This window comes from Anabrus simplex, chromosome 2 (genome assembly GCF_040414725.1).
Source record: "Anabrus simplex isolate iqAnaSimp1 chromosome 2, ASM4041472v1, whole genome shotgun sequence".
Taxonomy (NCBI): domain Eukaryota; kingdom Metazoa; phylum Arthropoda; class Insecta; order Orthoptera; family Tettigoniidae; genus Anabrus; species Anabrus simplex.
Genome location: NC_090266.1, coordinates 833,883,329 through 833,955,417, shown reverse-complemented (window position 1 = coordinate 833,955,417; position 72,089 = coordinate 833,883,329). Strand labels below are relative to the sequence as shown.

The 72,089-nt window shown below is 42.1% G+C and overlaps 1 protein-coding gene across 1 annotated transcript; it reads left to right on the top strand.

Moving 5' to 3' along the window:
• The first annotated feature begins 37,336 nt into the window (after positions 1-37,336).
• On the top strand, positions 37,337-58,331 carry LOC137498489 (uncharacterized). Its single transcript, XM_068226046.1, has 3 exons — positions 37,337-37,474; positions 56,085-56,389; positions 57,539-58,331. The coding sequence occupies exons 1-3, from the start codon at positions 37,337-37,339 to the stop codon at positions 58,329-58,331; spliced, it is 1,236 nt and encodes a 411-aa protein (XP_068082147.1).
• Positions 58,332-72,089: the final 13,758 nt, after the last annotated feature.

The following is a 72,089-nucleotide window of genomic DNA, read 5'->3' as shown; positions in this document are numbered from 1 at the left end:
TCTGCTTCTCCTACTCTCAAAGCTAATTAATTTGGATTTTTCTTATTTTTAGGGCGCCTTCTGAAGAACTCATTAAGAGGGATTCCTCCTCACTTCGGAAGAATAGTATTTTTACTGTAGTATTGTTCTCCGCGTCATAGTTCGTCACACAGTTGGCCATATTAAGAACCAACGAGGATAAGTGTACACATAGAAGGGAGTTCCTCTAAGTAGTGGTTTATTTATCTACCACATCCGTGCCTAGTTTGCAAATGTATAGCTAAATATAAAGGAGGAAACGCATTAATGGACAATAAATATACTGTATTCGTAGAAACACTCGTATATTTATCAGTAGGTTATATTCAACTTAATGACGATGGTGAACAGATTATTAAAATGACCTTACGGAAATGTCTCGGTAACACGTTATGAAAAGAACGTTAGTTGTTATATCCCTATAATTAAATTCGCATAACAAGCGGTAATGACACAATTAATAGAGTTATGAGGATTACTACGCCACGGCCAAACCAGAGTAGATTTATCTGCGTGCCCTTAGAACATGCTTGCACGAAACCAATGAATAGAGCTTCACTGACTGGATGAATACGCGAACGAACTATTTACATGCCATCCGCCACACGGTGAACTTTAAAGTCCAAGCACCTAAATGTACTTCACCTGATTCCAGCCAAGTTCTGGGTCAAGTCAAGAAGCCTTAACTTAGCATCAAAAGGCCTCTAAAGCAATGACAAAGGAATGATTATGGAATGTTACTGGAATTAAATTCTCAGGGAGAACTTGTAGTTCATAGAGGTACCCTAGCCCATTTTCGCATTGTTCAGTACAAATTTCTCAAGCAGTCACCAATATTTTAACACAAGGTAAAACACCGACTACTAACTGTCTGAATTGGAAACATCGGCGCAATTTTCAGGGATCATTTGCTGTTACGAGTATTCGCGAGTATTTAACGTTGGTGTACCAAAATATCCGGACTTAGAAAAGGGGCCTTCCTTCTCTGTCGTTCGTAGAGGTGCAAACATTTTTAGACATGGATTTCTATTTGTTTGAATCAAATATTAATCCATCTTGCTGAGTTTTTCCAAGTACGGAAGTTCAAAAAGTTATGTTTTGTCGGTAGCATGTCTTTTTATTCATCTACTATCACCCTTATTATCTCAGTTTACAATAGGATACTAATAGGTGAAATGGTCTAAATGAAGCACAGATAATTATATAACTGATCAAGAACAACAGCAAAAACCACTTATCAAGATTGCAAAACATGTTTGGAAAGATGCAGGATTCACCAAAAGTGGACATTGAACTGATGTAGAAGTCTTAATTACTATGCCACCCACCACTGACGTGAGTTCTAGAAGAAAACTTGTGAATATTTTATTTACAGTAAACAGATAACACGTGAAATAACTTCACTGCAGTGGAAAACAAATAACATCCATTTGTTTGGGAATAAGTATACATTGATTCCAGATACGCAAATAACAAAAATTTCCGTTCAAACCATTAAATTTTACAACTCTGTTCCCTCTATCCTTATATCATACCTTTTCATTAAAAAGAGGAGTGTAGATACACCGTCTTCGATTTGCTGCTTTATCTTAAATACGAGAAATAATTTGGGATAATTACATATTGGAGGCTTATACTGTATCTATCCTATCCAGTTCTTCTACACGCTACCAGGCGTAACTATGCATATTATTATTGAAGGATATTAATATAGCGATAAGGGCCTTTGAAAAGCCTCGAAAGTGAAAATCACATACGGTGTATTGGTAAATCCTATTAAAATAGCCGATTGCACACTAAGGATGTGGTTTGGATCTGGGCGTGTGTAGGAATGTAGGAAATGCAGTGTCAGTAAACTTACCTGGATTCAGTCCACGCAGATTCGTTAGTTTTGTCACTGGGGTGGTTAGCACAGTGCCCATTGTCATATCTAGAACTTTAGGGATCCATCAATCTTATCACTGTTTTGGCTATCACAGTGCCCATTATCATACCTAGATTGTTTGGGATTCGTCAATGTTGTCACTAGAGTGGCTAGCACGATACCCATGATCATATCTAGATTATTTGGGATCCGTCAATATTATCACTAGGGTGGCTAGCACGATACCCATTATCATATCTAGATTATTTAGGATCCGTCAATATTGTCACTAGGGTGAATAACACGATACCCATTATTATATCTGGATTATTTGAGATCCGTCAATGTTGTCATTAGGGTGGGTACGATAGTGCCCATTATTATACCTAGATTGCTTGCGAGCCGTCAATGTTGTCACAAGGGTGGCTAGCACGATACCCATTTCCATATCTAGATTATTTGGGATCCTTCAGTGTAGTCACTAGGGTGGCTAGCATGGTGCCTGTTATCATACCTATATTGTCTGGGATCCAACATTCTTGTTAATGAGGGTTAGCATATTGACAATTTTCTTACCTAGAATATCTGGGATCCATAAGTCTTGTCCCTGAGTTGGCTATCACACTGCACATGATCATACCTAGAATGAGTGTGTGGGATACGCTAGTCATGTCATTGGGGTTAGCACAGTGACCAATATCATACCAAAATGTGTGTGTGAGATCTGTCAGACTTATCACTGGGATTGCTAGCACAATGTCATTTATCATATTTAGAATAAATTAGTATTATTTATTTACCACGATTCTGACAACAGAAATATAGGAGGTCTAGAGAAAAGGAGCGAGCCCCATGTACGTATAAAGCGTTTCCTAGAGCAATGCTTGACATCTATATAGGCTATATACAGTACAATAAGTGTTTTGTCTGTACATTGCTCAGAATTTAAAAGGAATGGCATTTCTGTATCGGTCGTGTCCACAGTAAGAAGAAATGCACTTTTTAATTTTCCGTCATGTCTGTCTGTCTGTCTGTCTGTCTGTCTGTCTGTCTGTCTGTCTGTCTGTCTGTCTGTCTTGTACCAGGAAATGATTATGGGACCAGAGCGTGGGAAGGATCTGAGGTAGCGTTCGGTTACTTATTGGAGCAGGTAAAGAGATGGATAGTTTCGCAGGGCGAATAATAGATGGTAAAATCTTTTTGACAATATTTATTAAAAATATTCATTTAAATTATCCTGCAGTTGAATCGTCAAAATTAAATTTTCTGTCAATATTTTCAAAAAAGTCCGCCTCTGTGGTGTAGTGGTTAGCGTGATTAGCTGCCACCCCCGGAGGTCCGGGTTCAATTCCCGGCTCTGCCACGAAATTTGAAAAGTGGTACGAGGGCTGGAACGGGGTCCACTCAGCCTCGGGAGGACAACTGAGTAGAGGTGGGTTCGATTCCCACCTCAGCCATCCTGGAAGTGGTTTTCCGTGGTTTCCCACTTCTCCTCCAGGCGAATGCCGGGGTGGTACCTAACTTAAGGCCACGGCCGCTTCCTTCCGTCTTCCTTGCCTATCCCTTCCAATCTTCCCATCCCTCCACAAGGCCCCTGTTCAGAATAGCAGGTGAGGCCGTCTGGGCGAGGTACTGGTCATACTCCCCAGTTGTATCCCCCGACCAAGAGTCTGAAGCTCCAGGACACTGCCCTTGAGGCGGTAGAGGTGGGATCCCTCGCTAAGTCCGAGGGAAAAACCGAACCTGGAGGGTAAACAGATGATGATGATGATGATGATGATGATGATGATGATGATGATTTTCAAAAAAATAAAGTATCGGTGCTGTTTTATTCTGAGGCATCCACTTGATTAAAATGTCCAAAATAAAAATCACTTTTTAGAGATCGTAAACGCCCTACAGTTCATCTAAGATGGATTTAAATACCAAAATAACACTTTGCACATAGTATTTAACCAAATTTCTAGGTTGCGTAAAAATTAAGTCCATCACTTGTGATGCGCCAACGGCCGTAGCCGTGTTGAAACACCGGATCCCGTGAGATCTCCGAAGTTAAGCAACATGGGGCGTGGTCAGGAGTTTGATGGGTTGCCACGCTCTGTTGTTTGGGGGGAAGGGAATGGAGGAGCGGAAAGGAACTGGCCACACTACCGCACGTAAACTCCGACTCAGGAACACCTCTGCGGAGGTTCGGACCTGCCTGCGGGCAGAATAACCCTTACCCTTACTTGTGATGCAAACCTACAGTCTTTCTAATATTTTAAAACATAATATTAACACACACTTCAAATGAAAGTTTTCGAACACTTGCTGTATACTCCTACAGGTCATCTTCGTGAAATTACTTTAAGTTATAACTGATTTTAAAGAAGAATTTACTGTTCAAAAGCAAGACATAAAGCCTTCTTGAATTATTAGGAAAAGCAAGCTGAAATTCACACGAAGCACTTTCCTGTTGTTGGATGGAGCACTATGATTAACTGAGTGCTTTGTTAAAAGTCAGTTAGTGTCTAAGTGGAATTGCTCACTCAAAATATAAGAAAACCACCTGGAATCTGCTTATAATGTTTGGTGAAGTACTGTCCTGCGGCTTGGTGACTGGAACTTTCTGCAGAGTGGAGCCAAGGCTCGAACTCAGCACCAGCAGCGTGTCGAGTCCGTTCAATGAAGATACCACGTTATTATCCCTCGTTGACGTCCCTCGGTGGGTACCATGATCGATGAAACCACGTTAATCCCACGCTGGAAATGATGTTAGATTCAGCAAAATCTCACAACACTTTGCCAAGATTTTCGATGTTCTTTGAAAGATAATATCGGAACACGGAAAGTTCAATTGGCAAAAAATAGTAGACTATAGAGCTCTCAATTATCATTTAGATTGGTATTATACACTGACACAAGTCTCAATGCACAGTTCGTATTCTCACTTTTGTTTCACGATGTTGAATACGTGACTTAGAATATCTCAGTCTATGCTACAGTATGATTTGTAAGTCAGGTTAATGAAGTAATGACTTACAATCGTTTTCAAAACGGAAAACACAGTTTTTCACACACACAGTTTATAGAATAAGGATTGAACACTGTCACAGTTCATAATAGTCACTGATTATGTCTGAGGTACGACCGTAGAATAATCATCACAGCCCATAAAACACTTGAAAAAATGTCATTAATAACACCTCTACAACAGTCTCTGGACTAATAATGTTCATAGATTAAGAAGATTTTATGACTGAATTTGCATAACACGAGTCCCTACGACCTTGCCATAAAAATTTCTTAACATTCAGATAGTTTCTCGTGGTAGCAATTGAAAGTTCGAGACAATACACAAGAAATAGTCACATTTAGCCTTGTTATTTGTTGAATGTTTAGTGGAATAGTATCTCACACAGTTCACAATTGTACTAGTATAGGAGAAATGTGTCTCAGAATCATTTAAATGATCATAAATTAGAAGTTTAGCTCATCACACGCAATGTCTTAGAATACTGTCACAGTCAATAACAAAGTTCAAAAGTACGAGAAAATGACAAAGTCCACAATACCGTCGACTGGTAAATGAAATACTTGAACATCCAATTACACTTCAATTCACAATTTGTATTGTAACTTCACTCGGTTAACACACTCCCAAATATTATACAACGACGATTTAGTCGGATAAAATTTTATAACATTTCATTCGTCACGACGCGGTAAAAACTTTACTTGCGACGTCTTCGCACAATTTCAAAGTGTTCGAGTGTAACTTCTACGTCTTCGCAGATCGCGATGGAGCATACCGTCGTTCTGTCATAATCGTAGAACACACACACACTGGCTATACGCTCGGTTCGTTGACCTATTTATATCCGGCTGCGAGCAGCACTCTGAGTCAGGTGATGAAGGGGTATAATACATCCCAAATTTGAACTTGTTATATCTTGGAAACCACTGGACGGATTAATCTCAAATCAGCTGGGTTATACTTTTAAAATATGGGCTACAATTTAGTGTTGGTCTCATATTTATTGATCCAGTCGTTGAGAATCTTAAAATGGTTTCGAGAGAATTCTAAGGGGAACCAAGCTACAGGCAGTGCTGACGTCACTTGACCTTGCTCCACTCATGCGGTCTCCCTCACGCAGTGCAGTAAGAACGAGAACCTTCTCTCGCACAGCTGTTTGTACGTCGTAACTTAGCCGTTCGCTCATGAATAAAGATTTATAACTCGTGTGTGCCACGGCCTATGCCTTCCTGTTACAGTATGTATGTATTGTACCCGACAGGGGACATGAATCACGGACTGGAAACAAAGGGAACCCAAATTGCTTTATCTGGTAGCGATTTAGCAGGACCTCGAAGCTGGGAAGACCACGGGTGTGCCGAGCTAGGCAATCCCGTGCTGGAAGAAAGGAAAGGTCATCCCCAACTCAAGTGATTCCCGAGTGGGAGAGGTACCCTTTTTGCATTGAAATACGGAAGCCATCTTTAAATCAGCATGACCAACTTCGTCCTCTATAATGAAAGAATTATCGGCATTTATAATACTGCACTGCACTATGGTTCAAAAGTGCTGTTCGTGATTTGAGCATTTATTTAGAGCGTGTGACATCTTTTTTGGTAAATATCATCTGCTAAAAGAATGAATAGATTGTTACATAACAGCGGAAAGTTACAGGGGCCATGCGTTATATGAATGCACACTCTCCTGATAAGGGGAATCCTGTTAGCGAAGGGGAAATTGAAGAAAGATATTTATTGATCACAGGAGATTCCATGATCGGATTTAGCAAGGGTATGTCTTGTCTATATAAGATTACTGGTCACCTAGTTGTCGCACTATTATGCCTCAAATACACCGGGAACAGGGTGTACAGAAAGTTTTAGAGGGGGACGCTTCTTAGTTAATATAAGGCTGTAGAAGCGTCACCCCAGGGTAGTCGGTGTTTTCTTCTCGCGAGGGACCGATGTAGGATGTATGTCCAGATAGAGTTCCGTGTTCCTTTGTCTTGTGTACTGTTAAAACTGAGAATTGTTAAAACAGCTTATTCCGAGTGGAATATGAAGTGAACTATGATGCAAGATACAATTAAGCGCGTAGTTAAACTTTGACGAGTTTCGATCAGAAATTTCAACTCGTAGACTTGTTGTTATTATTACGCCTGTCGCCCATGACAAAGGAGAGAGACGGTATAGTACAAGCATTTCTACGGTTATGATACAGATTTTTAACTCAGAGTCGAGCGTTGAATAAGTTGTGCGGTACGTGTCCGAGTATTCTGTATTCATTTTATTTGATTCCGGGATTATAGAATCAAAGATCGGGTCGATTAGTGCGTGGTGACGCTGACGAACCGAGTGGGTACTAACTATGTGTGTATCTGTGCCTAGATACTGAAGATTTCCTCTGCCAAGGACGATGGGAATTAACGGTCGCAGCCAACAGATGGAATCGACAATCATCAACATGGAGATGAACCAGCACTAAACCCACAAGGTGGACACTCCGTAGCTGACCAAGGTGTATCCAAGGATAATAAGGCTGAGTAATACCATTATTTTATGCATGACGTAATGTTGTAGCTATTAACTAATAGGAATTTTTGTTTATTTAATAATAAATGTGCCAAGGCAGGGCGCAGAGTTATAGTAACAAGTCTGAGTGACTTAACTTGTAAATATGGTTACATTTACTTGTGGGCAGATTTGCTTTTCTTTTCATTATATTTGGGCTTACCATTTCTTGTAGTTGTTTTCAACATAATGGTTAGTTTTGTTAGTTTTTGGGATAGATGATGCAGAGGAGCTGGTATTATCCCGGTGGACCTATCATACATGCCGAGTGATATTAGTGTATATTAGGTTGTGTCAAAGAAGAAATGGAGCTGTGAGATCGCCCTGCGAGCCGAACCATGACCTCCAATGAAATATTTAGCTACGGCCTATTTTCATTTTTATTGTGTTCGTTTAACATGTGTTTCGATAATTGTAGGAATCTGTTTATACTTAGAATCGTGTGAAATTATTGTTGTGATTGTTTTAATTAACGCGTGTGTTTCTGTTGTCATGTCAGAAGTGTAAAGTGACGAATTAATGATCAAGTAAGTCACATAGGCCATCAGGTCGAGATTAGGCCAATTTAAAAATCCATAATAATAATAATAATAATAATAATAATAATAATAATAGAAGGCGGTGTTTTGGTATTCAGATGTCTGTGTTTGCTTGATTATTAGCGGACCAGCTGGGTGTAAAGATTGTGTGCGTAGATAAGGGAATAGTTTGCTGACATAGGCGTCAGGCGACGAAGTTAGGACGGATTTGAAGTCAGGACTCACGGTATGAAATAGTTGACGTCAGATTGCGTTTTACAAATGCGAAGGCATTTGAATTGAAGAATTATGAATTACCTCACTGTAATAAGGGAGTTATTTTATGTTGCGATTTGATGTGAATGTGTGATTTAAAAGGACGATATTTTTCTCCTTGACAGTCTGTCACGCCTCCCCAGCTGAGAGGGTGGCAGGCCAGGGAACGCGTATTTACGAGCGAGCCTCCTTGTATTTTCTGTGCCTGTGAACAAGCACTATGAAATTGTAATCTATCGTGTTTTTCTCTATGCAGGGAGTCCTATCGATTTATTTTCTCAGTTGATTTAGATAGACTTCGGATATCAGCCACCCGGTTTTCTTATTCTTTGTTCATGAATGTAAAATAATTAGCAGGTTTTTCAGGATCCCTGGAGACGTCGTGGACCCGGGTTTGGATCTAGGCGTGAACAGCAGTCTCACAATGTTGGAACAAATGACTAGTACTTCACCTGTGTTGTGTATATAAATTTTGTATTTCTCGTGAGTGTTCATTGTGTTGTCATATCATTCAGCGTTGACAATGGTGTCTCCCATTGGTGCGGCGAGTTTGTGTATTTGGGTGGGGGTTCGATTCCAACCCAGGCCTTATGAAGCTTGTATTAATTGTATTATATTATTTCAGTTTATTCCATTGGAAAACCAATTTGTGTTAGATTAGATGTCACTCAGATTTGTTTACATTTGGGTATTATGATTTTGTTTGCCCAGTAAAATTGGGAATAGCTCCAGTGATTAGTGCTAAATATTCCGTACACGTGAAGTCATGATTCCTTAACGAATGGTAGTACTCGGTCTTATCCTTCAAACATAATATTTTTTAACAATCTGAAACGTTGTAAAAACCGATTCGTGTACTATCCTCGTATATGTGCATCAGTCCTAATCATCATCAGGATTCAATAAACCCCTTTGATTTCTTTTAAAAATTTAAAATATTGTTCTCATTCTATCGAAGTTTGTATTTTTGTGGCTAAGTCCATATCAACGAGAAAATGGGTTAACAGTATTTAATAATAATTTCGTGTGGCTATTTCTAGCCGAGTGCAGCCCTTGTAAGGCAGACCCTCCGATGAGGGTGGGCGGCATCTGCCATGTGTAGGTAACTGCGTGTTATTGTGATGGAGGATAGTGTTATGTGTGGTGTGTGAGTTGCAGGGATGTTGGGGACAGCACAAACACCCAGCCCCCGGGCCACTGGAATTAACCAATTACGGTTAAAATCCCCGACCCGGCCGGGAATCGAACCCGGGACCCTCTGAACCGAAGGCCAGTACGCTGACCATTCAGCCAACGAGTCGGACACAGTATTTAATGAAAGTCGGTATGTGAAGTCGAGGAATAAGGAACTACAGATTAAGCTATAAAAATGTATTCACATTGAATGAAATGGTAGTTTAAGGGAAGGCGTCTAAAGTTTAATTTTTAAATAATTAAGACATTGGTCCTATAGAAAAGTACTAGATTTCAAGGAGTACAGAGAACACAATTTCCACTCATTTATGTCTTATTCAGTTTTACCGTACCGACTATGATAACAGTGATGGTGAGGGTAGTGATTTTGTTTTAAGAAGAACTACAACTAGGCAACCATCCTCTATATAACACTAATAAGAGAGAAAAAAATTGAACGGGTCCGACACTTCGAAAAATGAAGGTAATGATGAAGGTATCGTCCCAAGAAAGACAAGGACCACGAAAGGCGTGAAAATGAAAGACTCCCTAGGCCTCAATACGTAGTATTGTCGTGGGGAGAAAAGAACAAGAGTTGACCAGGGGAGAACGCATTGGTTAGATGAAAGTGAGGAGCCTGGCGCAATTAAGTGGAAGCAATGCTAGGACACCGCTAAGAGCCCCATGGTCGCCAACCTACGCTCCCAAGTTCAGAGCCACCGGGGCCCCTTTTAGTCACCTCTTAAGACAGGTTACGATAGGAAGGGGATACCGCAGGTGTTATTCTACCGCCCCCACCTACAGGGGGACGACTATGGTAAGAGAATTCATGAACTTAGATGTATTTAGATTTTAGTCCATATCAGTGCCGAGCATTGTTGACATGAGAATATTGTTCAATAGTGTTAACTGGCAATGGCTTTTGTCATGATTGCCTTCTGGTGTAAAAACGCATGGTCATCGGTACATATTGCCAAAGAAAATTGTGAAGATGATTATAAAAAGTGAAAAAAATCCTTAAAGGAACGATCGCTTGAAGAATAAGAGGGAGTCATAAATGAAAAGAGTGCTCCCTTCACATTATATGCCCTACTATTACAGAGTTGGAAGAAAACTAAATATACTGGCGGAGATGGCCCTGCGGATAAGGCCGCGCAGCTGTGAGCTTGCATCCGAAGATAGTGGGTTCGAACCCCACTGTCGGCAGCCCTGAATATGTTTCTCCCTGGTTTCCCATTTTCACACCGCTTCCTTCCCACTCCTAGACATTTCCTATCCCATCGTCTCCATAAGACCATCTGTGTCGGTGCGACGTAAAGTCAATTGTCGACAACTAAACGTGAAGGCCTACAACATCGAAAGCTCAAAAAAATGATCAACAATTACATTGACCATTTTTTTGTGATGTGCTTTGTCTCTTCTGCTGCCACTCACCACCTATAGAATGGATTACTGCTGCGTGCCGAGTATTAGAGCCTATCTGAATATTGGCGGGAAGTAGCTGGGGAGTTAGTCAACTTTCTTCTTTAGCATGCCATTTGTCTGGTTCATCAATTTTTTATACTACTGGTACGTAACACACTGGTTCATCATAGTAATACAGCTATTCAATCCCTACATTAAGGCGCTGACTGGAATGAACAGTGTGCACACTTAACGGAATAATGGCAGAGGAGTGTTCATGGCTGTCTGCGGCCTGATCATTCCAGCTCTGAAAATGTGGACTGTTGGATATGCAGTGTATTACTGTTCGCTAAAAGTAAGAAAATGTGCGGTTCTTCATTTGATCGAGGATTTTATATGATAGCATTGCTTTTAATCACGACATTCCTACCGAAGTCATTGTAATGACCTATGTTGATGTCAGTTGGGAAAACCACTAAGATAGTTTTTCTGAGGATGCAAACGGGCAGGTGGAGAGTGAGTGTCTGCCATTATAATGAGAACTCCCCACGTTGATTGTGACTGATAGGCAAGAGGGCCTGCCATTACAATGAAAATTCCCTAATCCATTCTTCACATGAGATGGCCTAATATCACAGAGTCGGAAGAAAACTAAGTGTGAAGGCCTACGATATCGAAAGCTCATACACGACTCACGGGTACATCAGCTAGTTAGATATAATTTGCAACGTTCACATAGTTTGGTGAACGAATAAATAAATCAATAGTGTGTAAAATACAGTATGCGGCAAAAGGCAGTACTGAAATCACAAATATGGTCTAAACATCAATACAAGTCATTATAACATGCAAGATGACGAAACAAAACTATCTAATGGTGTCCGTTTCGCATTTGTTCAAACTGTGCACCGTCACGCTACACACGCATTGATCATGCAGGTCCTGTAGACTGTTTGAACTTGTTGACGAACACTGGTTGTCGCAAAGACACAAACATGATTGTATCTTTTCTCCTAATTCGGGAGCATTCCTAGGTGGGTCATTTGACGAGAAAACTGATTATTTCAGAGTGACGCATAGGCCGATATCTGGGGAAATCCGATGAGTGGGAAGGGTACGGGAATTCCGATCCAAAGGAAGTTAAGCAATCTCCGAAGTGTTATTGAAGAAGTGCAAGTGAAGTGGCGCCCTCGCTGTGTGAGCTGTGTAGCTTGCTGCATCCATTGTCGCTGCAGTGACATGCTTTGGCTTGACAAAAATGGCGCAAGTCACGCACGAATTATGCAATAATGAGGTCTCTGTAGCGTCTCTTGTTTACATTTATCGGGTTCCCTGCGCCGTCTTGGATGAAATAACGGCCCATATCCCATGCCCAGACTGTCCAGTAATCCGTGCACTGTACATTGGTTTCTGTACAATGACATTAGACCGTTCAAACCCTAGAAAACTAGTTATTTGTTGGTTGACGTAGCCATCAAGTTGAAACTGGCTTTCCGAAAAACTTGCAGTAGGTTTCAGAAGAAGTCTGGGTCCGCGTACTGTATGCCACGGCCAACACTCGGGTACAGACTATACTCGTGTGTGCTCAACCGTTTCGCTTATACCAAACGATTCCAACTGAGGTGCTCCCAAGGCCCAGGCAGCAGCCCCGGTGCTGTGCTGTAGCACCGGCGACGTGGTGGGGGAAGAAGGGGAAATGGCAGAGCGGAACCACATGTCGTTAAGTCAACGCGCAGCTTACGAGAACAATATTATTTATAACAACTCTGTGAACACAAAAACACACAATTTATTCTGTAAATACATTGCGTTTGCCTTAATGTACATTTAGCATTTAAGTCGATTGTTGACATCGTTTTGCGGCAACTAATTTACCAATATTGGGTACAATCGATTTGGCAGTAGAAATTTTAAGTACAGCCTCTAGGAAAACATCATACAGAAGTCCTAGTTCTATATTTATTTAAATTCACAATAGAAAACATCTGTTCTCATGCATAAGTTGTACCGAACATTGACGTAAATTTTAAGGCAAGTGCATGAAGTTTGCGAAATTCTTGTGGATGAACACCTTTGTAAAAGGAAATTTAATCACCGCTGTAGTGCTGGTACCTGTCCTTTAGGATTGCGTTGCACTGTAGTTTTATTAGCTCTGTTTGGAAATATGATGGTGGTTTTTCAGGACGCGCTGAAAATGGGGTCAAATATTTCAAGTTGAGGTGCCATTTCATTCATTTCTTTGAATCGGGCATTGAATTCATCATGAAAAGTCTGTAACGACGTCTGATAGTCTCCAAGATTTCCGCAAGTAGACAAATGCAATTGTACCCGATGCATTTACTGGACGTATTAAAAATGGCGCCTACGGAAGGTAGAGGCCAGCCAAGGCAAAGAAATGTGTAATAGGGTATCGATATTGATGTATGCTAGACGGCCATGACTAACTTAAACCTACCACTATGAAGGCGGTGTACAATGGTGTAGAATCGATAGAATTGTTTTTTAAAAAAATAAGAAGGATCAAACAGATTATTATAAAAACTGACTTAAAAAATTGACGTGGGAAGGACAAGATATCCCAAACATCGCTCTCAAAAATAAGCAAGATTTGCAATATCTAACGTGAAATTTTAAGCTGAGAGGACGGAAATATTGTACGAAACGAAGAGATAAACGCTGAAATACCGTAAAGAGGGAATAAAATCCAGAAGTTTTGAAAAGTCCATCCAAATACTTAGACGCAAAGTCGTTTGGAAACAAGATGTGGATTGAGACGTGAGAGCTCGAGGTTGAGCTGTATTAAGTGGAAATAATAGCAAGGACAGCCTAAATAAAGAAGCAATCATTATAAAAAATATATTTATACTACGCAGAACCATGATGAATTCATATTTTCCAGAATCGACGCATATTGTCTACTGTGTTCCTGAACAGATGATGGCTTGCTAAATCGGCATAGACCAACCTGGAGGGAGATGTCATCCTGGCTGTTAAAACCACCCGACCCGTGTGGAGGAGGTCACTCTACTTGAGATACCAGTGGTGGAGATCCTGCCCAGTTCCCAATCCAAGGCCTGCGACCAGACCGAAGAGCAACTAAGGCCCGAGATATTGAATGGCGAGCTAAGTAATAGTATTAAGTAGTATAATTTCTTATGTAGAGTATTACCAGTATATGCAATAGATCTGAATAGCCTAAGCGTGAGATAATTAAGTGTGCAGTGAATATAAGAAAGTGCAGTGTGAAATATTTAAGACGATATCTCGTGACAGAATGGTGACGTGTTTACTACATTATCTTATCCAAGGATGAAGGAATACGATTTAAAATGTGACATAGTGTAACAGCTGTTTTCAAAGAATCCCGGTTAGTTAGAAAGATCCATGAGTGATGTAATACCAGTCAAACCCAGTTACGTAACAGAGGGATGCATGTTTGAATTGGTTAAGTTAAATTACCATACTCTTTGCTGTGTGAATATATTGAAAGAATAGATACTGAATTTGGGGTTATATGTTGAATTGTATGACAAAATGCGTTTTGAGGAACGAATTCTGCGCTATTGGAGTGATACGTATCGTTGTGTGTAATTAATATTGGAGGTTAAACGCGGTAATTATAGATGTTAAATGAATTAAATATGGGTTGAATTGAAGGTTAATAATGAAATAATGGAAGTATATATGGTATTTTAAATGATATATTGCGCAGATTAACAGGGAGTAAAACGTATATGATATATATAATGTGCGATATAGGAGCACATGTAAAGCGACTACGGAATATAAGTATGCCCCAGGGAGGAACTATAGCAAGGTATGGACAATAAAATTACGCATATTTTAATGAAGTGTGAAAGTGGTTTGACAATAATAACAACCGGTGATGGGTAAATGAATACATGATTGTATCATATTCTGAATGAATGGTAATTGCGTGGAAGATCAAACTTGTATGCAACTAGTATGATAATGTAGTGTTGAAATATCTTTATGTAGGCATTTGCACATCTATATATGAAAAATGCTTATTGGCTATATGTATATTGAACTGGAATACGTTACATAAGAAATTATCTAGCTAGAGTAGGGAAATTATTTGAGATTTACGTAGGATATCATCGATGTTTTATTAATCTGAAATATTATTAGAGCGAATATTTAGTTAGGAGCCGTAATTTAAATGGCAATCGGACCGAGAAACTTAGTGCGTCATTCAATATTTCATTTTCTTCACTGTAGTCTGCACCAACGAACTCAGATAATTTTCAATGTAACTTAGGTCACTGATATTTGTATTCAGGACACTTTATTCAAATTCAGTTCATTTCTGCGATAACTTGAACAATGTTATGGTTGTATTTTTGATGAGGGTGTATAATTAACACCGTGAGTGATGGAATAATTTATTGATATACCGAATTTTGACCGTGGTTTGAAGACTTTGATATAGTATATACTTAAGTGACCAGATGTAAATTTTAATAGGAAGATGAAACAAAGCAATAATTCATGTCAGGAATACGCGACCCAGAATGTTAAGATATGTAAACTTAGTTTAGGAGTAAGGCAGCGCTGACCTAGAATATTTGATTCAGTAATTAAAATATTTGTTTATTAGGTTGATAATTTGAAGATTATGAGCAATATTTGACATTAACCATTTATTTCGCGAATCTTGTTAGTTTAATAAATGTGTTTCTTGTTTAATTTTTATAGAATGGAATGAGTTTTCATTTATAATGGTAGTCAGTAGTTGTACTTAGTGAGTAAGGTTTTCGTTATGCGGATGTGTTTCTTCGAAAGGTTGACTGATGTTTATGTTCGCAAAATCAACTACTGAGCGTTGAATTACGTAATTCTGAACCGCGTATGATGCCGTTACTTTCTCTTTGAACACACGTTAAACCAAAACATAGAAAAATTAACCATTTTTCTGGAGGCATGAATACCCTGAGATATGTAACTGACTAGTTGGGAAAATACTGCGGTCACCCTGACCCGTAGGGTGCACAATGATTATAATGAAGTAAAATTGTCAAAATTTCCGGCCTCAAGCTGACATTTCAATAACAAACTCTGCATTTTGAAAGCCTTAATTCTATCATACATGGTGCTAATCAATGTGTTTCTCCATTGCAATGAAATATTTAAAGCATTCAAATAAGACGTTATGTCCACCAAGAAAGCGAGCTCAGCTACCCATTGTTTATTCCCTAAAGTTGATAGTGGAGAACCTTTCATCTCCATGAACAGAGCAATTTCTGCAATTATTGCAATATGGTTTCTAGCACTTTCGCGCAACTTAACCAGCGCGCAATACAATAAAGTGAATGTCGCTACATTCTGCCACGAGAACTTTTAAAAATTATTTGTATTGCCGATGGTTCAGACCTTGCTTTCTGCAGAAATTTACACATTTTGAAGCAGTATTCATAACAGATTTAAAGTTGCAAAAGTGACATGCACATAATTGTTCTTGATGTAAAACACAATGTACTGTGAGGACTAAGTGGGGAAGGAGGGGAACGGTGCTGCTGTGTGCAGCACTGGTGCGCCCCAGCACTAAGTGCTCGAGTTGGAAAGGCCTGGCTTAGACTGTGTAAGTCGAATATGATATGGAAATCCGTCCAGCGATTTAAACGTCTATCCAACAGACTTATCACTCACTCACGCCATGTTTCAGCGATTTTCATCGTACAGAATGCTTTTGGGACCGTGACACTTTTTGGAGAAGTAGTTTATGATTCCCGTTTGTGGCGACGGTCCTTGGGTGTTCAAGACTCCCATCCCGTTGACACAAGACCTACCCCGAATCCCCGTATGATGGAACTTCTCGAAGACAGCTAACTTGATGCCGCCTAATTAAATCACTCCTGCTACTGCTATTTAACGAAGCGCAAGCTCGGTCCATTCTGATGCCCCACTCCATATGAGCGGAAATGGTGCTCGACGATAAACACCGTCTAGTCTGACATGATTACGTACCATTTTCACCATTACACCTGCACTACTCCATATACAACTAAGCCCCACAGAAGGCGTCACGAGCTACTGAGGAAAATACTTGAGCTCCATCAGCCTTGTCAATGTAGTGGCCAGTGTGGGTCTCTCCATCTTCCGAACTACTTATTCACTCTCACAATCAGCCAGTTGACTAATAATTTCTAGTCACACATGCATTCACTCATGTGTGTACTCCTATTCTTTCTTTCCTTCTTTTCGTTATTCACTCCTTCTCACACATGCACCAGCTCCTTTAAATCATAGGTGCGCAATGAGAGAGTCCGCTCTTCCAGCCAACTGCACGAGCGCGGGCAGAGCCGAGAAGCCGGGAGCAGCTGATGTCCATCTAATAGTTCGTGCTGTAAAGACTTGATGGCGATAGGTTGAGTCAAAGCTGCAGCAATTTATCTGGCTGAGTATATTATGTTTTTTCTTCTTTATCTGTTTAACCTCCAGGGTCTGTTTCTCCCTCGGACTCAGCGAGGGATCCCACCTCTACCACCTCAAGGGCAGTGTCCTGGAGCTTCAGACTCTGGGTAGGGGATACAACTGGGGAGGATGACCAGTACATTGCCCAGGCGGCCTCACATGCTATGCTGAACAGGCCTTGAGGGGGGTTGGGAAGATTGGAAGGGATAGACAAGGAAGAGGGAAGGAAGCGGCCGTGGCCTTAAGTTAGGTACCGTCCTGGCATTTGCCTGGAGGAGAAGTGGGAAACCACGGAAAAACACTTCCAGGATGGTTGAAGTGGGAATCGAACCCACCTCTACTCAGATGTCCTCCCGAGGTTGAGTGGACCCCGTTCCAGCCCTCGTACCGCGTTTCAAATTTCGTCGCAGAGGCGGGAACCGAACACGGGCCTAAGGGTGTGGCAGCTAATCTCACTAGCAACTACATCACACAGATGGACTGTATTATCTTTACGCAATAAAACAGCACAATATGGTACAGTGCGTTGTGTAGTTAAAATACTTATTACTCATTTTGTAGACAGCATCACTGCTTTCAAGCAAACTTCCTAGGTTTGGCAGCGTCAAATGTTGAAAAGTGAGTTAGCCCCTTTTTCCAAATTGTCAATGCGGAAATCTAGTTTACCTGAAGATCAGTTTTAGACATTTTCAGGTACTCTTGCGAGCCTCGTGAAAGAATTTTCCATCCGATTTAGAGATCTGGACGATTTATCAATTGATCTGAAAGTATTTGCAGCACCCTTTACAACTCCTATAGTAATTGATAACGTTCCGTCTGATCATCAGTGCGAGTTTCTTACAATTCGATGTGATAGTGAACTGAAGGCTAAATATAAATCACGAACAAGCGTATCACGTTTTATGATCTTTTTTCGCAAACAGATTTCCCACATATGCACAAAATTGCTGCCAAAATTCTATCAATGTTTGGGTCAAGATATCTATGTGAGAAGCCGTTCCCTCTAATGAAGATAAATATATCTTCACGAAGAGCCACTCTGACGCATATCTCATTGCCGTTCTTTGAATTGCATGTGCAAGATCGAGCGCACCAAATATAACTTGTCTTCTCCTGCGAAAAAATACGCACTCCTCCTCATTATCTGCTGAATGAAATGTCCGATATATAATAATAATAATAATTGTACCGGGCGGAACACCTCCATGCCGCTAATTCAAACCTTGCGCCAGTTGAAACTCCCCTACTGGAATAAGTCTGAACTTTGTCTTATGTGTTAATTTTCAAGTTACCCTGAAGATGTCACTACTTGGAAATTTTGAAGTTTCTGAACTGTGTTGTTTTCGACGTATTTTTGTTTTGCTTGTAGTAAGAAGTGTGAACATTCTCTTCTAGAGGACACTACTGAAGAACTACAACGGTGCACCCTAGTGCGAAGTGAAAGAACTGCTTTTTGGAGAAAATTTAATTTCAAAAGTTTGTTCCTTGCTAAATTTCTTTCAGTCATTGTTTAAGTTGGCAATATTAACCCTTTCTTTCCCCTTGTTTTGAATTTAGCCAATCCCGAATTTCTTTAATTAATTTTCCACCAATTATGTGTTTCTTCATCTTGTGTAGGGGTTTTCTTTATCCACCAATAAAATGTTTGTGGGCGGGTGTTTTCCTTCCTGAAACGCCTCGAACTTTCTGCGAGAGTATATAAACTGCTGATTTTAGGGTCTCTGCGCCACTTCAGTAACATCTTTCAGTGTGTAAAGTACATAGCAGGGGGCGGGAAGCGCCTCTTCCTTCGGGCAGCAGTTCAACTACAAGGTAATGGCCGATTAATAACTTCTTTTCTTGCTAGCTCAGCAGTTTAACACTCGGGGCGGGTCCGAAGCTTTTCCCCCATGTAACTTTCCCTAAAATGTAAAGAATCTTTGTATTTATTCTATCTTTTCAGCTTCATATTGGGATAGAGAGTGCTTAACCCTCTCGAGCTCCCTCTCATATTGCATTGAGGTGAACTTATTTTTACAACCGTTTCTTCCTTAACGTAATGTAAATTGTTTCCTTCTAAAAGTCACCTCTTTAGTATGGGATTAGCCCTTGCATTAACGGCCTAGTGCCAAGTAGGTTTTAACCAAAGTGTATTAGGAGCGCAAGTTCGCTTCCTCTCAAATTGGTATTTTAGAGGCCAGGTAATTAAATTTTCTCACTTAATAGGCCTCAGTAGGTTGGGTATCTTTACCCCTGTGTTTATGTCCTTAGAGGACAACTTGAAGGTGGAGTTTGGTGTGGCCTTTGATAGGCTTAACCTTTGAGAGCAGATCGCTCTTTTGAAGTTTGTTTCTGCGCGCCTCGAGGAGGCTTTATGATGTAATTGGGAGCAAGTGCTCCTGGGCTTGATTGGGGTCTTCTGCCCCTTTGTTGAATTCTGTATATCGTAAAGTTGGGCTAATTGCTCAAGAATTGTGTGTCTGGCTCTCGGAGCCCCAAATCCTGTAATTGTACATTCTCGATTAGTGGTTTTGCTACTCTGTACCTGCCATTATTGTTATTTCTTGTTGTTTGCTAAGAAAATATAACCTTGTTAAATTTTAAATTCACTTTAATTTCGTAGCCTGAGACCTGTTCACCCCCCGCACCTTCTTTCACCTCTAACTACCACGGAAAACTCCGTAACAAGTGGTAGCAGACCGTGGTTGAATGGGTCTCAATTTAGCCCCTTTTGACGGCTAAACATTGTTTTGATTCGAACTCTAACAATTTTCTCTGTTGCTGGAAATTTTGATTTTTCTTTTTCAAAATTGTTCTGTCATCATGCCCGGCCCTCGCGATGTTCTCCATCTCAACTATTTGCGCAAGGAGGAGTTGATCTATGAATTGACTATTAGAAATGTGCAATCTGGAGGCACGGTTGCAGTAGACACAAACAAGCTTAGAGAGTCCCTTGATTTGCCCATTTCCATCCCCACTTTGGGAGAGAAAGAAATTGACGACTCTCTTTCCGCGATCACCGAGAATACTACTGGGCTAGCATCTGTAGTTAGTTTTTTTGACGAAAATGATCCTTCTCCGAATCAAATTAAGCGTGTGCAAGCCAGGCTATTTCATTTTTCAAATAGAGTTAACGATCTGTTGTCTCTGAAGTTGAATGACGTTCAGAGGAAGGAAGCTAGTACGTTGCTTGAAAGTATTTCTGAATTATCCAGAAAGGTTACCCAATTGTTAACTGGGGAAGTTCCTCCCTAAATCGATCAACCCACCACGGTGAATGTAGGTAGCGAGGAAGAGCCTCCTAAGGGAGAAGTCAATAGGATAACCGTTGGAGCTCAAACGATCTCTGCCCCATTGGACAACGAGTCTGAACGCCGTGCATTGAATAATGTACGTTCTGAATTAACTTCTTTGCCACTGAAACCTTTACCTACTATGTCACCTGGGTTCAGCAGCTTGCCTCATCCATTGGCAATGTTGCTCAGAGGTATCTCGAAGTTTTCGGTTAACACTACCAGTGAAGTTATTTCTTTCTTAAGGTTTTTAGTTGAATTTCAGGATCATGCCCTTGTTTTTTCTCTTTCTCCATGTCAGATTTTGCAAATCATCTATCCCTATGCAATAGGTATTCTCTCAGACAAAATAGTAAGAGCCATTGCTGAACAATCGTCTATTGAAGATTTTCACGCACACTTGCTTGCAAATTTTATTCCTGCTCGCGCGAGGTCATCTCTGATTCAGAAGTACTATTATCGAGTACAAAGATTGGATGAAAATATGGCTGATTTCATACAAGACATTAAGTTTTATACTAGGGTGTTTGCTCTTCATTTTCCTGAAGATCAGATTGTACAGGCTATTGTAGAAGGAATTTCACCATCCTATAGGTCATATTTGTGTTTCGCGGCGTGCCCGCAAAACTTCTCTGAACTTGAAGCATTGGCCGTCTCAGCGGAAGGAGTTAGATACGCCGATTCCTTGCGTGTCGCGAAAGAACCCCCGCCTTCTTTTAGTAATACTCGGCCTCCACCTCGCCGATCAGTCACACCTCGTAGATGTTACGCTTGCGGGTCGCCTGACCATCTTCGGAACAAGTGTCCATTGATCAAATCTAGGAGGGCAAATAATGGAGCTGGCTCATCACAAGGCTGTTTTAAATGTGGGGCTTTCTCACATATCGCCAAGAATTGCCCAAATTCTAATAGCACCCCCTCCTGCTCAACTTCTGGTGCAACTTCCACCAATGTCACTAATAATAAGTGACTAGCGGCTTCGGCTGAGTCGACTAATTCTGGTTCCCAAGGCTCAGCACCTGGCAAACAGGTCGTAAAGTCAGGGAACGTTCAGTCTTCAAATTCATCTTTTGAATGCCCCAAAGAGTGTCTTAGGATTGCGGCGGACACCCCCGCACCTGTTCCTTTTCTTAAAATTGAGTTAAATAATGAGCCTATAACAGCTCTATTAGATTCAGGCAGTGTTTGTTCAATTATTTCGGGTCAATGGTATTCAAAATTGAAATCGGTTTGTAAACTACCTGACTATGGTTCATCTCCTGTTCAATATGTTTCGGCTAATTCATCTCCATTAGAAATTCTCGGTTCTGTAAATGTCAAAATTCGTATTTTTAAATTTACATGGAAAATCAAATTGTTTGTGGCTAAGCACTTGTCTTGCCCCATCATATTGGGAGCCGACTTTATTTCTCACACGGGTCTTGCGCTCGATCTTCAGAGTAAGTCGTGCACATTCAAATTTGCTTCCAATTGTAAAATCCCCTTGTTAAAATGTAATTCTGCGTCATGTTCATCTATTTCGCCTACCCAGGATGAGATGTTGTTAGACCTTAGACATCTACCTGAGGAGCAGGCTGATAATATTCGGACCGAGCTCGATAGCTGCAGTCGCTTATGTGCGGCCAGTATCCAGTATTCGGGAGATAGTAGGTTCGAACCCCACTGTCGGCAGCCCTGAAAAGGGTTTTCCGTGGTTTCCCATTTTCACACCAGGCAAATGCTGGGGCTGTACCTTAATTAAGGCCACGGCCGCTTCCTTCCCACTCCTAGCCCTTCCCTGTCCCATCGTCGCCATAAGACCTATCTGTGTCGGTGCGACGTAAAGCAACTAGCAAAAAAAAAAAAAAAAAGATAGTATTCGTAAGTTGTGTCAGTCTTTCCCAGAGGTGTTCTCTGATACTCTTGGTGTTACTGACCTTATCGAATACAAAATTGAGGTCACGGATTCGATTTCTGTCCGTTTTCCACCTTATAGGCTATCTCCACCTAAAATGAAGGCTCTGAAAGAAATCATCGATCAGATGTTGAAGGATGGTATTATTAGGCCCTCTAAGTCGGCGTATTCTTCGCCTATTTTTCTAGTCCCTAAACCCCAAGGGGGCTTCAGGCCTGTCATTGATTATAGGGCTCTCAATCGGAAGGTGGTGTTACAATCTGTGCCCCTTCCCGACCTTCACTCTTGTTTTTCATGGTTTCGTAAGGCCAAGTTCTTTACTATCTTGGACTTGAATCAGGCCTATAATCAAATTCCCCTTGCCGAAGAGTCTAAACATCTTACAGCGTTTGCCACGGATTGGAATTTATACGAATACAACCGCGTGCCTTTCGGGCTCCCCACGGGAGCAGCAGTACTCACTAGGCTGCTAGATAGGGTCTTCTCCGACATGAAATTTGAGTACTTGTATCACTACTTGGATGATATCGTCGTATTTTCGGAGACTTTTTCAGAACATCTAGATCATCTGCGAGAAGTTCTTAATCGCCTTCGTAAGGCTGGGTTAACTGTTAAGTTGTCCAAGGTTGCCTTTGCGAAGCCCTCTGTGTCATTCCTAGGGCATATTGTGTCACCTGATGGTGTTGCCGTCGATCATTCTAGAACACAGGCCATCCGTGACTTTAAACCTCCCTAGGACATTAAAGGTATCGCCAGGTTCATTGGTATGGTGAATTTCTTCAGGAAGTTTATTCCTAACTTCGCTAATAGAGCGGCGCATTAAACCTTCTTCGTAGGAAAGGCATCAAATTCGAGTGGGGACCTTCTCAACAAGCCGCTTTTGAAGATCTTAAATTAGCTCTCTGTAATGCCCCTGTCCTTGCTATGCCTGATTTCTCAAAGAAATTCATCGTCCAAACTGACGCGTCGTCGTCAGCAGTAGCTGGAGTCCTTCTACAAGAGACCGAACTAGGGAGGCGACCCATCGCCTATGCGTCTAGGACTCTATCGGCTCAAGAAGCCAAGTATTCCATTTATGAGCTCGAAGGTTTGGCAGTCTTATTGGCCTTAGAAAAGTTCCGTCTCTATCTGGAACATGTCAAATTCGACCTGGAGACAGATAATCAAGCCTTAAGCTGGGTCTTAGGTAGGCCGCGTCGTACTGGTCGTATAGCCCGTTGGGCCATCCGTATTTCTGCCTTCCAATTCGATGTCAGGCATATCAGAGGGACCGAAAATGTTGTTGCCGATGGACTCAGCCGTATGTTTTCCAACGACGTCGAGACCCATGAACCGGTCGACAGTTCATCACCTCCCGAGTCCATACTATCTGATGTTAATGCCATCTTAACAGATGCTCCCAGGCTCTTTAGGGATATCGTGAAATACCAACGTGAAGATCCGACGCTGGCTCCGATAATGGAAACCCTTTCTTCTGGGGAACATGTCGTCCCTTATGTTCTGAGGAATGGTGTTTTATGTTGCCCATCAAGGCATGATAAGATGATGAAGGTTGTCGTTCCAGCTGTTCTTGTACCTATGATCTTCAAGTACTATCATGAGACCCCATTAGGGGGGCATCTTGGAATCTTTAAAACCCGTGAAAAAATTCGTGAAAGGTTCATCTGGAAGGGTATGGACGGTGAAATCCGTGAACTAGTAAAAGCTTGTAAATCTTGTTTGCTTAGTAAACCAACCATGTCCACCAAGGTAGGCCTTCTGTCTTCGCATCAAGCGTCGCGCCCCATGGAACGCCTGTATATTGATTATGTAGGACCCTTCCCCCAGTCAAAGGGAAATGCCAACAAGTTCATCTTTGTATGCGTAGATGGTTTTACAAGATTTTCCTGGTTATTTCCGACTAAGCTGGCTACCGCTCAGTCCACCATTACTTGTCTAAATTCTATCTTTGCTTCTTTTGGTCCGTGCCAATATATTGTGTCTGATAATGCTAAGGCGTTTACATCAAATCTTTTTCGTAAATTCTGTTTTGACTTGTCCATCTCTCATGTGACGACTTCTGCTTATTACCCTCAACCATCTCTGGCTGAACGGGTTAATCGTAATCTCAGGTCCGCGCTTATTGCCTATCTTCATGAAGATCATTCTAGGTGGGACACGTCCCTGCATTGGTTAGCTTTTGCTTTGAATTCGGCGGTTCATGAATCTCATAAATTTACTCCAGCTTCTTTGATGTTTAAGTTCGTTCCCAACACGCCGCTCTCTAACCTCTGGTCTCTGAGTGACATTCTACCCGAGACAATAGATCCGGATAATATCAAAGATCTTTGGAAGAAAGCTAAAGCCAATCTTAAGGTGTCTCATGAAAAGGTTAGGGAAAGATATGATCGTGGACGGAGACCCACCAATTTGAAGGTAGGTGACCAGGTTATGGTCAAGAACTTTGTTCCCGCGGGCAAGCTTGCCCCCAGATTTCATGGGCCGTGTATCATTCTCGATTTCCTTACGCCGGTTACGTTGTTATTAAGTAATCCAGCCACCGAGAGGATATTTAGGGTTCACCTGTCACAGGTGAAACCGGTGTAATTTCTGTGTTAACTTGCTTCATATAATCTTGAAAGGAATATGAAGGTTATATTTATTTTTTTTGAGGTTTTCTCCTTTAAGGACTTCTGCTCCTTCTATAATATTTTGTTTTATATGTAAGCATTTTTGTAAAACCTTACCCGAACCGTTAAACTGCCATCCTGTCGTTGCCACGGCCATTACCACGCTCCCGTCTCCTGCTCCACTACACACAGTGGCTTGCTTATGAAAGGAATTTCTCCACGCCGCTGGCCCCTCAACCTCACCACAATGAATATACCCTACTATCATTCTGGTTCAACTGAAATTCTGCCGCCGAGCTTTAATGTTTCAGTGCCCCCGCAGCCGCGCGGCGCCATGCCGCGACTGGGATAGAGGAAGGGCCCCCTCTACTCCAGCGAGGACGACAGGTGCACGGCGAGCCGGAGCCCTCCTCCCGGCCAAGGCTGATGTGCGGCGCACAACCTGTAACTGGCCCGCGACCTGCATGTTCACCGCGGGCGCGGCGTGCTTCAACACCACTGCTCCTCTCATAGTGCGGGCGAGCGGTATCTCAGGGTACTTGATGGGTCCGAGCGGCCGCCTTTGGACACAAGCTGCAACGGCCGGTCTGGCCATCCAACTTAATCAACATCGAAATATTTAATCAACTACATGGACATTTACTATCAGCAATTACTACACTTGGGAATTCAACAGCAATATCTGGTGGACTTAGAAGATTTTTTTTTTCCTCAACTTCAAAACTAAAATTTTCCTTCTGAATTCAACTTCTACAAACATAAAGACATTTCTTCAACAGTTACTACAAGAATTTTGAAACTGGAACAGAATAAATTTAGAAAATTTTTATAAATACTTCTGCAATTAATCTCCATATCGACATCATAACTTGGACCTTGTTTTTAACGAATTTCATGTGCCACCCCTGGACGGGACTTTTGGGGGGGAGGTCTGTACCGGGCGGTACACCTCCATGCCGCTAATTCAAACCTTGCGCCAGTTGAAACCCCCCTACTGGAATAAGTCTGAACTTTGTCTTATGAGTTAATTTTCAAGTTACCCTGAAGATGTCACTGCTTGGAATTTTTGAAGTTTCTGAACTGTGTTGTTTTCGACGTATTTTTGTTTTGCTTGTAGTAAGAAGTGTGAACATTCTCTTCTAGAGGACACTACTGAAGAACTACAACGGTGCACCCTAGTGCGAAGTGAAAGAACTGTTTTTTTGGAGAAAATTTAATTTCAAAAGTTTGTTCCTTGCTAAATTTCTTTCAGTCATTGTTTAAGTTGGCAATATTAACCCTTTCTTTCCCCTTGTTTTGAATTTAGCCAATCCCGAATTTCTTTAATTAATTTTCCACCAATTATGTGTTTCTTCATCTTGTGTAGGGGGTTTCTTTATCCACCAATAAAATGTTTGTGGGCGGGTGTTTTCCTTCCTGAAACGCCTCGAACTTTCTGCGAGAGTATATAAACTGCTGATTTTAGGGTCTCTGCGCCACTTCAGTAACATCTTTCAGTGTGTAAAGTACATAGCAGGGGGCGGGAAGCGCCTCTTCCTTCGGGCAGCAGTTCAACTACAAGGTAATGGCCGATTAATAACTTCTTTTCTTGCTAGCTCAGCAGTTTAACTCTCGGGGCGGGTCCGAAGCTTTTCCCCCATGTAACTTTCCCTAAAATGTAAAGAATCTTTGTATTTATTCTATCTTTCAGCTTCGTATTGGGATAGAGAGTGCTTAACCCTCTTGAGCTCCCTCTCATATTGCATTGAGGTGAACTTATTTTTACAACCGTTTCTTCCTTAACGTAATGTAAATTGTTTCCTTCTAAAAGTCACCTCTTTAGTATGGGATTAGCCCTTGCATTAACGGCCTAGTGCCAAGTAGGTTTTAACCAAAGTGTATTAGGAGCGCAAGTTCGCCTCCTCTCAAATTGGTATTTTAGAGGCCAGGTAATTAAATTTTCTCACTTAATAGGCCTCAGTAGGTTGGGTATCTTTACCCCTGTGTTTATGTCCTTAGAGGACAACTTGAAGGTGGAGTTTGGTGTGGCCTTTGATAGGCTTAACCTTTGAGAGCAGATCGCTCTTTTGAAGTTTGTTTCTGCGCGCCTCGAGGAGGCTTTATGATGTAATTGGGAGCAAGTGCTCCTGGGCTTGATTGGGGTCTTCTGCCCCTTTGTTGAATTCTGTATATCGTAAAGTTGGGCTAATTGCTCAAGAATTGTGTGTCTGGCTCTCGGAGCCCCAAATCCTGTAATTGTACATTCTCGATTAGTGGTTTTGCTACTCTGTACCTGCCATTATTGTTATTTCTTGTTGTTTGCTAAGAAAATATAACCTTGTTAAATTTTAAATTCACTTTAATTTCGTAGCCTGAGACCTGTTCACCCCCCGCACCTTCTTTCACCTCTAACTACCACGGAAAACTCCGTAACAACAACAATAATAATAATAATAATAATAATAATAATAATAATAATAATAACGTCCGTCTCCATGGCTAAATGATTACAGTGCTTGCCTTTGGTCGCAAGCGTCCCGGGTTCGATTCACGACAGGGTCGGGAATTTTAACAAACATTGGTTAATTTCGCTGGCACAGGGGCTGGGTGTATGTGTCATCTTCATCACCATTCCATTCTCATAATGACGCGCAAGTCCCCTACGGGAATCAGATAAAGAGACCTGCACCTGGCGAGCCGAACATGTCCTCGGACACTCGCGGCAATAAAAGCCATATGCCATTTCATTTACACAATAATAATAATAATAATAATAATAATAATAATAATAATAATAATAATAATAATAATAATAATAATAATAATAATAATAATAATAATAATAATTGCGTGTGCCTCCGGAGAAGCCTGTTGCAGGTCTTTCAATTTGACGCCGTAGGGGCGACCTGGGCGTCAATAAAGGTGGAGCCCTGCCTATGAAGAATTCTAATGCTGAAGGTGGCACACACACCCAGCCATTGGAATTAACCAATGAAAGTTAAAATGCCCGACCCGGCTGGGAATTGAACCCCGGACCCTCTGGACCAAAGGCCAGCGCGGTAATCATTTAGCCATGAAGCCGGGCAGAAAAAAAAAGGGCTATGATTTATTTATTATAAATGATACTTATTCATGTATAGATTCCTGTACTTAACCCAGAGCTAGTTTGTTTATGCTGTGTTCTAAAAACGTTTTTATGTTTTCTTATTGTATTTTCAGGACTACTAGTAGTAGTTATCAAATGTCAAAATAATTAATTTTGTTTCCTACGCATAACCTAATGAAAGGAATGTAATCAAACGCATGTAGTTAGCATCATAATCTAATGCACTGAATAGAACGAGGCATTAAACACAACAAAAATATCAAAAGGTCTGCCTCTGTTGTGTATTGGTTAGTGTGATTAGCTGCCACCCCCGGAGGCCCGGGTTCGATTCCCGGTTCTGCCACGAAATTTGAAAAGTAGTACGAGGGCTTGAGCGGGCTCCACTCAGCTTCGGGAGGTCAACTGAGTAGATGTGGGTTTGATTCCCACCTCAGCCATCCCGGAAGTAGTTTTCCGTGGTTTGCGACTTCTCCTCCAGGCAAATGCCGGGATGGTACCTAAATTAAGGCCACGGCCGCTATCTTCCCTCTTCCTTGTCTATCCCTTCCATTCTTCCCATTCTCCCGCAAGGCCCCTGTTCAGCATAGCAGGTGAGACCACTTGGGCGAGGTACTGGTCATCCTACCCAGTTGTATCCCCGACCCAGAGTCTGAAGCTCCAGGACACTACCCTTGAGGCGGTAAAGGTGGGATCCCTCGCTGAGTCCTAGGTAGACACCGACCCTGCAGGGTAAACAGATAAAGAAGAAGAAGAAAATATCTAAAGTTTAGATCTGTTTTGTTACGTGGCTTGTCCCCGCTTCAAACGGCAAGCTGTGCAAGTAGTTACGAGGTTAACTTCCCAGAGAGTATACTCTGCTCTTTCTCCTGCCTGAGCTGAGCGCTGCTCATTGAGCCTCTCCTTTAAATAATGTTTTATCTTTATGTACAAATGTAATTTTGTCTGAGGGAAGTTCTAGGCATACCCTGACCGCGAGTTCCTCAGTTTTGAGGAAAATATTTGAGGTCAGTAGCGTAGCCAGGATCAGCCAATGGGGGGTGTTAATAGTTACAAAATGATTGTAGGATGTAGTGACCTGTGCTGGCCTTCCATCTTACGAACAAGCCCTTATAAGCCTGGGGTGAACACAACCTGGTCCCTATAGGGTTCCTGGTATCGGATCTCTGATCCAGGACAATCATTCCACGCTTACAGAAGATGGGATATTTTGGAGTACTAACTGGGATACTGGTAGAGAGGTACATAACGACGCGTTCCTTGAATTCTACATTCGCCATGGTCTGATAAGCAGAGCAACTGCGATGGAAAGCCACAGTTTCTGCACGCCAACACCACCCAAGAAGCAGGGCAATCGGTGGGGTTGAAGGTTACCAGAGCAATTGTTCACTTGAATGAGAGTCCAGAACAGGTGTTGTGAAGGTTTCATTGCAGCAAATGACACGCCGAGTACAACGGTCTCCCAGAATGTCAAGCAGTACTTCGTGTATAGTGCCCCACGTGGTACCAAAGTCACCCAAAGCTTCAGGAGGGCTTGTCGAGGTACCTGATATCAGAGTGTGACCTAAAGTTCGAGAGATATGAGATCAGGAGAACATGTCGGCCTTTACAAATGATCGATAACGACTCGTTGCTACACTGTGGCTTGTTAGACGTTCCAGACCAGTCACCTTGCATGTACTTGTTCCGAGGTGGCGTAAGACAATTGAATGTGACGGGGATTATGTAGACATTGACACTGTATATAAAGAATAACAAGGGCGTAGAATTTAAATTGTTTTTTAAACTATGTGACGCATTATTGTGGGAGTGATCCTCGGAAGTTCCACCGGAGCGAGCGAGTTGGCCGTCCGGTTAGGGGAGTGCAGCTGTGAGCTTGCATTCGGGAGATAGTGGGTTCGAACCTCACTGTCGGCAGCCGTGAAGATGGTTTTACATAGTTTCCAATGCAAATGCAGCGACTGTACCTTAATCAAGGGCATCCGCTTCCTCCCCACTCCTAGGCTTTTCCTATCCCATCGTCGCCATAAGACCTTTCTGCGTGGGTGTGACGTAAAGCCAATTGTAAAAAAAAGTAGTACGTTCAACCGGACCCATTAAGCGACTCGAGACTGCTAGAATGAATATTATCCGGTTAAATGGGTAAAGTCTCTTAGAAGTGTACCAGACCACTATTTAGCTGGAACTGGATGTTGATATTTCTTAGAACAGTTTAGTTAATGCCAGGTCCGATTCCTTGGCTGAATTGTCAGCATTGAGTTCTTCCGTTCAGAGGGTCCCAGATTCGATTCCCGGCCGAGTCGTGGATTTTAATCCCGACACTCTTGTCTTCATATTCAGACAACATGCCACACTACCAAGCACTACAGAAACACGCAATAGTGATTACATACTGTATCTCCACGTAGGGGCATCAGGAAGGACATCCGGCCGTAAAACATGGTTAAATCCACATGTGCGACTCCACAGGTATTGGAAAATCGGTAGAAGAAGAAGTAGTTTGGTCATTGTCAGGATTAGAATACAGAAACCATTGATGCAAAAAGGCTTAGCTCTCAGTGTCTTGAGAAGGATATTTACTTAGAGAAAGAGAAGATAGACGCGGAAGAAGGAAGAGAAACGACAATTGCAGCCTTCAGCATATCGGTGTTTCTTAAGTAGCCTAACCAAATAGAGCAACGCGATAATAAAGTCAGCACTTGCAGTGTGTAGTCAGCATTGTGTGTAAAGATGCCAGGTGCATGCAGTAACGTATGGACCATAAGTTGAGCAGGTACATTAAATACAGGTGTACAATCCGAGGTCTGCCCGGCCCATTAAGGACTTGCGGACTACCAGGATAAATTATATCTAGCCAAAGGTCCAGCGTGATCAGCCTGACGACATTTCAGCCGTATTGGTTTGATTTCTTGAACGGGATCGCGGCTCTCATGTCAACAGCTCGTCTGTTGACCTCACAATGCTGAGTGTACCTCGTCCCAACTTTTAGACCGGGAATAAAATCATCGAATGTTCTAGAAACCCTACGGGAGTCATCTAGATAAGGGACAGACATACTTTCCTTTCAGCGTCGGAATATATATATTTTTTTTGCTAGTGGCTTTACGTCGCACGGACACAGATAGGTCTTATGGCGACGATGGGATAGGAAAGGCCCAGGAGTTGGAAGGAAGCGGCCGTGGCCTTAATTAAGATACATCCACAGCATTTGCCTGGTGTGAAAATGGGAAACCACAGAAAACAAACTTCAGGGCTGCCGACAGTGGTATTCGAACCCACTATCTCCCGGAGGCAAGCTCACAGCCACGCGCCTCTAACCGCACGGTCAACTCGCCCGGTACCTTGAGAATAGTAAATACATTCATCAGCATAAAACTTGAAAATAAAATAAAAAAGGCTTATTCACAGACAACGGATAATGCGAGATATTCAAAGTTACACAACATTGAGTACGGTCGGTACTTAGATCACTGATCCTATACTGTTGGCTTGGGAAGGTGAGGAATGGATTTTTTTTTCTTGCTACGGGCTTTACGTCGCATCGACACAGATAGGTCTTATGGCGACGATGGGATAGGAAAGGCCTAGGAGTTGGAAGGAAGCGGCCGTGGCCTTAATTAAGGTACAGCCCCAGCATTTGCCTGGTGTGAAAATGGGAAACCACGGAAAACCATCTTCAGGGCTGCCGATAGTGGGATTCGAACCTACTATCTCCCGGATGCAAGCTCACAGCCGCGCGCCTCTACACGCACGGCCAACTCGCCCGGTAGGAATGGAATTAGCCAACCCTGCGGCAAGTGACTCTGGCGCAGAGTACCTTGTCAGTTGTCGCTCTGACTTAAGGTCATAGGTTGCGGAATCAGTCACAGTCACTATAGTAGTCATTCAGCTGTCCTTGACAGTGAGAGATTCTTACCATTACATTTACTGGCGGGTTAAAGAACCTCCTCGTTTAGTATACAAATATAGTAATTAGAGAGATATTAAACACCTAGCATGTTTCTGCCTTTCCTCTTAAAAATAAGAATTAGAATGAGAGGGGTGTATTTGCAATGAAGAAATTGAGGCTAAGATAGTAATGAGCACATTCGATGACGTGTGTTTGAACAGGTTTCGGTATTGGGGATTTGTGAGGCGAATGGATGAAGATAGATTGGCTTGGAGAGTAAAGGCTTTTGCAAAAGAGTTTAAGAGAAAAGAAAAGAGAACCCAGTAGTCAATTATATTATAAATAAGATTCTGTTCTTTGTTATTCCTAGGTTATTTTCATTATTATTATTATTATTATTATTATTATTATTATTATTATTATTATCATCATCGTCATCATCATCTGTTTACCCTCCAGGTTCGGTTTTTCCCTCGGACTTAGCGAGGGATCCCACCTCTACCGCCTCAAGGGCAGTGTCCTGGAGCTTCAGACTCTTGGTCGGGGGATACAACTGGGGAGTATGACCAGTACCTCGCCCAGGCGGCCTCACCTGCTATGCGGAACAGGGGCCTTGTGGAGGGATGGGAAGATTGGAAGGGATAGGCAAGGAAGAGGGAAGGAAGCGGCCGTGGCCTTAAGTTAGGTACCATCCCGGCATTCGCCTGGAGGAGAAGTGGGAAACCACGGAAAACCACTTCCAGGATGGCTGAGGTGGGAATCGAACCCACCTCTACTCAGTTGACCTCCCGAGGCTGAGTGGACCCCGTTCCAGCCCTCGTACCACTTTTCAAATTTCGTGGCAGAGCCGGGAATCGAACCCGGACCTCCGGGGGTGGCAGCTAATCACGCTAACCACTACACCACAGAGGCGGCATTATTATTATTATTATTATTATTATTACAGAGCAAGTGATTGTGTGGTTTGTGTCACGTAGTTATCAGCTTGCATTCGGGAGATAGTAGGTTCGAACCGCACTGTCGGCAGTCCTGAAGATGGCTTTCCGTGCTTTTCCACTTTCAGACTACAGTCGCTTCCTTCCCACTCTTAGCACTTTCCTATCCCATCGTCACCATTAGATCTATCTGTGTCGGTGCGACGTAAAAGTGATTGTATTATTATTATTATTATTATTATTATTATTATTATTATTATTATTAAATTAGAACATACTTAATCCGGACTAATTGAAACTATAGGCAGTCCGAATTAATGGAAGTCCGGATTAAACAAAATAAGTTATGAAATGAGCCCTGGCACATATTTAAACACTCTATTCAGTAAAAAGAACTTTTGCAGTATATTATTACAAATTTAAGAAATACAAAGGTTATTTATTATACAAGCTATAATGCAATGCAGAATTAGGCCCTACAAAATACAGAATAACCAGTGCAGTACAGAATTAGAACATGACAGTAGAGGCACACCTTCATTGACCACACTTGACACGCTTACTGGTTTGGAGAAACAGCTGCTCTTTTGTTGTCTTCCTTTGCCATTAATTTCTTAATTAACTCACGCAGACGCTTCAAATGTTTAGATGGTCTTTAATTTCACTACGTTTTGGCTTAGGGTTAAGAATATCATCCATTACCGGGCGAGTTGGCCTGCGGTTAGGAGTGCGCAGCTGTGAGCTTCCATCCGGGAGATAGTGGATTCGAATTCCACCGTCGGCAGCCCTGAAGATGGTATTGTATGGTTTCCTATTTTCACACCAGGCAAATGCTGGGACTGTACCTTAATTAAGGCCATGGCCGCTTCCTTCCAACTCCTAGGCCTTTCCAATCCCATCGTCGCCATAAGACCTATCTGTGTCGGTGCGACGTAAAGCCCCTAGCAAAAAAATCATCACCTGCTTCATCTTGGTCATATTCATCCATTTCAGAGTCTTCTGCAGCGATCACACTTTCAACGATCCCCTCCGCATTTATGCTCGACGATGCTGAAATATAAATATTATTTGCCAGAAAACTGAATATTAATGAGGCTCATTATAATTCAAGTTTCATTATGATGCAGGTTCTCCACCAATCAGAGTTAAGACTTTCATTATGATACAACTGTTCGACCAATTAGGTAAGGATAGCATCGCACCTGCGCTCAACCCACAGATTCGCACTTGGTTCCAAAATCAAACATGTCCGACACACATATTAACATCAATGTACTGTACCTTCTCCTTCCAATATTCCACAACCACACGGCGCATTCCCGCAAATTCACTTCACCAACTGTACAATAAACAATTTGTATTTGAAATAAAGCTAGGTTATGATAACCGTCTATCAAAGCTTTGAAAAAATATGACATTGTGAAGGTCTGTGATCAAGTCACGGAAAACTACAAACATACTCGTGTCTTAATTATTGTCATTATAGGCTTGTTGTATAATGTATTATGAATATTATTATTATTATTATTATTAAACGGCTGTCCGAATTAAGCGAAGTCCGGATAAATGGGTCCGGATTAATGAGGTTGTAATGTCTTATTCTTCTTCCTCTTCCTATTATTATTATTATTATTATTATTATTATTATTATTATTATTATTATTATTATTATTATTATTATTCGTGAATGGTGCCTTTGGGAACACACGAAGGTTTATTTATGATTTCGTTTGCGGAGGATCCAGGATGCTTTCATCTGTTCACTAAGGGTCCTCTTCCTTTCTTCCGTCCACTATGTACACTATGTATCTACTGTCTTTGGTACTTCATTCTCTACCGGGCGAGTTGGCCGTGCGCGTAGAGGCGCGTGGCTATGAGCTTGCATCCGGGAGATAGTAGGTTCGGATCCCACTATCGGCAGCCCTGAAGATGGTTTTCCGTGGTTTCCCATTTTCACACCAGGCAAATGCTGGGGCTGTACCTTAATTAAGGCCACGGCCGTTCCCTTCCAACTCCTAGGCCTTTCCTATCCCATCGTCGCCATAAGACCTATCTGTGTCGGTGCGACGTAAAGCCCCTAGCTAAAATATATATAAAAAAAAAAAAAAACTTCATTCTCTGAAGTAACTTCACACTTGTCAATTTTGTTGCTATATACATTTCGATTTAAAATATCTTCAGGTTGAATTTGTGCGTTCTTCATGTCCGCTTTTGTTTGTTGTGTCCAAAGGGAAATTCTTCAGTTCATGGTCCGACTCGTTAGCTGAACGGTCAGCGTACTGGCCTTCGGTTCAGAGGGTCCCGTATTCGATTCCCGGCCGGGACGGGGATTTTAACCTTAATTGGTTAATTCCAATGGCACGGGGGCTGGGTGTATGTGTTGTCTTCATCATCATTTCATCCTCATCACGACGCGCAGGTCGCCTACGGGCATCAAATAGAAAGACCTGCACCTGGCGAGCCGACCCCGTCCTGGGATATCCCGGCACTAAAAGCCATACGACATTTCATTTTTTTCAGTTCATGAAATCTTTCAAGAATTTGAAATAATAATAATAATAATAATAATAATAATAATAATAATAATAATAATAATAATAATAATAATAATAATAATAATAATTTGAAGGAGTACAAACTGGGTAGGTCCGCCTCGGTGGTGTAGTGGTTAGTGTGATTAGCTGCCACCCCCGGAAGCCCGGGTTCGATTCCCGGCTCTGCCACGAAATTTGGAAAGTGGTAAGAGGGCTGGAACGGGGTCCACTCAGATCGGGAGGTCAAATGAGTAGAGGTGGGTTCGATTCCCACCTTAGCCATCCTGGAAGTGGTTTACCGTGGTTTCCAACTTCTCCTCCACGCAAATGCCGGGATCCTTCCCTATTCCTTGTCTATCATTTCTAATCTTCCCATCCCCCGCAAGGCCCCTGTTCAGCACAGCAGGTGAGGTCACCTGGATGAGGTACTGGTCATCCTCCCCGATTATATCCCCCGACTTAAAGTCTGAAGCTCCAGGACACTGCCCTTGAGGTGGCAGAGATTGGATCCCTCGCTGAGTCCGAGGGGAAAACCGACCCTAGAGGGTAAACAGATTATGAAGAAGACAACCTGGGTAGACTCGGATATCTTATGCATAAGAATAAGCACATTGGACGATGTGTCGCAGTGAGTTTCTGGAGGCAGACCTATCGGAACCAGTTAACGTACCCATCCAGAGAGGAGGAGATTTGGATTTGAATCTTGAGGAGAGTATTCATAATGACAGCTCTTTCAGCGTAACATCACACTGGATAATATTCTGCTCATGAACCAGCTCCGACGGTGAAAATATCTGACACGAAAAAATGAAGATATATCACCTCGGAAAATACTGGACTTGGATATAGATGAGCAGCCCCTCAAACGCCCAATTTCTTACGCGTGCAAACCAAAGCGCAGAGGTACTGTGCTCCGTGCATCGGCGTGACTCGGCTCGGTTCGGACCAGCGTTCTGTGGGGGAACGCGGCTAAGCTCGGCTAAATTCGCTCGGATGAGTGCGCTGCAGAGCTATTGCTCAAAATCGAGGAGTAGGGGTCTGCACTCTGGTCAATCTAGCGAAGTCGTCTTTTGCAACTTGTGCAACGCAATGCACCGGTGCACGCACCCTGAGAGGCCCTGCTACAGATGGTAAGAGAAGGGGAACTCAAGGAAGCGATGGTGAGACTTCACAATGATTTGCTCTTTGATATACCCTACGTGGGGCGACACAGAAAAAACTTTGACGACGATGGGTTAGGAAAGAGCTCGCTGTGAGAATTAAGAGACAGTAGTCTTAATTAAGTCACAGTCCCCAGCGTTGGCCTGGTTCGAACCCACTATCTCCCGAATGCAAGCTAACAGCTACGTGACGCAAACCGCGTAGCTAACTCACTTGGTCACTCGCAATGACAATTAAACGTTAACATAGCAACATAAAACTTGAAATTATTAAATTATTCATAAATGGGATACATTGGCATATGGCTTTGAGTGCCGGGAGATCGTAGGACGGGTTCGGCTCGCCATGTGCAGATCTTCTGATTTGACACCCGTAGGCGACATGCGCGTCGTGATCAGGATGAAATGATGATTAAGACAACACATACACCCAGCCCCCGTGCCAGGGAAATTAACCAATGATGGTTAAAATTCCCGACCCGTCCGGGAATCGAACCCGAGTCCCCTGTGACCAGAGGCCAGCACGCTAACCATTTAGCCATGGAGTCGGACAAATTATTCATATATAGGCATTCACAGTGAACGACGCAAACGTATTTACCAATGTTAAAATGGAATAAGCGAAGACCTGTACTCTATAAACCAACTGCCGTAGCCGTGTTGACACACCGGATCCCGTGAGATATCTGAAGTTAAGCAACATTGAGCATGGTCAAGATTTGGATGGGTTACCACGCGCTGTTGGTGGAGGGTAAGGGAATGCAGGAACGGAAACGAACTGGCTACCCTACCGTGCGTAAACTCCGGCTCAGGCACACCTCTGCGGAGGTTCGGACCTGCCTTCAGGTAGAATACACCTTTGCACTCTGTAAGTGACAGATAATTGAAAATGGGTGCTTGTGGCCAGATAGCGAAATACCTTGTTCTCGTACATTAACATAAACGACTTCTTTATTTCTCCTTTTTTTAGTCCGTCTCTGTGGTGTAGTGGTTAGTGTGATTAGCTGCCACTCCCGGAGGTGCGGGTTCGATTCCCGGCTCTGCCACGAAATTTGAAAGTGGTACGAGGGCTGGAACGGGGTCAACTCAGCCTCGGGAGGTCAACTGAGTAGAGGTGGGTTCGATTCCCTCCTCAGCCATCCTGGAAGTGGTTCTCCGTGGTTTCCCACTTCTCCTCCAGGCAAATGCCGGGATGGTACCTAACTTCAGGCCACGGCCGCTTCCTTCCCTCTTCCTTGTCTATCCCTTCCAATCTTCCCATCCCGCTGCAAGGCCCCTCTGTTCAGCATAGCAGGTGAGGCCGCCTGGGCAAGGTACTGGTCATTCTCCCCAGTTGTATCCCCCGACCCAGAGTCTGAAGCTCCAGGACACTGCCCTTGAGGCGGTATCCCTCGCTGAGTCCGAGGGAAAAGCCAACCCTGGAGGGTAAGCAGATTATGAATGAATGAATGAATGAATGAATGAATGAATGAATGAATCTTTTTAAAACTTTCTTTCACAATGTAATTCGCCTGCAATAGATGTCCAGGCGTTGGCTTTCAACACTGTATCTTTGTGTGATCTGTTTATTTTGACATACAAGCAGACAAGAATCTGATAAACGGCAACCAGCCATCCATCACACACATCTGAACAATATTGCGATGTGATTGGCTGATTTCTTATGTTCCGCAATTTTTTTTTTTTTTTTTTTTTTTTTGCTATTCGCTTAACGTTGCACCGACACAGATATGTCTTATGGCGACGATGGGATTGGAAAGGCTTAGGAAGTGGTGGGAAGCGGCCGTGGCCTTAATTAAGGTACAGCCCCGGCATTTGCCTGGTGTGAAAATGGGAAACCACGGAAAACCATCTTCAGGGCTGCCGACAGTGGGGCTCGAACCCACTATCTCCCGATTACTGGATACTGGCCGCACTTAAGCGACTGCAGCTATCGAGCTCGGTATGTTCCGCATAAACTGAAACGTAAAAGCTTGCACCTTGTAAGCTTCTATGTCAAGGTTTAATTCCACGGTTATTTTTGTTTACGCGGTCCATTGTGAACGGATCTATTGACAGCATATAGTTTTTACGTTTCTATTGCATTTCCTTTTAATTTTCTTTGCGAATGGGGCCACAGTAGTCCGAATGCTTGGTTGAATGGTCAGCGGTTCAGAGGGCCCAGTGTTCAGTTACCGGCCGGGCCGTGGATTTAAACTCTAAATTGTTAACTCCCCGAGTTCGGAGACAACGAGTTTGTGTTCGTCCCAATACACTTTTCTTCATCTACACATAACTTATCACATTGCAAACCACAACAGGAACATTCAATAGTGAATGCATCCCTTCATGTATGATTAGCCTCAGGAAGGGCATGCGATCGTAAAACTGGGCCAAATCCACGCAACTGTTAACTCCAGGAAAATTAGGAAAAGGGCCAGGAAATGGAATAGGGCCATAGTTCTTAATTATTTCTGCGTTAACAGGCGTAGACATGAATGGAACAACAATGTTATTATGATTTGCTCATTCATAAAAACTTGCTTAACGAATACTCGTGCTTCTTCTTCCTCTTCATATTCTTCTTCTTCTTCTTCTTCTTCTTCTTCTTCTTATTATTATTATCCAAAGCCGTTTCAGCCCAGGCCATGAAGGCCCCTGTAGGAGTGGATAGTAATGGCATCCACTATTCGCAACTTCGGCTCTACAGATAAAGTGGTTAGCTCTATCCCCAGTCAGCTTTGATCCTAGGAATTACGTTGATATTTACTTCTTGTGTAGGCTGAGTGAACCCCAGAGCCTTATACTCCCTCGAGGAGTCAAAATATCGTTTATAAATTTCTTAACATCCTGACGGGGAATTGAATATCCGTCTTTCGAATGAATCGAGCACATCTTTATCACATAGTTCAGGCAGCTAATAATAATAATAATAACAATAATAATAATAATAATAATAATAATAATAATAATAATAATACTCTTGGCTTTACGTCCCACTAACCAAATTTTACGGATTTCGGAGACGCCGAAGTGCGGAAATTTTGTGCCGAGGAGTTCTTTTACGTGACAGTAAATCTACGACACGAAGCTGACCTATTTGAGCACCGTCAAATACCACCGGACCGAACCAGGATCGAACATGCCAAACTGGGGTCAGATGGCCGTGCCCCAACCGTCTGAGCCACTCACCCCGGCAAGGCGGATTATTATTATTATTATTATTATTATTATTATTATTATTATTATTATTATTATTATTATTATTTTGTTGTTGTTTTGGGATAGTCCGTCCTTAACCCCTGATCAGTTAGATTTTTTAAAGGTAAGTCGTACTTTTCAATGTCAATAATAACTTGTAGTGTGTATTTATTCCTTGTTTGATAATGTGTTCTTTTTACAGGTATGTTATGGTGTAATATTTAAATTGGAATTGTGTGTTTCGCAGACTAGAAAGCTTTTATGTTTACATTTTTAATCAGCTAGAGACAGATGCCACACACTCACAGGTTGTCGGACGGGATTTCCACACCCAGTAAGCACGTGGTCCTATTGACAATTATCACTCCCTACTAGAGACAGAAGTAAAAACAAAAAAATCATTCCATTTAACTGTTTAATATTGGACATTATTCTTCAATGATGACTGCTGATATTAAACACGGATATACATTTAATATCTCATTCGTAATTATAAAATAATCATGGTCAATGTACTAACGACTCGTACAAGTGCAGGAAAATCAATAGGTCTTATGACGATGATGGGATAAGGAAGGCCTAGGAGTGGGAAGGAAGCGACCGTGACCTTAATCAAGGTACAGCCCCAGCATTTTCCTGGTGTGAAAATGGGAAACCACGGAGAACGATCTTTAGGGCTGTCGTCAGTGAGGTTCGAATCCACTATCTCCCGGATGGAAGCTCACAGCTGCGAGCCCCTAACTCGCCCGGTGCAGGAAAATCCTTAGTCTAACATTCAAAAAGACGATATGCCAGACAAACCATCAAACATATTGTCGATAAATATTCTTTGTCTTCCTGCTCCGGAAAATTTCTGGATTTCTAGTGTTACTCCAGAGAATCTCCAATTTATAAATAATTGAGTATTAATCTATAACATTTTCTCTTTTCTTACGTTGTAAGAATTGGTTGTAATGCCATACGCTAAATAAGTAAATAATCTGTATGAGTTCATAAGCAAGAACTGGACACGTTCGATCACAAAAAGTCAACAATCAACTATCTGCTACGTTTTAAAATTTTCCCCAGATAATTACGTCGAGTGTGCATCAATCGTCGGTCTTTATACATTCTCATTGCTGGATTCTCGATACAAAGTAATTTATGTTTCTCAATTGCAGGGTATATTTCTTCATCTAAAGTGATAATCATTAAGTACAAGAAAGGCCATAGATCGAGCACTTAACCGCAAACATTTTGTTGTGGAATATAGGTGGTTTTTATTAGAACACACTGACAAAAAAGAAAGCCAGTGAATGATTGCTCACGCCACGAGGACCGCACAAAGGGCTTGTGAAGGACACTATCTGTGAACAGAACTCATAACCGTCCACTCTCCTCTGGCCATGCCATTTTCTACGGGCTATTGAAGAAGGAAGCAAGACAGAAAGGATTTTATTGTCAGTAAAACGCGTCCCAAAGGAGGGCAACTTTTTTACGACCACACCCAGGCTTTTCAGTTAACTTCTCTTCGCTTATATCTCATTAGAGCTCAAGGCTTGCGCTGAAAACGTGTTCTCGGTGTGGAAAGTATAAAGCCAATTTCATACTGGTAAGATGTAGGCCTACATAAATCTGAAGACACTTTTTATTAGAATTAAACGGCAAAACTTTACTTTTATGCAAAATATGGTGCCTTCTCCGTTAAGATTTTTTAAAATAGTTATTTACGTCGCACCGACAAAGATACGTCTTATTGCGACGATGAGACAGGAAAGGACCAGCCTGCGAGTAGGAAGGAAGCTGCCGTGGCCTTAATTAATGTACAGCCCTAGCATTTGCCTGCCGTGAAAATGGTAATGCACGGAAAACCATCTTCAGTGCTGCCGACAGTGGGGTTCGAACCCACTTTCTTCCGAATACTGCATACTGGTCGCACTTAAGCGACTGCGTCTATCGAGCTCGGTATTAAGAAAAGAAAGCCCTCCTTAAACGAGAAGATTGAGCAAAGAGTAATAAATGATTTTGTAGATTTTTCAAGAATATATAGCAGAAATAATAATGCGTTTTATGCTGTAAAATGGCTGCCTTAATCCAGAATTTATGGCAAACATTTTGAGGTGCCGACGAGAAATCACTGTTTTGGAGTTATTATTTCAAACTACTTCATAAATTCTCGTTATTCATTGAAAGCAGTAAATCCAAAGGTAATTAGAGGAAATTTCTCCTTGATCAGCCTATTATAAGGGAAAAATGTTAACTCGACGAGTCAAGACGGTATACTTTTGTAGTTCAAACAAATATCTCGTCAATATTAAAGTCCATAAATTTGAAATTGCTAAATCTGAAGTGGCCATTATTTTTTCATGCCTGACTTACATTTGTGGCGGAGTTATGGCTCACGGCCCTCCCTTACACTTAACCACTTTAAAGAATAAAATTTAAAAAGGTAAACTAACTCAGATAGAGTAATTCTACAAATAAATTATACTACGAAGAGTTAAATAAGATTAGGTTACAAATCACTAAGGCAATTAATGTGACAATAGTAATATAAAGATGAATAATAATAATAATAATAATAATAATAATAATAATAATAATAATAATAATAATAATAATAATGTTTAAAGTGCATAATAGATAAATGAAAACCCATTCACACAACATACACACAATGACTCACACAACTTGGTTTTATGTTCCCAGGAAAAACTTTTGGCAGGCAGATTTGATTTTACGAAGGGAAGTAACGTGCCAAATATCCATTGGGAGTGTATTCCAGAGTCTCGATGAGGTAACTAAAAAGGAATGATTGTAGAAATTCGTTCGTTTTAGTGGAATTTCAAGTAGGGATTGAGAACGGGTACTCATTTCATGGAATGAGGAAAGGAAACGAAATTTAGAAGATAGGTAAGTAGGAGTGTTCTTTGAGAGTACTTGGTAAAGAAGTGCCATTAGGTGAAAAATTTCCTTCGTTCATATATGCGTAGCCATTTCAATGTTTTGAAATATGGTGTAACATGAGCGTCATGTCGCAGTTGGAATGCATGTCGTATGCATGAGTTCTGGGCTCGTTGAAGTCTTAAAGCTTGTTCAGCATTTAGATTGACCAATACCGTATCACAGTAGTCTAAAATTGGGAATAGTAGTGCTTGGCTCAATTTTAATTTAAGGTTTTGAGGAAACGTATTCTTGTGACGCTTCAGGGGATTAGTACATTACTTACCTGTTCATTCCAAGTCAGATTATGACAATGTTTATTTGAAAATAATATTAGCCGGGCTGAGTAGCTTAGATCGTCGAGCGCTGGCGTCCTGAGCTCAAGTTGGTGTGTTCGATTACGGCTCAGTCTGATGGTATTTGAAGTTGCTCAAATACGTCAGCCTCGTGTCTGTAGATATACCGTCACGTAAAATACCTTCCCCGGGACAGAATTCCGGCACTTCGACGTCTCCGAAAAACCACAAAAACGTAGGTTGAGGGATGTAAAATTAATCACATTATCACTATTACCGAGCAGTGTGGCCGCACGTGCTAACGCGCGCTATGGCTGTGGAGACAAGCTCTGCATTTAGGAGACGAGTGGCTTCGAAAACCACCGTCGCCTGTCCTGAGAATGGCCGTGAAAACATGCCTCATCGTTTCATTTCACCTCATCCCCGACCCCAAGAGGATTAAGGGGTAGGTATACATTCCTATTATTATTATTATTATTATTATTATTATTATTATTATTATTATTATTATTATTATTATTATTATTATTATTATTACGGAAATATCGTGGAACGAAAAGGTGTAAGAAGTGCCGGGATGAATGGGCAGACAAGGAAATGACTAGAGCATAAGTTACAGCACTAAATTTTGAAATATTATTTCTTTCCTTTTGTGTTTGATTTTAAAATATGATTGAGATTTGGAACAAATAACAGTTAAATAGAATAACAAATGAGCTCGTTAGTTCTAATAAAAACAGCGGACTATAAGTCCAAAAATCAGCTACAATAACTAAAGAGAATTATCAACAGGATAATATAGGCTCTGAACAAATACACTGTTTTATATGAGCACGTTTGCTCCATTCACTCACGGTTACACTCTAGCAGGTTTAGCTCCAAAAGTTAATATAATCCAGCCACTCAGAGGCATAAGTTTCTTTCAAAATTATGCATGATACACATCAAATAATGCGGTTACCATCATTTCTGCTCAACAGCCTATTACACAATCGTCTATAAACGATTATCAAATAAACAGGGGCAATGAGTGTCCATTCCAAATGGCCTTAACGTAAAAATAAATGTTTTCACACCATCGGCCAATAACAAAAGGCCAGGAGGCGAAACATTTGCACTCCTTTTAGGAAAAACACTTTAAACCCTATATGAGCTAATGGCCCGAATTTGCAGAGGCTAAGTCTATACTTCGGAGGGGTGACTAAACGACAAATATTAAATGCAGAAAAAAAGTTAAGAATTTAGAGGTTTAGAACATTTTTGTCTCCCCATATCAAGTTGAATGGAAATCAACAGAGGGTTCTTTTGTTCCCTTAATTTACATGTTTCCCAGCAGGGATTTGAACAGAGTCCTCAGACTTGCCCAAAATTTATATTTAAAGCTTAAATTAGGACTTTCCTTAAAATTAAAGAAGTTTGAAACATTCCCCTCAAGCTATCTGTTGTATGTCCGGCGCTCCCGTCTCGCTCCGTCAGCCAGCTGCACGCGCGCCTGTGTATCATTCTGCTAGCTTCGACGCGCAGCCCTCAGTGCGCGTGCCTGACCATCGAGTGTACTATAAATAGGAGCTCCCTGCCTGCTCAATTGCCCACTTGCCCTGGTGTCCAGCTCCAGAATACACCCTACGTCGAGCACGGAGGCTACTCCTTTTGAAAATGTGCTTCGACCAGGTGGACTGAATTTCTGGCAGTACGAGGTTTCACCTCTGGTCACCGCTCCCTTACCTGTTTCCGCTGCCTATGTTCCGTAATTCTTTTACAAGCCATTTTCATTCCCTAAGTTATGCAAGCTCCCTTAGTTTCGCTAGGTGGAAATTTCTTCAATCAATTGAACTTGCTTTTTAGGAATTCAGGCACTTCAACAAACAAGGACTCTCAAAGACATTTATGTTAGTGTGCCAGATAGTTTTCGACTATCAACGTGTCAATTCACAAAGACTATCTTTTCAAGATAGAAGTGTATATAAAGACTGTAAACCTGTACATATTGTATAAAGACAGACTTTTCTCAAGATTCAATATTCCTTTTTGCTTCAAAATAAATTTCAGTTATTTGTGTAAATATCATAAAGTGAAGCAATAAAAGTTGTGTTTTGTAAACTTCAACCTTGGTTACAACACAACTCTATGGCGACGAGGTAAAAACGCAACAACCTACAATTCTTCGACCCCAGTTGCCAACTCTATAGTGACGAGGTAAAAAAGCAACAAACTACACGTCATCGTCCCCAATCGCCAACTCTATAGCGACGAGGTACACACGACACTACAATTCAACAGGCCCAGTTGTCCACTCTACGGCGACGTGCTAAACAACAACGACACTCCAACCTGTTCTGACACACAGCTTACCTTACTCTTTCTTGCACGCATCTCGCAATGGCTACTGCGGAACAACTCGCTACGGTCTTCCAAGCCTTACAGCAGCAACAACAACAGTTTATGCAACAACAACAGGCAGCATTAATTCAGGCTATTCAAGCTATTTCTGTCTCTACACAGCCATCAGCTATTCCTCCGTTCTCTGCTTTTGATCCGGCTAAGGAAGAATGGTCAGTTTATTTAGCCCGTTTGCAACAGCATTTCATCTGCCATTCTGTCACAGATGATCAACGCCGCCGCGCACTATTTCTTAGTTCGGTTGGCAATGCTACGTGTGAATTACTACGTAAATTAAGTCCGGAAGAACACTTATCTGAGGTACCCTTCACGCAGCTCTTGGCCCGTCTCACGGAACACTATGCCCAAGCTCCTCACATAGTGGCTGCTCGCTATAAATTTTTTCAGAACAGAAAGCAACCCCATCAGACACATACTGAATGGATAACTGAATTGCGTGGTCTCGCTAAACCCTGCCAGTTCATCTGCTCCAAGGACGGTTGTGGTTCATCCTACACTGATTCTCTCATTCGGGACATGATAATATTACATACTCCTGAAGACAAAATACGTTTTGACGCTGTCAAGCAGAGTAACCCTTCTTTAGAAGACGTCCAGCGTATTGCTACGGTTTATGAGCTTACTACCAAGACTGCCGCAGCCATAGCTTCTCCACACGAAGTTGCACAAGTCTCGCCTCAGGCCCGCAAGTCCTCTGCTACAGTGAACCGTACGGATAAGGCGCTCTCCACCAAGCATTCTCGCCAGGTTCCCTCTCGTACTGCTACACGGAAGCCCAATTCTAAGAGCACCTCGAAACTCCTGCCTTCCTGCCGAGGTTGTTTCAAGCATCATGAACGTCGTGACTGTCGTTTTTTCAAAGCTACTTGTGAACGATGTAATAAACTTGGACACATTAAGACTGTCTGTCAAAGTTCGCTCCGCCCTGCTAAGACTACTGCAGCACGCCGGAAGCATATACAGCCCCGCCAAGACATGGAAGTTGATCAGATCAATCTTATTCTTCCCACAAAGGATTCTCACAAAATCATTATTCCTCTCTCATTCTCTGATCGATCTGTCGATTTTCAATTAGACACAGGATCACCTGTCTCTATTATTAACCTGACTACCTACCACGACTTAGGTTCACCTTCATGCTCTCCAGCTGACATCCAGCTCGTGACATTTAACAAGAAGAAAATTGACATCAAAGGTCAAATCAAGCTTCAGGCTAGTTATAAAGGAATTCAGAAGGCCATTCCTCTTCTCGTAGTTAACAACTACACTGCATCAAACATCATGGGCATGGATCTATTTAACTTATTTGGTTTCCAGATACATGACAACATTAACGTCGTATCTACATTGCATCCTACTTCTGACGTTACCGCTCTCCTAGCGCAGTTTCCTGAAGTCTTCGACTCTCAGCTCGGAACAGCCAAAGACTATACAGCTCCAATACAGCTGAACTCCGGAGCTAAGCCTCGCTTCAAGTCCAGTACCCCTAGGACTTCAAGACCAGGTCACGAACGAATTAGAAAGATGGATACAAACTGGAATTGTTGTACCAGTTACTTCTAGTCAATGGGCTACTCCACTCGTGGTAATCAAGAAACCTGATGGTAATGTTCGACTTTGTGGCGATTTTCGATCTACAGTCAACGCACAACTCGACACAGATATCTTTCCTATTCCACGTCCAGAAGACTTATTCCGTCGTCTCTCTGGTGGACAATTCTTCTCTCGAGTTGATCTTAAAGAAGCATATCTCCAGCTACTTTTAGACGAAGAATCTAAGAAATTTCTCACACTCAACACTCCTCTCGGACTGCTCCAGCTCCAGCGGCTCCCATTCGGTGTTTCATCCTCAGCGGCTATTTTTCAGCGCTATTTGGCTCAACTCACCGCCTCCATTCCCGGTTGTGCTAACTACCTGGATGATATTATTGTTACTGGAAAAGATCATCAGGAACATCTAACCAATCTACGCCTCCTTCTCCAGAAATTGAAAGACAATGGCCTACGAGCGAATCTCGCTAAATGTACCTTCTTTCAGCCTCAAGTTCACTACCTAGGACATATACTTGATAAGAATGGAATTCGTCCTAGTACACAGAATGTCTCAGCGATAGTAAACATGCCAGCACCTCAGAACCTCAAGCAGCTTCAGTCCTTCATAGGCAAAGCGAACTATTACAATAAGTTCATTCCACGCTTCGCTACAGTGGCAGCTCCATTAAACGCTCTACGTAAAAAAGGTGTTAAGTTTCAGTGGACTCCGCAATGCCAACAGGCATGGAAAACAATCAACACCGCCTTAATTCAAGCTATACAACTCACTCATTTTCAGCCCGACAAGATCATCACGCTAGCTACTGACGCTTCAGACTACGGTGTCGGTGCCGTTCTCTCCCAGAAGGATCGTCATGGACAAGAACGCCCCATCGCCTTCGCTTCGAAAACACTTAATGACCATCAACGTCGATACTCACAGATAGCGAAAGAAGCTTTAGCCATCATCTTTGGTATTCGCCGTTTCAATGAATATCTCTATGGCAACCATTTCCTGATCATTACCGATCATAAGCCTCTCGTACACTTATTCCATCCTGGTAATAAGATCCCAGAGAATTCCCTCCGAAAGCTTCAAAGATGGTCCATGTTCCTTTCTGATTATTCCTATCAGATTGTATATCGAGCCACATCCCAGCATTGTAATGCTGATGCCCTCTCCCGCTTACCCGTTGGTCCTGATACTGCCTTCGATTCTCAAGAATCTGAATGTCTTCAGTTGGACATAGAACTTGAAGATACTGTATCCAGTTTTCCTATTGATGCTACCTGCATAGCTAGAGCTACGGATAAGGACAGTACACTTGCTACTGTACGTACTTACATCCGCAACGGTTGGCCTCTTCAGAGCACACTTCCTGCCCACCTGGCACCTTATCATCGTATGCAGCATCGTCTCACGACTCGTGCCGGAGTTGTATTACTAGAAGCAGGCACCATCTTCCGAGTGGTTATCCCACTTAGCCTACAGAAACAAGTTCTCGAATTATTACACCAAAGCCATTGGGGTATTTCCAGAACAAAGCAACTCGCCCGTCAACACTGCTACTGGCCCGGTATTGATGCCGCCATCGAAAAGCTAATACGTCATTGTGAGCAATGTCAAACGAATCAGAACGCCCCGTCTTCTGATCTTGCTTCATGGCCTCCTGCTACTACTCCATGGGAACGAGTTCACATCGATTTCGCAGGTCCTTTCCTCAATTCCATGTGGTTAATAGTCATCGATTCACTGTCAAACTTTCCATATGTAGTGGATATGCATTCGACTACTACAACCGAAGCTACCATTCGTGCTCTCCAGAAAATCTTTACTACAGAAGGTTTACCGCAAGTACTCATTTCGGACAACGGACCTCAATTTACAGCTACTGCTTTTCAGAACTTTTGTACACATAATGGCATTCGTCATATACTAGCACCACCTTTTCACCCTCAATCTAATGGTGAAGCTGAACGCTTCGTACAAACATTTAAAAGAAGTATGAAGAAAGCTGTCTCTTCAGGCTTAACTAAAGACCAAGCCTTGCTCCAACTCTTAAACAACTACAGAACTCTACCCGGCGCTGATAATATCACTCCTGCACAGAAGCTCCATGGACGACCTCACAGAACTTTACTTTCTCTGTTACAGCCTCTTCCGGCCCAGCATAAGACCTCACCAAAGAAGTTCTCCCTCAACGACAAGGTCTACACCAGGACATTCAAATCCAACCCACTATGGATACCTGGAGTCATCTGCAGATCTTTGGGTCATCGTCTATACGAGATACAGACTACGGAGAAACGTATCTGCCGCCATCAAGACCAGATACGTCTGCGCTACCGCCCCTGTCCAGCTATTGATGCTATTGCTAAACCAGATAAATCTATTGCTGAACGCGCTTTAGATCATTTAATAACAATGGGTTCCTTTCAGGACGAGACAGCGCCACTCCGCCCAGTTCCAGCTCCGGACAATACAACAGAGAAATCAGCAGCTCCGCCCCAGCATCGCAGTCGCCGCCAGCGCCGCCGCCGTTTCACGCCGTACCGGCGTATTTAGGAGGGGAGGGTGTTGTATGTCCGGCGCTCCCGTCTCGCTCCGTCAGCCAGCTGCACGCGCGCCTGTGTATCATTCTGCTAGCTTCGACGCGCAGCCCTCAGTGCGCGTGCCTGACCATCGAGTGTACTATAAATAGGAGCTCCCTGCCTGCTCAATTGCCCACTTGCCCTGGTGTCCAGCTCCAGAATACACCCTACGTCGAGCACGGAGGCTACTCCTCTTGAAAATGTGCTTCGACCAGGTGGACTGAATTTCTGGCAGTACGAGGTTTCACCTCTGGTCACCGCTCCCTTACCTGTTTCCGCTGCCTATGTTCCGTAATTCTTTTACAAGCCATTTTCATTCCCTAAGTTATGCAAGCTCCCTTAGTTTCGCTAGGTGGAAATTTCTTCAATCAATTGAACTTGCTTTTTAGGAATTCAGGCACTTCAACAAACAAGGACTCTCAAAGACATTTATGTTAGTGTGCCAGATAGTTTTCGACTATCAACGTGTCAATTCACAAAGACTATCTTTTCAAGATAGAAGTGTATATAAAGACTGTAAACCTGTACATATTGTATAAAGACAGACTTTTCTCAAGATTCAATATTCCTTTTTGCTTCAAAATAAATTTCAGTTATTTGTGTAAATATCATAAAGTGAAGCAATAAAAGTTGTGTTTTGTAAACTTCAACCTTGGTTACAACACTATCTGCATGGAGCTATCACATGGTAAGAAATTTTTGCCATTACCTTGAGTAGTTAGGCCTTCCGAACGCCGCCCTGCAGCCCGTGTCCCCTAATAATCCACCACACTCACTAGACCGGAGCGATGAAAATGACAATAGGGCCCTAAAGCTCCCAGCTTTTATAGCATCTGCGAGGGGAAGTTTCCAGAACTCTTTACAGATAGGCTGGTTGTTTTACACACCCCCAATTTTAATTGCCTAGAGTGAGTAATCCAAAAGTTTCCGATTGGTTAATAACTAAGGAAGAAGGAAGGAGTAGTGGTGTTGACAACTTTGATACATAAATAAACTACGTACAAAAACTTAAGGTTTGCCAACCGTAAAAATTAACTTTCCATTAAGAATTAATTATCCTTAATCCCGCCAGAGGGGGCACTTATGCCGATGGTAGAGACATCTAATGGTTGAAAGTCCATGTATCTTGCATTTCTTTCTTTCTTAATCTGCTTACCCTCCAGGGTTGGCTTTTATCTCGGACTCAGCGAGGGATCCCAGCTCTACCGCCTCAAGGGCAGTGTCCTGGAGCGTGAGATATTGGGTCGGGGATGAAACTGGGGAGGATGACCAGTACCTCGCCCTGGCGGCCTCACCTGCTATGCTGAACAGGGGCCTTGTGGGGGAAGGGAAGATAGGAAGGGATAGACAAGGAAGAGGGAAGGAAGCGGCTGTGGCCTTAAGTTAGGTACCATCCCGACATTTGCCTGGAAGAGAAGTGGGAAACCACGGAAAACCACTTCCAGGATGGCTGAGGTGGGAATCGAACCCACTTCTACTCAGTTGACATCCCGAGGCTTAATGGACCCCGTTCCAGCCCTCGTACCACTTTTCAAATTTCGTGGCAGAGCCGGGAACCGAACCCGGCCCTCCGGGGGTGGCAGCTAATCACACTACTCACTACACCACAGAGGCGGATATCTCGCATTTCACTAGTTCAAATTTCAAGACGAAGATAACGTAATAGAAAGTGCGCGGTTTAAGAGGACGGAGAAGGTGTACCCCCGGTACAATTGTTATTATTATTATTATTATTATTATTATTATTATTATTATTATTATTATTATTATTATTATTATTATTATTATTATTATTATTATTCGGTCTAATGGCATATACATTTTATTGAATCACCAAGAAAAATAATAACTTCTCCTCCTAGCAAATACTGGGAGGGTACCTATTTTAGGGCCACGGCCTCTTCCTTCCCTTCCCCTTTTCTATCGGTTCCGATTGTCCCATCCTACTAAAAGGCCCCTGTTCAGCATAGCAGGTGAGGCCACCCGGGCAAAGTACTGGTCCTCTACTCCGACCCAAAATCTCGCGCTCCAGGACACTGCCCGTGAGACGGTACAGGTGGGATCCCTCGCTGAGTCCGAGGAAAAAACCAACATGGAGGGTAAACGGATTAAGAAAGAAATTAACATTAAAATACTTCCAGAAAAAATGTAATAAAAATCCTCAAAGTATGCACTAAACATGCAATATCAAAATTGCACAAGGGTTAAACTTTATTGATATTTATTCAAAAATAGTTTTATTTTTAAGATAAATTTCATACAAACTACACATTGTTTTAGGTGCGATTCTCATGTTAATCTAGACATTACCGAGCTCGATAGATGCAGTCCCTTAAGTGCGGCCAGTATTCAGTAATCGGGAGATAGTGGTTCCGAGCCCCACTGTCGGCAGCCCTCAAGATGGTTTTCCGTGGTTTCCCATTTTCACACCTGGCAAATGCTGGGGCTGTACCTTAATTAAGGCCACGGCCGCTTCCTTGCCATTCCTAGGCCTTTCCTATACAATCGTCGTCATAAGACCTATCTGTGTCGGTGCGACGTAAAGCAAATAGCAAAATCTAGTCACTAAATACAATGCACTGCAAGATCTTTTCAAGTTTTCAGGAGATAATTTTCGTCGACGGTTGGAAAGTATTCTCTTATTCACGGAAAACTATTCCTTGAAATCGTTTGAGGTCACAGATACATCCTGCAGCACAAGGATGTGGGTGGGAGGAATGTCCCCTGGGGGGGTTCCGCGTTTCTCCGCTGAGAATCTATCTAGCAGGAGACAAAATGGCATAACACAAATTTCTATGAAGGACAGCGTCAAATTTCTTCACGACTTGTTCACCTACAGATCCATGGGTAGAAATTACCTTTTCCCTTATGTGTCACAGATGTTGAAAAATCTACTTGAGTGTTGCACGAGACCTTTCTCTACTTGCGGCACAACATATACTAAATTATCGATGACTCAACACGGCATACCAATACACCATCCCCATCAAAAACATATGATTCACTTACAGTGATTACATAATGTGTCAATAAGAAACTATTCTGCTTCTTTTTACTCCTTATTATTAGGTTATTATCATCATCATCATCATCATCATCATCATCATCATATGTTTACCCTCCAGGGTCGGCTTTTCCCTCTGACTCAGCGAGGGATCCCACCTCTACCGCATCAAGGGCAGTGTCCTGGAGCTTCAGACTCTTGGTCGGGGGATACAACTGGGGAGAATGACCAGTACCTCGCCCAGGCGGCCTTACCTGCTATGCTGAACAGGGGCCTTGTGGAGGGATGGGAAGGGATAGGCAAGGAAGAGGGAAGGAAGCGGCCGTGGCCTTAAGTTAGGTACCATCCCGGCATTCGCCTGGAGGAGAAGTGGGAAACCACGGAAAACCACTTCCAGGATGGCTGAGGTGGGAATCGAACCCACTTCTACTCAGTTGACCTACCGAGGCTGAGTGGACCCCGTTCCAGCCCTCGTACCACTTTTCAAATTTCGTGGCAGAGCCGGGAATCGAACCCGGGCTTCCGGGGGTGGCAGCTAATCACGCTAACCACTACACCACAGAGGCGGACTTAGGTTATTATTATTATTATTATTATTATTATTATTATTATTATTATTATTATTATTATTATTATTATTATTATTATTATTAAACAGAAATCTAGCCATACGTTTATTTACAATTCATGAACATTTATTCACTGCAGAAAGTACAAAGTCCGCCTCTGTGGTGTAGTGGTTAGCGTGATTAGCTGCCACCCCCGCAGGTCCGGGTTCGATTCCCAGCTCTGCCACGAAATTTGAAAAGTGGTACGAGGGCTGAAACGGGGTCCACTCAGCCTCGGGAGGACAACTGAGTAGAGGTGGGTTCGATTCCCACCTCAGCCATCCTGGAAGTGTTTTTCAGTGGTCTCCCACTTCTCCTCCAGGAAAATGCCGGGATGGTACCTAACTTAAGGCCACGGTCGCTTCCTTCCCTCTTCCTTGCCTGTACCATCCAATCTTCCCATCCCTCCGCAAGGCCCCTGTTCAGCATAGCAGGTGAGGCCGCCTGGGCGATGTACTGGTCACTCTCCCCAGTTGTATCCACCGACCCAAAGTCTGAAGCTCCAGGACACTGCCCTTAAGGCGGTAGAGGTGGGATCCCTCGCTGAGTCCGAGGGAAAAACCTACCCTGGAGGGTAAACATATTAAGTAGAAGAAGAAGAAGAAAGTACAAATTTTATAACAAGTTGATAACTCTGATCAAATCTTCAGTGCTATACCTCCGCCTGGCAAGCTGCACACCGGCGACTGATCAGTGGCAGAATCGTTGACAGTGCAAGCCTCATTTCTTTATTGACGAATCTGAATCTCTCCCTCTCAGATACTTTAACCTCACTTAACGTTGAGAATACAGTATTTCACACAAGTATGTGGTCGAAAATGGTAATAACAGATAAACTGCAATGCTGCAGGTACCTGGTTATTCATTCCTTGTTGTCAACGAAACGTTTCCAAAGGATCATCGAGAAGTTTTAATGTCAGTGTCAATGTCAATAGGTTTGGCCATTAAAATTTTTGTCGTAAAGGACCCTGGAAGATGTTTGTGACTTTTACAATTACAATTAAAGTAAGAAATAAATAGTTTACCGACATTAAGGTAATTAGGTGATTAGGTTTATTATAAAGTTTAATTAAATGAGGGGTGGCTTCTGTATTTAGAGAATTAGATATTAGATCAATCCTATAGCGTCAAATTATTTGATATATTATTTTTCTCCTATTTTAAGATTATTTTTTGGCTTTAATGACTTGAATGATTTATCCTTTTATAACAATTTTATTTACTTTTAATTTGGAGATTTTTTTAGTGTGTACAAGCTTAGAAATCCGCCAGTTTTTCTTCAATATTATTTGAAGATGATTTGAAGTCACAATGAATAGATCACGAATCCAATCGAAATCTTGAACATATTCTCCAAAATACTTCTTGAACTACTGCCGAACAACTCGAACAACCCATTTTCAGTTCTCCGTAATCACAAATTCAATTTATTCACAAATCCTTCTTGTATTTTTCTGTTCAGCTCATTCATGTGTACGAAAATATTGGAAATATACCGGGGGTATATGCATATGCAACCAGCTAAGAATTAAATATCTCTTAGTCCTACCTTGCACAATATCTTACAGCAATTTTAAGTGCAGTTAGTCCGATATCGAGTTCCGCGCGCAATGCTAAAAGGGGTACAAGAGGCGATAAGTGAGGCTCATCTCAAAAACACTACTATTTTATGTAGAGTGGAGTTCAATACTCTAGTCAGTTTTACGAAATGTTATTGTACTGTACAAACCATAGCCACTTATTTAGCTGTCGGTAGAGAATTGCGCACCTGATTGGTTCAAGAGGCCATTTTCTTTTGACAGAAACGGTGGTCTCAGTATCAAAGAAAACGCGTCCCACTCGTTGGCTGAACGGTCAGCGTACTGGCCTTCGGTTCAGAGGGTCCCGGGTTCGATTCCCTGCCCGATCCGGGAATATAACCTTAATTGGTTAATTCCAATGGCACGGGGGCTGGGTGTATGTGTTGTCTTTATCATCATTTCATCCTCATCACAACGCGCAGGTCGCCTACGGGTGTCAAATAGAAAGACCTGCACCTGCAGAGCCGAACCCGTTCTGGGATATCCCGGCACTAAAAGCCATACGACATTACATTTCATAGAAAACGCGATAGTCCGCCTCTGTGGTGTAGGGGTTAGTGTGATTAGCTGCCACCCCTAGAGGTCCGGGTTCGATTCCCGGCTCTGCCAAGAAATTTGAAAAGTGGTACGAGGGCCGGAACGGGGTCCACTCAGCCTAGGGAGGTCAACTGAGTAGAGGTGGGTTCGATTCCCACCTCAGCCATCCTAGAAGTGGTTTTCCGTGATTTCACACTTCTCCTCCAGGCAAATGCCGGGATGGTACCTAACTTAAGGCCACGGCCCCCTTCCAATCTTCCCATCCCTCCACAAGGCCCCCTGTTGAGCATAGCAGGTGAGGCCGCTTGGGCGAGGTACTGGTCATTCTCCCCAGTTGTATCCCCGACCCAAAGTCTGAAGCTCCAGGACACTGCCCTTGAGGCGGTAGAGGTGGGATCCCTCGCTGAGTCCGAGGGGAAAACCAAGCCTGGAGGGTAAGGAGATTAAGAAGAAGGAGAAGAAAACACGATAGGTTAGGACCAATTGCAGACATGTCAATTCACCGCCATTTTGTATAGTCTCATCACATCGAAATTGATAAAAACGCGTTCTTCACAGTATTTTATAATCTGTGGCACACAAATGCTGTAAGGACAGCAGATGTGATAGCTTACGTCATGGAATTACTACCGTTACAGCGTTCAATAAAGTCAGAAAACTGGACAATAAAGGTCGATTCACACATCTCCGGGACGTGACGGCGCTCTCCGTTTCCGTATCCGTCCTTTCCGACATGAATATTTCACGTCTGTTCTCACACTTCAGTTCCGTGCAGTTCCGTGCAGTTATAAGCCAGCAATCAAGTGTTCCATGATGAGTTTTCTTAGTGATGATGAACTGTTAATGATAGCTATAATCTTGGATGAAGAGGAGAAAGAGAGGAAGAAACAGTGGGTTCATCCTATATGGAAACGCAGGGATAAGGAAGGAGAGTTTTCTACTCTATATAAGTGCTTGAAGGACGACGAAGTAAAATTTCACGGATATTTCAGAATGAGCAGAAATACATTCAGTGAGTTGTTTAAGAAGGTAGAGCCTTTAATTACAAGAAAGGACACGTTTTGGAGACCTGCAATTACACCGATGGAAAGACTGGCTGTATGCCTGCGGTAAGTAGACTTAAGTAATATTAAAATAAAATGAAAATGAAGTAAGTACATTCGTGTTCATGACAACAATTTTGTAGTAGCATAAATGAACAAAAATACAATATTTTGTAAAACATCATACCGTGAACTTTACGAGGAAGAATTTAAGAAATATGTATTTAAAACAGCAGGGAAAAAATTGAAATCATTAGTGTTTTTGGATGTTGAAATAACTGTCATGTTACTGAGTTGATTTTTCACCAAACTTCTGCCAATAAAGTTGTAGGTTATCTTCATTGTTGTTGACTGTTGAACACGATGAAGAACTGAGAGTATCTGTAGTCGCATTTTCTGGTAGTGCCTCTAAGGGTTGAAATGCCCTCTCACCAGATGCTGTTGTCGAGCTGGTACTTTGCTCTGTCAGCATCATCATTTCATATTTATGTGCGGTTGCGAAAATTTCTGATTTAGCTAAACTCAAGTAGTATGGAGACAGTGACTTCAACATAGGCGAAATTCCAAATAAAAAAGCATCAACGGGGTGTTGTAGATGTTCATTGGCCCGGTTAGATATAGCTGAGCCCTGCGCAGAATTTTTTTCGATGATGTATTTCATCAGTATCGACGATGCTGTTGGTTCATCCTGTAGCTTCCTTTTCTTACAATACCTTCGAGGGGTTGAAAACGTTGAGGAGTCAGTTTTATCACTGATGTTTCCTGTAGATATACCCTTGTTGTTTACATCGTGAGGTACAGGCTGCTGCTTGGATTGCGGTTGTTCTGCTGTATTTGAAGTATCATGTTCTTCCTCGTCTTCACTTTCAAAATCGTCAACTGCGGACAGATTGATGTTTCCCTTAGTTTCTCTTTCATTGAAGTATTTATCCAAGAAACTTAATTGATCCGCAAATCTGTAGCGTTTTACAGTTTTTGCTGCCTCCCCACTTTTAGTTCTCAGTTTTTTCAGCCACTTCTTATAATTATCTCTTAGGTTGTTCCACCTTGCTTTGCACCTTTCACCTGGAAAAATAAATAAATTATTTAGGCATTTACTCTTTTGAAATTAGGTACGAATTTAATTAATAATTAAGTATTTAATAGTTCGTGTTTACTCATAATGATAAGTTTATTGTGAATTCATAAAATTAGGTATTTTTGTATTTGTTTCAGATTCCTCGCAACCGGAGATTCATTTAAAACAATATCTTACAGCTATCGTCTTGGGCATTCCACTGTACACAAGATTGTGAAAGAAACTTGCGAAGCTATAATAAGAGCACTGATACATGACGTAATGCCTCATCCAACAGAAGAAATGTGGAAAGCCACAGTGAAAGACTTCCAAGAACGCTGGAATTTTCCGAACTGTTTGGGATCAGTTGATGGTAAACACGTCGTCATTCAGGCTCCGCCGAACAGTGGCTCCCAGTATTTCAATTATAAGAAAACATTTTCAGTTGTTTTATTAGCACTTGTAGATGCCAACTATAACTTCATTGCTGTCGACATTGGATCGTACGGTAAGAACAGCGATGGAGGTGTCTGGGCTCATTCGAATATTGGGAAAGCTTTTGAACAAGGTGCCTTATCAGTTCCTGGATATACACAATTGCCAGGTTCGTCCGTTGAAATACCACATGTAATAGTGGGTGACGAGGCATTCCCTTTAAAGTCATATATTATGAGACCGTATCCAGGCCAACAATTGGACAGAACAAAGCGAATATTCAACTATCGACTCAGTCGTGCTCGGAGGGTAGTTGAAAACACTTTCGGTATTCTAACCCAGAAATTTCGAATTTACAACAGACGAATTCAATCAAAGCCGGAAAGCGTTGATAACATAATACTAGCGACTTGTGTGCTACACAATTTCATTAGAAAGTATGACGACAGTGTTTTCACGCTTATAAATGAAAGAAGTGATTCCACAAACCAAGAGTTTGTCAATCCACAGCTCTAAAACTTGCCCCCTCGTGGTGGGAATTCGACCAGAGAGGCTTTCTGCATAAGGGATAAGTTAAAAGATTATTTCTGCTCAGAAGCTGGTTCAGTACCGTGGCAAGAACACATATGAAAGATGTCGATAACGTCACTTAGTGAGTGGCTGAAGACCTTCCCGATATGCTAGTATATTAAGTTCTGAGAATGTCAATTTTTAGTAACATAATTAGTATCTTATGATTATTATATTATTTTATATAGGCCTACTGTATATGATTATACTCGTATAATTGTTATAACTATTGTTTATAATGTTATGTTTATAACTATATTAAATTTGGATTGATATTCACATTGTCGCAGGTACATAGGCGTCGACTTGTTAAACATTTAGAAGGTGGGGGGGGGGGAGGTTGTGCAATAAAGTGAGGTATTAGTAAATTATTTACTACAACTACTAGAGAAGAAGGTATTAATGATATTAGTGCACTACATTTGCTTTTAATTACTTGAAAAATTAAATAAATGAAATTGTTGATTAATTTTTAATGCCCCTGACTTTGTAGGTTGGGGGCAGAAAGTGCCTTGTCGCGCTAAAGTCGGTGCCTATGTACAGACAGACTGATTTTCTTAATCTTAAAAGCAGAAAAAATTGGTTACCTACCTTCAGCTTCCATTTTCTCGCCAATTTCCTCCCATACACGCTTCTTCAAACCACTATCCATATATTTTGAATCAGCTAAATTATATAGAAAAGAGTGTGCCTTCACTAATTCAATCAGCAGTTCGTCCTTCATTTTGGAAGATAAAGTTCAAACGTACACAGATAACTTCAGTACTCTACGAAAGCAGAGAAGCAGGAAGGCGCGATGAGAGAAATCACGTCCGTGAAAGCAAGAAAATATCGTTGGCGAGCGAATACGTATTGCCGGCACGGATCACGGAGAAGCACTGAAGGTCACGGCGAATGACGTCAACGGAAGTGTATGAACTCATCCCTTCGTTTACATGGCGACGATATTTTATTTTCACGGAAGATGCCGTCACGGCACGGAGAGCGCCGTCACGTCCCGGAGATGTGTGAATCGACCTTAAGCCTGCAACTCATCAGTAACTTTACTTTACTTTAGGAAGAGGGAAATTTCGCTCTCCTCCCGAATAAAGAGTTGCAAGGGCTACCCGCTCGCTTGCGAAGTAGCTGCGCAGACTTACGCATCTTACGTGCACGAAGGTAAGCTGCAGGGAACAGTGAGGGATCGAAACCTTAATGAGCCATTCCTTTTTTTAAATTTCATTTTGTACACTTCTAGGCTTCCTTTACGAAGACTTGATTTTTCTGAAGTCTCAGACATTATTCTAAGGAAGTTATAGTAAACAGACATAATAATTGGTTCGAACCCCACTGTCGGCAGCTCTGAAGATGGTTTTCCGTGGTTTCCCATTTTCACACCAGGCGAATGCTGGGACTATACCTTAATTAAAGCCATGGCCGCTTCATTCCCACTCCTAGCCCTTTCCTGTCCCATCGTCGCCATAAGACCTATCTGTGTCGATGCGACGTAAAGCAACTAGCATAAATACTGGACTAATTTAACCAAGTGATACGTGCATGGTCCGCCTCTGTGGTGTAGTAGTTAGTGTGATTAGCTGCCACCCCCGGAGGCCAGGGTTCGATTCTGGGCTCTGCCACGAAATTTGAAAAGTGATTCGAGGGCTGGAAGGGGGTCTACTCAGCCTCGGGATGTCAACTGAGTAGAGGTGGGTTCGATTCCCACCTCAGCCATCCTGGAAATGGTTTTCCGTGGTTTCCCACTTCTCCTCCAAGCAAATGCCGGGGCAGTACCTAACTTAAGGCCACGGCCGCTTCCTTCCCTCTTCCTTGTCTATCCCTTCCAATCCTTCCATCCCCCACCAAGGCCCCTGTTCAGCATAGCAGGTGAGGCCGCCTGGGAGAGGTACTGGTCCTCCTCCCCAGTTTTATACCCCCACCCCGAGCCTGAAGCTCCAGGACACTGCCCTTGAGGCGGTAGAAGTGGAATCCCTCGCTGAGTCCGTCCGAGGGAATAACCAACCCTGGATGGTAAGCAGATTAAGAATGAAAGAAAGAATGAAATGCATGCTTACGTCCGCATCTGTTGTTTAGTGGTTAGTGTGATCAGCTGCCACCCCCAGAGGTCCGGGTTCGATTCCCGACTCTGCCATGAAATTTGAAAAATTGGTACGAGGGCTGGAAGGGGGTCCACTCAGTCTCGAGAGGTTAAATAAGTAGACGTGGGTTCGATTCTCACCTCAGCCATCCTGGACGTGGTTTCCTGTGGTGTCCCACTTCTCCTCCAGACAAATGCCGGGATGGTACCTAACTTAAGGCCTAGGCCGCTTCCTTCCCTCTTCCTTGTTTACCGCTTCCAGTCTTCTCATCTCCCCCCCCCCCCCACAAGGTCCCTGTTCAGCATAGCAGTTGAGACCACCTGGGCGAGGTACTGGTCATTCTCCCAAGTTGTATCCCCTAACTCTATGTCTCATGCTCCAGGACACTGCCCGCTCTGGGTCGGAGGGGGAAACCTTCTCGTAGGGAATGGTTGCAACTATCTGGGCGTAAGAGAGACATGAATCTTTAGAACGCTGTGGTGTTTAAAGCAAGCTAATCCTGTCTGCACATTCGAATTCAGAACTTGTAATATACAAGATCAGTTTCGAAGCGATGGCGTAGATTGTTCCATTACTACCGAGATAAGAGACCTATTTTTCGTCGCCTGGAGTGGCAACATGGTACTAATCGCAGCCAGCATGTTTTTTTCTAACGTATTCAGGGTTCGAATCCAGCTTCGAGCTTTATGTTTCATTTTTATACTCTTAAGGTCCGGTATTATAATAAAGGTTTAAACTGTTGGTTCCGTTTAACTTCGGTTTCTGGTAGTCGCGTATTGTAAAACTTAATCTTAAATTTACCTAGAGATTAATTTTACTGCCACTCATCTACCGTTTAAACTGGTTTAAGAATACATAACCTTACAACATGGCAGAACAAATGGTTCTCGACAATATTTTTGAGGTGTTTGAAGAAATACTAAGGGATGACGAAGAAGTGTTTCAAATTATTGAACGACCACGGGCACCACGAATTTTTCGAGCAAAGGCACGTCACTTTCATATATGGAACGAAACAGAGTTTTTAAATAGGTTTAGGCTTAAAAAACAGACTGTCATAACCTTATTTCAGCAAATTGGTGCTAGAATAAAACAACGAAACAACGAAAAGTTAAGAATGTAAAAATGATTTTTTTGAATTGTGGGAATGTCAAAAGTTTAAATTTGGGAAAATAATAGTAACTTCTTTTTATTTCAGAAATCATGCTGTAGAACCCCTCAGTCAGCTACTAATAGCATTGCGGTTTTATGCCTCCGGTAGTATGTTTATTACAATGGGACTTTTCGAAGGAATATATAAGGCCACTGTTTCACGGACTATCTAAATATTTCTGTACTAATTGCACAAGTCCGCCTCTGTGGTGTTGTGGTTGGCGTGATTAGCTGCCACTCCCGGAGGTCCGGGTTCGATTCCCGGCTCTGCCACGAAATTTGAAATGTGGTACGAGGGATGGAACGGGGTCAACTCAGCTTAGGGAGGTCAACTGAGTGGAGGTGGGTTCGATTCTCACCTCAGCCACGCCGGAAGTGGTTTTCCGTGGTTTCTCACTTCTCCTCCAGGAAATTGCCGGGATGGTACCTAACTTAAGGTCAAGGCCGCCTCCTTCCTTCTTCCTTGCCTGTCCCATCCAATCTTCCAATCCCTCCACAGGGCCCCTGTTCATCATAGCAGGTGAGACCGCCTGGGCGAGTTACTGGTCATTCTCCCCAGTTTTATCCCCCGAACCAAAGTCTGAAGCTCCAGGACACTGCCCTTGAGGCGGTAGAGATGGAATCCCTCGCTGAGTCCGAGGGAAAACCGACCCTGGAGGGTAAACAGATTAAGAAGAAGAAGAAGAAGAAGAAGAAGAAGAAGAAGAAGAAGACTAATTGCACAAGCAATTATATTTCCTTACAAGTGTGCCCGTTGCAATTTCGGACGTGTTCCAAAATGGCGCCTAGGGAAGGTATAGAGCACTCATACCCAAGAGAGTATACAAGAAAGTCTTGACATGTGAATACAATAGGAGGCCATGATTAACTTGGAACGACTACCTTTCAAAGGCGGTGCAGAACAGAGCAACGTCAGGGGAATTGTTTCAAAAATACAAGTAAAATAATAGAGATTATTGAAAAAACTTACTTGAAAACTGAACTCGAGAAGAGAGGAAGCAAATTGCTGTTGCTGCATCGAATAAAGGAAATTGTAAAAATTACGGCAGAAGTTTTGAAGAATAACTATTATGATTTAAGAAAAGACGGCAAAATACTTTCAGAAACACTGTGGAAAATACAGATACAGCGGGATATACGAGAATTTATTTAAATACGTACACTGATAGACCCGAGGCGCAAGATCAGCGATACATCGGAAATCATTAATTTGAAGTCGTAAAAGAAGAAAAAGACAGGAGAGAATTACTCCGTCAGAAGAAAAATCAAGGAAGGAATAATATTTTTAGAAAGCGAATAATTTAAAATTGAAGATTTTCGTAAGACAAGATGGAAGATCTTACGCAGATTTAGAGCAATGGTTAACTAGAACACAAGTGAAGACTAATAGAATAATTTAAAAGGAAATATTATTCTAAGAAAAACTTCAAATTAACATTTACTTGTCGACATTATTTGATTATATTGCCAGTTATTCCGAGAAGAAGATGACTTGCTAAGCATCCAGATGGACCAACCTGGAGGGAGATATCATCCGACCAGCTGAACCTATCTAAGATGAGATGAGGAATCCAACCGAGCCTCGAACCATGGCCAATGAACCAGCGATGTGACGATCAGGAGGAGAGCAACTGACGGCTGATATGATGAATGACGAGCTAAGTGTTTGCCATAAGTATTATAATTCTTAATTTAGCTAGGCATATGCATTAGAATAGAGTATTCTAAGTGTGGAGTATTTAAGAGTGCAAGTGAAACAGTGAAGTGTGTTACATTTAAGCTGCTAATACTATACAGTATTACGTTAGTGTATAATTAGATTGATATCTCATGGAGTATGGCTATGCATGAAATAAGTGAATTACCAAGGTAATTGTTGAGAATACGAGTAGGAAAAGAAGTTATCTAACAGCTGAATGCAAAGATTATCGTATGGTGAATAATATCTACGGATCTTGAGAAACCATTCAGTCAACGATTACGTCACAGGTGGATCGCATGAGAGGAAGTGAAAGATATAGTCGAGTTATTCCCTGTAAAGTAATGTTGTTAAATGCACGAACGCAATATTTAAGGTTAAGCATCGTAATTTTGGAAGAGAATTGATCTATTTAAAGGATTATTTACGTAAAGAAGAATGTTACGTCTTAGTAATTGCATTTATTGTGAAGGAGGTTATGAATGATGAGAAATTGTATTGAGAAAGATGAAATGGAATTCATTGAAGGTTTTATAATGAAGAAGATATATGAATTGATCTGAGTATGATAATGTGCGTTATGGTGATTATGGGACGTATATATGGAAGGTAGATGCTAAATATGAATATATTGGATCAGTTAGACGATGCAAGTACAAGTAAAGAGATACAATGTGGGAGTGACATAAAATAAGGTACGAATGGCGAATATTCACATATAGTTGAGATTTGAGAGGTGGTGGGACGTCAAGTACAGCTGTTAATATTAAAATATATGTATCTTATGACATATTCTCGTAACATATGCGAAGTGAAAGGTGTGTTAAGCCAATATAGATATTAGAAGCGACGCATATATATAGTACCGAGATATCATAACGTAGATACTTACTTGCACATATGATATATTAAAGATAAGTTTAACGAATGGATGCATATTGAGCCGTATAGCAGTAAATTAAGAATTATTTAGATAGAATAGTGAGATAGATTATTTTATATTTCGAGTGTTGATTTATAATTCATGTTATAATCTTAAATGAGAAGACAGTAATTTTTTTTGCTAGGGGCTTTACGTCGCACCGACACAGATAGGTCTTATGGCGACGATGGGATAGGAAAGGCCTAGGAGTTGGAAGGAAGCGGCCGTGGCCTTAATTAAGGTACAGCCCCAGCATTTGCCTGGTGTGAAAATGGGAAACCACGGAAAACCATCTTCAGGGCTGCCGATAGTGGGATTCGAACCTACTATCTCCCGGATGCAAGCTCACAGCCGCGCGCCTCTACGCGCACGGCCAACTCGCCCGGTAGATAGTAAATTAGGAGCCGTGATTTAAGAGGCAATAGGGACGGAAACCTTGGCACGTCAGTCATCATAATACATTTCTTCGCCAATGAAATACTGCATTAACGAATTCAGATTCCATGATTTCAGTATTTATAAATTATAAGGAGGAATTACTTTTTTTTTTAACTACGATGTAATTGTGATACAGTGATAGATGTGAATGATTGATTTAATTTTTCAAAGATGATTATGAATTGAAACTTGAGTTCATTTCAGAAATAGTGAATTCATTATATCATATTATTTTGTTTGTAAGCCAGCGCTGACTTAAATGTAGAATGTTACGAATTATTATTGATTTTAATCAACGATTGCGGAAGTTCATAATAACACGAGTTCTCAATTCTTTATTATTTTTCCTTATTTTAATAAATATGTTGTCTCATTATTTTCTAATAAAGTGAGTTATTATTTGTAGTGGCTGTGAGTAGATTGACTTAGCTTTTAAGGTGTTTATCATGCGATTTGCGTTAGAATTATGCGGTAAGTGATGAATTTACACTTGTATGCGATAGGATGGTGATGTTCATCGGTGATTATCGCGTGCGGTCCCTACCTTTTTCTCTGAATTCACGTAAAGCCTAGCCTAGAAGAAAAAAAAATCTTATATGAAGAGATACCCTGAGATTACATCTGACTGTCGGGATATTATGGCTGTGTCGTACCTGGACGCGGGAAGGGCTCACAAGTAAAATCAGGACAACGTTTATTGTTTTCATCCGCCATTTTACCTACAAGAAGTAAACAAAACATTTTCGATCGTTATCTTTTCTTGCAAGTCACTGCAAAACAATATCGACAGTCACCTTTTCTCGCAAGTCAGTGCTACCAAGATCGTATATTTCCTTCTTCACCTCAGTTTAACTTATGCCGGCCATTATAAGACTCAACATCGGTTTAAACTCAAGTTACAGTTTAACTCAATCTTCAGTTTAAACCTTCATTATAATACCGGCACTAAGGCATTCGCAGTTAAGGTTTAACTTATTAAGGTTTAACTTCCTTAAGTTTCAAAAGTCACTTTTCATCTTTAGAAAGAAAGCATACATAAGAAAGGAATACATGCGATTTTTATATGCTAAACGGCTACAACGATTGAAGTGCACTGCACTTGTTGTCAGCATTATGACAAACCCATTCAACCAAACATCTGCGCACGTTCGACTCGAAGAACGACTGGACTTCATACACAGGGCACATGAAACAGCAAAGTGCGGGCAGGTTCCACCACATACGCTGCAGCAAGCAAGTATGACTCACCTCTAACGTACTCAGATTTGCATTAACGAAGGAGGTGGTCATTTTGAACATTTCCTTTATTTAATCGAATGGCCATGCACAATCCCATTGCACCTCTGTCCGTAATAGCTCAGTATACTGCAAATAGCTCTTTTAGGATGTACTTAGGAATGGACATAACAGAGCACCCGCAACATGACAACTGATCATGATTTAGATTTATCCTCAAGAACGCAACTCACACGAACAATCAACAACGAAATTCAAAAATCGTCCTAGAGCGGCCTCCAACCTCCGACTAACTAGCACCGCTCTCCTCATTCGAGCACGCTCCGCTACCGCGAGCTGATGTTCGTCCGCGTTATATCAACACTACTTCTAGTCAATCAGCCGTCACATTCTCTGTACATGAACTTTCTGTGATACAGAATTTTCACAATTATTTACAATCATTCGGTATTTTCTCATTAATGCTGATTTCGTTGACACGAATAAACGAATTATAGAAAGCGTAGTAAGACCAGACATCGCTGCGAGTAGCCAAGGTCAATGGTTTTTTTAAGGCTATAATCTGCGGGTTGCATAAAACTGAGTGAATAGGGGAAGCCGTACCACTCGGTACATCAATTTAGATACCCATTCATTATCATATAGCAGTGTGTAGTGTGTTCTAATCCCATTTCCTGAAACGAATTTAGGGGCTGAAATTTGATGAAGTTCCTTCTTCATCTAACACAATTTTCTGAGGAAATGACATAGATATAGCAACAATTACTTTGCAGTGAATGAGACAACGATCGTTTCATATGTTCGAATGTATTCCATGTACTTCAGCCATAAGAACCTTTCACTCGGCCAGTCATAGAAGCGGTTTTGTCTGTGCAAACTCCAGAGAATCTCTTTAATTTTAATTCACATTGTGCATTCCTCACCAATATTATATATATATATATATATATTGTATTCTCCTTCCACAAGGTGTTTAATTAAAGATTTAGCGTCGATGTAAATTTTATGTAAAATTACGTCAGTCAAGTCATCTCCACAAAGGCCATGAAGGCCCTTGAAAGGGTGGAAGGTAAAGGCGCCCACTATCCGTAGTGGAGTAGAATGGTTAGCTGAATGCTCAGCCGCCTTTGCCCCCTGGTACTCATTTTTGTTGAAGGCTGAGTGAACCACAGTGCCATGCCCACCTCCGGAAATGGAAATCTCATTTCTTAAATGTTTCGATTTCCTGACGGGGAACTGAATCGTTCTGGGTGAACCTAGCGAGCCTTTACCGCCTAGGCCAGGTAGCCCCTAAAAATACTTAATTATCTTTAAAATATGCCAAAATTTCCAAAATATGTAGAAATACGCAGTGTTAAAATTGAACACAATGACTTCAGTAACCCAATTCACCTAAATTTTGAGTTTTCAGACAGACACACACTGAGGAAAACATGTAATTGCATAAAAGGTGAACTCCGATCGTCAGGAAAGCCAAGAACTTAATTCAGTAATAGGCCTGGGAGCAAACAGCTGCAAAGTACCCTCCTCCTGGCTCTGTGTTCAGTGCCACAACATAACGAGAATGAGGGGCAGCGATTTGACTCATTTTTTCCTTTCTTTCTTTCTTTCTTTCTTTCTTAATCTGTTTACCCTCAAGGGTCGGTTTTTCCCTCGGACTAAGCCGGGGATGCCACCTCTACCACCTCAAGGGCAGTGTCATGGAGCTTCAGACATCGGGTCGGGGATACAACTGGGGAGGATGACCAGTACTTAGCCCAGGCGGCCTCACCTGCTATGCTGAACAGGGGCATTACGGGGGAATGGGAAGACTGGAAGGGATAGACAAGGAAGAGGAAAGGAAGCGGCTGTGGCCTGAAGTTAGGTACCATCCTGGCATTTGCCTGGAGGAGAAGTGGGAAAGCACGGAAAACCACTTCCAGGGTGGCTGAGGTGGGAATCGAACCCGAGCCTCCGGGGGTGGCAGCTAATCACACTAACCACTACACCACAGAGGCGGACATTATTATTATGCCTCAGTGGTTTAATAATAATAATGTTATTTGTTTTACGTCCCACTAACTACTCTTTTACGGTTTTCGGAGACGCCGAGGTGCCGGAATTTAGTCCCGCAGGAGTTCTTTTACGTGCCAGCAAATCTACCGACACGAGGCTGACGTATTTGAGCACCTTCAAATACCACCGGACTGAGCCAGGATGTAACCTGCCAAGTTGGGGTCAGAAGGCCAGCGCCTCAACCGTCTGAGCCACTCAGCCCGGCCCTCAGTGGTGTTAACGTCGCACTAACTCGGATGGGTTTTCAACGACGATGGCATAGGAGAGGCTAAGAGTGGGAGGGAAGTCCGTGGTTAATTAAGGACTGGGAAGATAGTAGCGTGGTCTTACTTAAATAAAGTCCCAGCATTTGCCCAGGGTGAGGTTCGATCCCACCATGCCCCAAATATAACATTACACTTGCGCGGCACGAACCCCGCAGCCTGCTTTCTCGGTGAATAGTGTTAAGAGAAAATGGTTAACTAATTATAGTTTTCCTTAAAACAATAATCACTGGTTGAGTTAGCTTAATGGTACGTGTTGTGCAGCTGTAGTCTAGCATTCGGGAGATGGTGGGTTAGAACCACACCGTCGGCAGCCCTGAAGATACGTTCCCGTGGAGTTCCATTTTCACACCGGGAAAATTAATCAATTCCACGCTACTACCTTCCCACTCTGAGCCTTTCTCGTCCTGTCGTCAAACCGGTAGAGAGTGTGACATTAAACACGTAGCGAAAGTAATAATCACCACCACTATAAAAGCAGAGAACAAAATATTAGTCTCGAAATCAGTATTCAAACTTTGCCAGAAATCCGTGATCAGGTATATTTTGTTCTTTGATTCTCCTCCAGGCAAATGCCGGGATGGTACCTAACTTAAGGCTACGGCCGCTTCCTTCCCTCTTCCTTGTCTCTCGCTTCCACTTTTCCCATCCCCCACCAAGGCCCCTGTTCAGCATAGCAGGTGAGGCAGCCTGGGCGAGGTACTGGTCATCCTCCCCAGTTGTATCCCCCGACCCAGAGTCTGAAGCTCCAGGACACTGCCCTTGAGGCGGTAGAGGCGGCATCCCTCGCTGAGTCCGAGGGATAAACTGACCCTGGAGGGTAAACAGATTCAGAGGAAGAAGATGAATCATACGCTAAATAATAATAATAATAATAATAATAATACCGAAGAGCCCCCGTGGCTCAGGCGGCAGCGCGCCGGCCTCTCACCGCTGGGTTCCGTGGTTCAAATCCCGGTCAATCCATGTGAGATTTGTGCTGGACAAAGTGGAGGCGGGGCAGGTTTTTCTCCGGGGTCTCCGATTTTCCCTGTCATAATTCATTCCAGCAATACTCTCCAAAATCATTTCATGTCATCTTTCATTCATTAATCATTGCCCCAGAGGGGTGCGACAGGCTTCGGCAGCCGGCACAATTCCTCTCCTCGCCGCTAGATGGGGTTTCATTCATTCCATTCCTGACCCGGTCGAATGACTGGAAACAGGCTGTGGATTTTCATTTTTTTTTTCAATAATAATACCGTGGTCGGTAGCTGCAGTCGTTTAAGTGCAGCCATCATCGCCGTGTGTCGGTGCGACGTACAGCAACTTGTAAGCAGAAAACAATAACAAAAACTGTATTCAGAAGAAGAAGAAGAATCTCTGAACCTTTGAAGAAGTAATAATTAATAATTTAATGTTATTTGCTTTACCTCCCACTAACTTCTTTTACGCTTTTCGGAGACGCCGAGGTGCCGGAATTTAGTACCGCAGGAGTTCTTTTACGTGCCAGTAACTCTACCGACACGAGGCTGACGTATTTGAGCACCTTCAAATACCACCGGACTGAGCCAGGATCGAACCTGCCAAGTTGGGGTCAGAAGGCCAGCGCCTCAACCGTGTGAGCCACTCAGCCCGGCTTTGAAGAAGTAGGATATTACCCAAAGAAAGAGAAGCGTCATGAAATGCGAGAAAATGGAATGCACTCCAGGCCTTATGAAACCTGATAGATTCAGAGTAGAACTAGGGGACCCGTGGTTGCCAATCCGCCAATCCACGCTCCTAAATGTAGTCCCTGGTGTTTTCTCGTTTTAGTCATCTTTTACGTCTGGCTCCATGGCTAGATGGTTAGCATGCTGGCCTTTGGTCACAGGGGACCTTGGTTGGATTCCCGGCGGGGTAGGGAATTTTAACCATCATTGGTTAATTTCATTGGCACGAGCTCTTGGTGTATGTGTTGTCTTCATCATCATTTCATCCTCATCACGACGCGCAGGTCGCCCACGGGAGTCAAATCAAAGGACTTGTACCTGGCGAGCCGAACCCGTCCTGGGATTTCCCGGCACTAAAAGCAATACGCCATTTATTGTCATTTTTTACTACAGGCGGGGTATACCGTGGAGGCGTTCCTTAGTGCAAGCGAAGAGAAGAGAAGAGAAGAGAAGAGAAGAGAAGAGAAGAGAAGAGAAGAGAAGAGAAGAGAAGATGAACAGCTTGGAGAGAGAGAGAGAACTGGAGAGATGCAGTAAGACAATTATAACAATCATACAATCTTCTCTCCGTTCTCAAGCACCAAAACTGAAGACTTGCTGATCTTTGTGATATGGAAAAACAAATAACGCTCGACAATATGATGTTGATTTCGATCACACGAATGGAGACGGTAAGTATTAGGGACGTCTATAAATGTATAGGTTTCAACATCACTCTACTCATTTAGGGTTAAGGAAGTTTATTGCTTATTCATGCCTCCAAATCACCTCGTACCGTTCTTGATATAGCGAACCCATCATAAATCTCTCAACAGATGACATCTCAATAATATGAGATGATTTCGCGGCTTCAGTATATTTCATCAATATGAGCTACTGCACTTACAATCAGTCACAGATATGCGACCAATTATGTGTTCTCTTATTTCATGTTGTATTCCACGCCGCCTGCCACTCAATTCAAGATAACACAATAGGATCATCTAGATTCATATATCGAAGAGCAGATACGTTCGTAAAGGGGATGATGGAATATCAAATGTCTATCTAGATGAATAACAACATGGAGAAAATAATGATATAGACTTTTAAAGTTTATTCTTTTTTATTCGTCTCATAAATGGACGGTCATCGCCAAGAAATGAAGACACGTATACAACGGTAAGATCTAAAATAGTACGGGCATTTTATGTGGACGCGTGGGACCAGCGCCTACACAATGGTTCCCTTCGGGCGCCTGTGTGGGTGTATTTGCTACGTAACGTGGAAGTAATTTCATGTGAATAAAATCCGTAACTCCTTAGTACCATCAGGTTCAGCCTTTCTCAGGCCAGCCGTCAGCCACATTCACTTTTACATAGCGTTCCTGTATAATAATAATAATAATAATAATAATAATAATAATAATAATAATAATAATAATAATAATAATAATAATAATAATAATAATAATAATAATAATATAATAATAATAATAATAATAATAATAATAATAATTTATTATATTATTATTATTAGGGTCTATTAGCATTACTGGGGTTGTGGCGTTATTAACATAGTGGCTTAGCTGCTGACTTTCCACCTGGAATGCTGAGGCTCGAATCCTGATAGATACTGGGTCATGATTTTCAGCTCAAGAATCACGTAGCGACAGGAAGGGCATCCGGTCTTAAAGCCCCCGGCAAAAACGGAAATGAGTGTGCGTGGTTTCAGTGACCCCTGAAATAATTGCAGTAAGCTGAAGAATGTGTAGCCTATTATTATTATTATTATTATTATTATTATTATTATTATTATTATTATTATTATTATTATTATTATTATTATTATTATTGTTAATAATCGATTCAAAATCATCGGAATGTCAGAAGGGTTTTACGGTTACTACGACATGAGTATTACGGATTTCACCTGCAAGTAGTATGGCCCATATAATTGTAGATATGTATGTTCAGTACACAGTTCTATAACGTTCTTCCGATCACAACAATATTTTGCATAGTCAAGTTTCAGGACTATGGGAAACACATCTTCTTCTTGTTCCACCTCCGTAGTGTAGTGAAACGGATAGCAGTATTAGTCGCCGTTCTCTTGGGTCACGGTTCGATTCCCGGTACTGCCAGAAATTTAAGATTGGTGGGAGAAATGGTATGTGGTTAAATAGGTTCGCGCA

What these genes read in the sequence shown, in the direction of transcription:
- LOC137498489 (XM_068226046.1), top strand. Translation starts at nt 37,337, where the DNA reads ATGGTCAAGATTTGGATGGGTTACCACGCGCTGTTGGTGGAGGGTAAG. An exon ending in AGGTTCGGACCTGCCTTCAG is followed by an intron (nt 37,475 to 56,084) that starts GTAGAATACACC and finishes CCAGCAATCAAG; the next exon opens with TGTTCCATGATGAGTTTTCT. An exon ending in AGACTGGCTGTATGCCTGCG is followed by an intron (nt 56,390 to 57,538) that starts GTAAGTAGACTT and finishes TATTTGTTTCAG; the next exon opens with ATTCCTCGCAACCGGAGATT.